This window comes from Podarcis raffonei, chromosome Z (assembly GCF_027172205.1).
Source record: "Podarcis raffonei isolate rPodRaf1 chromosome Z, rPodRaf1.pri, whole genome shotgun sequence".
Taxonomy (NCBI): domain Eukaryota; kingdom Metazoa; phylum Chordata; class Lepidosauria; order Squamata; family Lacertidae; genus Podarcis; species Podarcis raffonei.
In genome coordinates, this window is record NC_070621.1 from 5,448,674 (window position 1) to 5,520,762 (window position 72,089).

At 44.3% G+C, this 72,089-nt stretch overlaps 1 long non-coding RNA gene across 1 annotated transcript; it reads right to left on the reverse strand.

Moving 5' to 3' along the window:
- Positions 1–40,729: 40,729 nt before the first annotated feature.
- LOC128406565 (uncharacterized) lies at positions 40,730–50,903 on the reverse strand. Its single transcript, XR_008328525.1, has 2 exons — positions 50,707–50,903; positions 40,730–40,938 (listed from the first exon to the last, which is right to left on the reverse strand). It is a non-coding gene; the product is annotated as an uncharacterized LOC128406565 (long non-coding RNA).
- Between the last annotated feature and the right edge of the window lie 21,186 nt (positions 50,904–72,089).

Consider the following 72,089-nt stretch of genomic DNA (forward strand, 5'->3'; position numbering starts at 1 on the left):
CCTCTTGAGTGAGATGGGCGCACAACCCTAGAGTCTGTCAAGACTGGCCCGTACGGGCAGGGGTACCTTTACCTTTACCTTTAATAAGTTTGGGGAAGTTCACATCTGTTTAGAAGCTTAGGTCAAATCCAGGGGTGGCAGACCTAATGCTTTCCAGCTGTTAGGAATGTAGGAGGCTGCTTTATACCATGTCAGACCATGGGTCCAGCTGCCTCAGTAATATCTGTGTTTACTGTCAGTTGGTGGGGGCTGAAACTGTTTTGCCACTGAGCTGCAGTTGTTCCTATGGTTGGACTCCAAGTCCCATCAGTCCCAGCCAGCAATGCCAATGGCCAAGGATTATGGGGTTTGCAACCCTGCAAAATCTGGAGGGCCACAGTTCCCTATCCTTGGGTTAATAGTTTTCATAGAATCATAGAGTTCGAATAGACCCTGAGGGTCATCTAGTTCAGACACCTGCAATGCAGAAGTTCTGCCCACAACCATCACTGGGTGTGCTTGAACCTTCTGGTTAAAGCCAGGCACACTAACTCATTGTGCCACTACAGAAAATGCTACATATTCAACCTGGGGCCTTCTGCATACAAAGCATGCGCTCTAGCTCTGAGCTATGGGTTCTCTCCTCAAGGTCTCTCTCTCTCTTTAGTATACAGTGGTACCTCGGGTTACAGACGCTTCAGGTTACAGACTCTGCTAGCTCAGAAATAGTACCTCGGGTTAAGAACTTTGCTTCTGGATTAGAACAGAAATTGCACGGCAGCGGCATGGCGGCAGCGGGAGGCCCCCATTAGCTAAAGTGGTCTTCAGGTTAGGAACAGTTTCAGGTTAAGAACGGACCTCCAGAACGAATTAAGTTCTTAACCTGAGGTGCCACTGTACTCTTCTTATGCATAAAAACTAAGTGTGTGATAGCTTGGTTTGTAACAGGATGCTTCTCAATAAGCCTGCTTTCCTAATTTAGTTATCTCAGTGAGGCTGTTCCTTGAACTCCAGCTGTGTTCTCCAACATTGTCTCTTTGGCTTGTTATGTTTGGTATCATTTCAATATTATTTTAACCTCATTACTTTCATTAGGCTCACTGTGGCAGTGTGGTGCACCCCATAAACCTTTGTGGGTCACTAATGCACCTCTAATGTAGCAATCGATCAATTAAAGAACAGCCATAACCTTCTTTTGAGAGTCAAGTTGTTTTCACACAGTGCCTGGATCCTGTCCAAGACATGTTAATGGCCAACTGAAGAGAGGTCCTTCACACTTCACCTACATTGCATTATTTGACAGATTTTAAACCAAGCTGGGAACGGTCAGTGCTATTTTACTAGGAAAAGAGGTGCCGGAACTCACCATGAACACCTCCCTCCTTCTCTTAGAATGGCAGTGGCGGAACTGAGTTCTGACCATTTCTGGCTGAAAAAAAGCCATGGGAAAAGGAATAAGAAATATGGAAAACCAAACAGAGCATGTTGCCCATCAGCAAACTCTCAGAACCACTCCAGATTGGTGCTTGTTGCAGTCATTTTCTGCAACGTGTCGTTGATTCAATAACAGAGCATTAACGATGGATTTATACTGGGCTGTCCACACATCACTCCACTTTAGTTGTTCTGTGATGCTTCCTGTGTCACCACATTGTTGCCATCTAGAGGTGCATCATCATCATCATCATCATCATCATCATCATCATCATCATCACCATCATCATAATTTATTATTTATACCCCACCCATCTGGCTGGGCTTCCCCAGCCACTCTGGGCAGCTTCCAACAAAATATTAAAATATAGTAATGCATCAAACATTAAAAGCTTTCCTAAACAGGGCTGCCTTCAGATGTCTTCTAAAAGTCTGGTAGTTGCTGTTCTCTTTGACATCTGGTGGGAGGGCGTTCCACAGGGAGGGCGCCACTACCGAGAAGGCCCTCTGCCTGGTTCCCTGTAACTTGGCTTCTCGCAGTGAGGGAACCACCAGAAGGTCCTCGGCGCTGGACCTCAGTGTCCGGGTAGAACGATGGGGGTGGAGTCGCTCCTACATACTTCATCTACATTGCACCATGAAAGCAGGAGAAAAAGAAAACCTGGCACCTTTGTAGTATGTGAAGTTCAGCAGGGACATGCATTGACTGGAAATAAATCAGCATGTCCACCCCAAAATGTTTGCAGGTGCAAACAGTATTGAAAGCAGGACTGCATATAACAGCCCTGATACCATCACGAGCACAAATCATTGTAAATGCACAATAAAATGTGATGTCTGGAGAGGCCAATCATTTTGCACATGGAAAGCTATCTTTGGAAATGAGTGATAGTGACGTGAAAGGATGGGCAACCACTTGCAGACCCTATTTATGCAGGCATTCCTTCCCTCAATCTTTTGACCCGACTCTCTTGTTTTAACCACAGTGTTTTAATGAGAATGCTTTATTGCCTATTTAATTATGAATGTTTATAATTTAAAGCTTCAATGGGGTTGTTTTACTGTGTGTTAATTGTGGTGTATTTTAACAATGTTGTGTAAGTGGCTGCCACATGGAAGAAGGAACAAGCTTGTTTTCTCCTGCTCCGGAGGGTAGGACTCAAACAAATCGCTTCAAATCACAAGAAAGGAGATTCTGACTCAACATCAGGAAAAACTTTCAGACAGTAAGAGCTGTTTGAGAGTGGAACTGTTTCCCTTGGGAGGTTGTGGACTCTCCTTCCCTAGAGGATTTTAAGCTGAGTTTGGATGGCCATCTGTCGTGGGTGCTTTAGTTAGGATTCCTTCATTGAAGGGGGTTAGACTAGAGGGATGTGGGTGGCGCTGTGGTCTAAACCACATAGCCTAGGACTTGCTGATAAGAACGGGGTGAGCTCCCATTGCTCTGTCCCTGCTCCTGCCCACCTAGCAGTTCGAAAGCACGTCAAGTGCAAGTAGATAAATAGGTACCACTCCGGCGGGAAGGTAAACAGCATTTCCATGTGCTGCTCTGGTTCACCAGAAGCGGCTTAGTCATGCTGGCCACATGACCCGGAAGCTGTCTGCAGATAAACGCCGGCTCCCTCGGCCTATAAAGCGAGATGAGCGCACAACCTCAGAGTCATCCGCGACTGGACCTATGGTCAGGGGTACCTTTACCTAGACTAGATTATCCTTGGGGTCCCTTCCAACTGTACAAATCTCTTTTTCAATGATCCGGAAGAACTTTCTGATGGTAAGAGCAGTTCAAACAGTGGAGCAGTTTCCTTCAGAAAGTGGTGGACTCTCCTTCCTTGGAGGTTTCTAAGCAGAGGTCGGATGGCCATCTGTCATGGATGCTTCAACTGAGATTCCTGCATAGCAGGGGGTTGGACTAGATGACCCCGGGGGTCCTTTTCAACTCTACAGTTTTATGATTCTGTGATCCCACCCACTTCTAAAAGGCCCCAGATGGTTAATGGCCTAAGGCCTGGTTACAGAGGAACATTTTCGCCTGGCATCTATAGGTATGTAATGGAGGCAACAAGGTAAGCTTCCCTGGAGGCAGCATTCCACAAATGGGGATTCACTGCAGATAATGTCTGTTCCTGTGTTGACACCCTCTGGACCTATTGTGGAGGAGGCACAAAAAGAAGGGCCTCAGATGATTATTGCAGTGTCTGGGTCAGTTCATATGTGGAGAGCAGCTGGTCCTTGTTTCCAATGCTTCTCAGAGTAGACCTACTGGAATTAATGGACATTACTAACTTAGGCCAATTAATATCAATTGGTCTACTTAGTCAGATACAACCCCAAGTCATTTGAACCAATATACCCATCAAGATAGCACATGGTTAAACGGTAGATTTCACTTCCACAAGATGTAGGGATGGCTAACTTGGGTGATTTTAAAAGAGGATTAGACAAATTAAAGGAGGATAAAACTACCCATGGCTACTCACAATGATAGTTGTGGTCTACCTTCACTTTTAGGGGGAGTTTGCCTCTGAATGTCAGTTACTGGGAATCACAACTGGGGAGAGTGCTGTTGAAAATAGGGGTGTATAATAATAATAATAATAATAATAATAATAATAATAATAATATTTATACCCCATCTAACTGGGTTGCCCTAGCCACTCTGGGCTGATTCCAACATATATAAAAACATAATAAATCTCTCTTTTTTCGGTTTTAGAAATAAAAAGTTACAAAATTCCAAATAGATATCAATATATAGAGATTCTTGGTTTCTGAGTTTTCCAGTCAGTTTTGCCATTTTGGCATAGTCTATCAGCTTGGTTTGCCATTCATTTCCGGTAGAGATCTTATCTTCTTTCCATCTCTGAGCTAGTAGCATCAGGTGGCTGCTGTTCCATACATGAATGGATGTTGGTAGCTGTAATTCCTAATAAAAATGCTTCTGGTTTCTTAACAAAGGTTGTTTTAAACATTTTTTTTTTCATTTCATAGTATATAATCTCCCAGAAAGCTTTAATTACCTTACAAGTCCACCACATATGATAAAATGTACCTTCTTTTTCTTTACATTTCCAGCAGATATTTGTACTTGTCCTATACAGTAGTACCTCAGGTTAAGTACTTAATTCGTTCTGGAGGTCTGTTCTTAACCTGAAACTGTTCTTAACGTGAAGCACCACTTTAGCTAATGGGCCTCTCGCTGCCGCTGCACCTCCAGAGCACGATTTCTGTTCTTATCCTGAAGCAAAGTTCTTAACCCGAGGTACTATTTCTGGGTTAGCAGAGTCTGTAACCTGAAGCGTATGTAACCCAAGGTACCATTGTACATTTTTGCCAACTTAATAGGAGTCAAATACCACCGGTATATCATTTTCATATAATTTTCTTTCAATGCACAACATGCCATAAATTTCAAATCTGTTTTCCATAACCTTTCCCAATCTACCATTTGAATATTATGTCCCAAATCTTTTGCCCAGTGTATCATTACCAACTTGACCTGTTGATCTTTTGTATGCCACTCTAAAAGCAAGCTATACATTTTGGACAGTAATTTAACATTATTTTCTAACAGATCTTTTTGAAATCTTGATATTTCACGACTAAAACCTTTCTTTTTATCTGTCTTAAAAATATTATTTAATTGGTGAAACTGTAGCCATCCATTAATAAATCCATTATCTCCTCATAATTTTTGAATTTCACCAGATATTCTACTTCAGTTAACAGCTCTCTATAGGTTGGCCAGTTACTTCTCATATTTGGTTTTTTCAGAGATATTGCTTCTAAAGGGGAAAGCCAGCAAGGTGATTTTTGTTCTAATAAGTTTTTATATTTTCTCCATACCATAAAGATTGATTTTTTAATTTTTGTTGTTTAGTCGTGTCCGACTCTTCGTGACCCCATGGACCAGAGCACGCCAGGCACTCCTGTCTTCCACTGCCTCCTGCAGTTTGGTCAAATTCGAGAACACTGTCTACCATCTCGTTTTTGACCACATCCAATTTACCAAGGTTCATGGTTCTTACATTCCAGGTTCCTATGCAATATTTTTCTTTACAGCATTGGACTTTCCTTTTGCTTCCAGGCATATCCGCAACTGAGCGACCTTTCGGCTTTGGCCCAGCCGCTTCATCAGCTCTGAATCTACTTGTACTTGTCCTCTGCTCTTCCTCAGTAGCATGTTGGACGCCTTCTGACCTGAGGGGCTCATCTTCCAGCGTCATAACTTTTATATGCCTGTTGTCTTTGTCCATGGAGTTTTCTTGGCAGGGATACTGGAGTGGCTTGCCGGTTCCTGCTCCAGGTGGATCACGTTTGGTCAAAACTGTCCACTATGACCTGTCCATCTTGGGTGGCCCTGCACGGCATAGCTCATAGCTTCTCTGAGTTATTCAAGCCCCTTCGCCATGGCAAGGCAGTGATCCATGAAGGGGGATTTTTTATTAAGTGATTATAAAAACCTTTATGCACCTTTGCTTTTTCGTACCATAAATATGCATGCCATCCTAATCTATTATCATGTCCTTCTAAGTCTAAAATATCTCCCTTTTCCAATGTTATCTATTCCCAGATCCAGCAAATGCAGGACGCCTCATAGTATAGTTTTACGTCGGGCAGGGCGAAGCCTCCTCTCTCTTTGGCATCTGTTAACAATTTATATTTTATCCTTGGTTTCTTCCCCTGCCACATAAATCTAGAAATATCTTTTTTGCCATTCCCTGAAGTGTCCTGGATGTCAGAGATGTTCCCTTCCTGACAAGCTGTGAAGGGGCAGACACAGAGGAAGAAGTGAGAGAATTCCTAAGGGAGAGGGGAGAAGCAGTTAGCAGCAGTAATTTGACCCCTGTACACAGAGAGAATGAGAGGGAGGCACAGTCTGCAGAAATGCAACTTGCTAGCTCTGATAATGACACAATGGAAGGAGAGGAGGAAATGGGGGGGGGGGTAGAATCTCCGAGGACTTGTAGATTAACGGGGCTAGCAGAAAAACGCATGCCTGGGAGGAAGAGAAGGGGGCGACTTTCCTGTTTGGGCCGGAAGAGGAAGAGCCCAGTTTTAGCAACTGGATCATCGAGTGAGGAATGAGTTAACATTCCGGAGCTCTCTGTAATTGACCAATAAATCCAGAATAATTACCTGTCTGAGGTTGCGTCTTGTGTGGGAGAGACACCGAACCTGACACTGTACTGCCAATCACTGGTATTGACCGGAATGAAAATAGCATTCTTGGCAATACATTCATTTTTATAACTGATCTTCTTCCCCAAAAAGATAAATTCATCCCACCCCAAATTTCTAAGTTTCTCTTTATTTATTTCCAAGTGTTTATGTAATTGTCTTTAAAAATATAAATATTTTTAGCTGTCAGCCATACCCCCAGATATTTAACTTTCTTATATATACATAGATCTGTAAGTTGTAAATCCTTTTTATATTGTTGTGTCACATTCTTCACCAAGGTCTTATTTTTATTTTTATTTAATTTGAAACCTGCCACCTGTCCAAATTCTTGGATCCTCTCCAGAACCTTTGGTGAGCTAATTTTGGATCATCTACAGCAGGCATCCCCAACCTTCAGCCCTCCAGATGTTTTGGGCTACAATTCCCATCATCCCTGACCACTGGTCCTGTTAGCTAGGGATCATGGGAGTTGTAGGCCAAAACATCTGGAGGGCCGCAGGTTGGGGATGCCTGATCTACAGTGACCACAAGGTCATCTGTGAAAGCTTTTGATTTATATGCTTTATTTTCTATCGTCATTTGTTTAATTGTCTTATCTGCACGTATTTTTCTCGCCAGGGTCTCTAACACCAAATAAAATAAAAACATAACAAATCATTAAACATTAAAAATCTTCCCTATACAGGGCTGCCTTCAGATGTCTTCTAAAGGTTGCATAGTTACTTACCACCTTGGCTCGGGGGTCACATAACTCCATACCCTTCAACATTTCTACATTGAAAATAGGGACACCCTAAGGAAAAGCAGATGTTGGGTTGAAATAACGACAGACAGGTAGCGAGTGTCATCTGGGAGGCATCTCCTGAGCAAGTCTCAAGGAGCCTCTTTTATTGAATATTACAGCATTGCCACATATGTGCTTATTGCTGATTGGTTAACACAAGTACAAAGCAAAAGGTTGCATATAGGCATTAATCACCGATAGATTAAAGGCTGGGAAAGGGAGCACAGAACTAGACAGGCATGAAAACCTCCTTATTAAACTTTTACTAGTGATTGATATAGCATTCATCCGTAGATGTGGTCAACTATGCATTAAGAACAAGTCAGGTACGAACTCAATGTGAACTGAACATTCTAGGAGTGTTTCAGCTTAGAACGGTTTGTGCAGCATTATGTGCAGGAGCGAAGCTTAAGAGCAAGACTTCCCATCAGGCCACAGTCATGTATAGGATCATAGCATCCAGCATCCCATCAATTCTGGGGTCAAATCAGAAACTGGGACAGCTTCTGTAAATCCAGGACTGGCCCTGGAAAATAGGGACACTTGGAGGGTCTGCTGCTGTGCGCAGTTTCTGTTTGTGGGCTTTCTCTTGTGGCATCTATTGAACATGTGAGAACAGAATGAAGCTTTGGACTGAACCAGCAAGACATTTATTATATTCTTAAGACTTTTATCTGCAGCCCAGTAAAAATACTGTTCATACCTTGCAGGTATTGATTGAACAACATCATGTTTGAATTTTATCTCACCTCCTTTTGTGCACATCTAACACTCACCCAACAACTTGTGTTGCATGTAATCTCCTCGTACATTTTGTTTGGTGTCTGTTTCTTTCCCAGATGAAATTAGCAGCTCACATATTGATATATTGTCTATGAATTCAGGGGGAAATGTACAAAGAGTAAATAAAACATAATGGTGCTTGGGTCAAGAGACAAATTGGGGGTGGGGGTGGGGAGTCTATAAATGTACAAACTTTAGGAAGAGCAGAGTGTGTAAAATTCCCTTAGATTGACTGCCTTTACTGGTCTTATTTCTGATGAAAATCTCCAGGAACTGAAAAAGCATCAAGCTTTTCCCAGACAAGCCTGTTCTCCCATTATCCCCAGTGAGGATGAAATTGGCCTGTGGTTATTTACTTAGCTACTGACAACATGGAAGTTTCTAGAGCTCCTCTCCCGCATTGCTTTGTCTGCATCCAACTTGGCAAAGGGTCACAGAAGACTTTTCTGAGCAGCTCTGTTGATGGGGAGCCCAAGGGCCAGGGAGCCAGGGGGAAAACAGAAGAGCAAGGCAGTTGGTTAAGTGATTTTTGATCAATAGTCATTTCTGCAATTGCTGGTGTTTGTTTATCCTTAATTCCAGGAGGGAGGTGCTTTACCACTTCACTTGCTTTCAAATGGAAGTGGGGGCAGGAAAACCCAATAATCCATTGAGAGCAGCAAAGATAGGAGCCACCAAAGTCATGGAGAGAGTTTTTTGGCTTTGACCTAGAAAACCAATGGAGTCAAATCCCATCACAGCGACGCATATGTTGGGCAGGTCACTATGGATCTATTCAAGCACACAGAGGAGAGGAGGGGAGAGGAGATGGAAGCTTTTAGAGCCTGGAGGCCACATGCCCTTCAGGGCAACAGTGATGGAGCCAAAGGAGAGTCAGAATTCCACCATGGTGCTGGAGCCTCTCTCTCTGACTGGCTACAAAGTCAGCTAGCCAGAGGAGGAAGACCAGCACTTTTGGAGGGAGAATAAAAGGAGCAGTTTCTGAGAGAGTGTTTGGACAGATTGAGATGGGGATAGAGATAGGGAGATGGTTTAAGTCAAGAAAGCTGGAGGGAGAATTAGTTCTGAACTGTGTGTGTTAATATCTACTCTGAAGAAAATATCTGCAGCTAGAGAAAGGTGTCCCTTAGCTTTGACTGGAAGACAGTGTTTAGTGCCTTGGGAGAGTATTCAGATCAGAGTTAACTGGAGGGCTGAGTCTGAGGCAGGAGAGGTAGAAACTGTGAGGATAACCATCTCCTTGGGTCTCATTCCAGTTTAGGAGAGGAGGGATCTTCTAGAAAGAGAAGACTCCTGAACCAATTAAGAGGGGTGCGTGTAGTGATCCCCTGAGTCTGTTGTACTGTTTGGAGTACCTCAGCAGTGTGATTGTTAAAATGTTGGGTAACTGACAGAAAGTACCACCAAAGTATTAAGCTGTAACACTTATGCAACAACTGAGTTACGGAATTGAAGTGAAATAACTGGAAAAAGCTAAGCGTTTACCATCTAGTCTAGAAACCTGTAACATCCAACTTAAGGGTCAGCAAACTTTTTCAGCAGGGGGCCGATCCACTGTCCCTCAGACCTTGTGGGGGGGGGGTTGGACTATATTTTGAAAACAAAACAAAACAATTCCTATGCCCCACAAATAACCCAGAGATGCATTTTAAATAAAAGCACATATTCTACTCATGTAAAAACAGCAGGCAGCCCCCACAAATAACCCAGAGATGCATTTTAAATAAAAGGGCACATTCTACTCATGTAAAAACACGCTGATTCCTGGACCATCCGTGGGCCGGATTTAGAAGGTGATTGGGCTGGATCCGGCCCCCGGGCCTTAGTTTGCCTACCCATGATCTAACTGAAACATATTAACTGAACATAAGCAACTGAAATTTAAAAGAAGCTGTGCTTGATTAGAAACCTATAACATCCATTAGATTTAGTATAATTATTAAAAGGTTAACAGTTTCCTGAAAGAACATTATCTCCTGATACATCCTTTGTTTTATCCACTTTGTTTTGTCAAATAAATCTTATTTGTTCAACTTCTGCCCGAGTTTCCAAGTACCAAAGTTTTCCCGCAGACAAAATCCAAGAAGATAACCTGTGGTGGTTGAAAACATATGTTACAGAGTCTGCACATAGTTTGGATCTGCTGCAATTGGTATACAGTGGAGGGATCCACTACAGCAACCTCTCAACAGCCAGATACCGGAGACAAAAGTGGGCAGAGCAACAAAAACAAAACTTCTGGTTTCTCTCACAAGCTAGAGTCTACTACTCTATTGTCAGAGTTCAAGGACGCATTCCAGCCTAGCACGAATATTCAGGGTGTGAAGCAAGGACCAATGAAGGTTGTGGCCTGGAAAGAGTTCTGAGGGCCAGGTGGACAGCTGTTTGGTGCCCAGGCCTGACGTTCTCCACACTTGATGCAGAAAGATGGCACAGTTCTCCCAAAACCGTGCCATCAGACCATAGAGTTTTCATGTTTGACAGGATCTTGAGGACCATTGAGCCCAGCCTTCAGCAACCTGTGTTTCAAAGGGCCAATGACAGACAGAGCCAACTGATCCTAGTTTTGTCTCTCTCGTCCCTGCTGAGTTCTACAAGGGCTTCTGGTGCCCTAGGTCCCTGATTATTGCCCAGAGACACTGCATATTTGCACCAGCTTCTCTGGCTCCCTATAAACCAAATACTGTGTGAGATGTAAACCAGAACTTTCTTGTAATTCTGTCGCTATGATCACTCTGCTGAAGGACATTTTATTGTGTGATGCTTTTCTGCTTTAGAGAGAAGTCACATGGTTCGGTCTCACTTCCTCATGATTTTGATCCATCTATAATTAGTGTGGTTCTGCTGGTGGTGAACAATAGCTGTTAAATTTCCCCAGTACAGAGAGAGCCTTTCTTGTACACAGCATCAAGTGTTTAATTGAAGTCCTGAACCACAGTAGTGTTGGAAAGTTTTATTTATCAGGCCTTAAGTCACACAATGTGCGTGTTAACAGAGAGATTTAAAAATAGGGTTCCATGACTATCAACAGAAATATAAATATCCCAGGTAGAAACTGTCTGTCAGCTAACTAGCAGGAGGCAGAAATGCAATCTACAGCTAAGTCTAATCCCCCCACTTTTCAAGTTTTTACTCAGTGTAAAGGGTGTATTCAGCTGTGTAGCAGTGAGGAAGCAGGGAAGGGGGGTCTGCAAAGCCCACACTAAGCCACATGCTTAAGGAAAGCCCCCTCAGCTTTAATACAGTCGTATCTTGGGTCCTGAACGCCTTGCAAGTTGAACATTTTGGCTCCCAAACACAGCAAACTTGGAATTGAGTGTTCTGGTTTGCAAACGTTCTTTGGAACCCAAATGTCCAACACAGCTTACATGGCTTCCGATTGGCTGCAGGAGCTTCCTGCAGCCAATCAGAAGCCGTGCCTTGGTTTCCGAATGTTCCATACCTCAACATTCACTATAGTGGGAAATCTGAAAACAACAGTGACTTTCCCCCTTTGGGCCAAAGTGGGTAAAGTTTACAATTGCAGACGCCCCTCTAGCATGGTTGAAGTGTGCTAAACTGCAAACAAATAGGTCTAGGGAATTTTTTGGGGGGGTGTGTGTAAAAGGGATTCACTTTCCTGCCTCATGAGGATGGCGAGCAAGGGTTTGCCTCTTGCTCTTTCATACTTTGAAATGATTTAGAGTAGGGTGTTAAGGTGGATAACTTTCCAGGTGCAACATGCCACTGGTGGATGAGGCCAGAAGAGAACATGGGCAGAGCAAAGGATGCAAATACAGTGGTACCTCGGGTTACAGACGCTTCAGGTTACAGACTCTGCTAACCCAGAAATAGTACCTTGGGTTAAGAACCTTGCTTCAGGATGAGAACAGAAATCACATAGCAGCGGTGCGGCGGCAGCAGGAGGCCCCATTAGCTAAAGTGGTGCTTCAGGTTAAGAACAGTTTCAGGTTAAGAATGGACCTCCAGAACGAATTAAGTTCCTAACCCGAGGTCCCACTCTACTGCCTTTGTACAGTAGGCCAGTTTCTACACACACTTCCACATACCCCTTTCTGCCTTCCATCTAGACCAGGAGGAGGCATTGCCAGAGTTCAAGGGCACATTCCAGTCACAAGAAAACACCCAGAGAAGGTGTGAAGCAGGGCTGGTGAGGAAGTTCTAAGGGCCAGTGACATCCCTAGGCTGTATGAAGAGATATCCTGGGCCAGTGAGGTATGTGGGTGGAGCGAGGAGTGGCCTGGAGAGAAAAGTCCTGAGGGCCAGATAGAGAGATCTGGAGGACAGTATTAATCCCATCCTGATGTAGTGCTTGTTATGTACTGATGTTCTCACCCTGGGCCAGCAGGGGGATACTGTAGATAGTTATGCAAATGAAGGATCGAAAGTGACGTTCTGTGATTGGATAGTTTGTATGCAAATGAAGGATCGAAAAGTGACGTTCTGTGATTGGATAGTTTTAGAAAGTGGCAACAGTTACAATTGTTCTGGAGTTCTATATAAGCAGGCTGACTGAGCTCCTCTGTTAGTTCTGTTCTGGCATCTGAATAAAGAAGAGCTGTTTGAAGAATTGCTGTGTCGTCTGATATGTTCACCCACAACTTAACAGTGCTCTTTTTAAATTATAGCAATTGTTCATTATGTTTGCATCTACATGTGTATTTGTATATACAGTGGCTGCCTAAAACTCCTTTTCTGTCTCCAGGCCTCTGAGCTTTGATTTGCCTGGCTCTTGGCCTGCATCTTGTTTGCCTGGCTGTGTGAAAGCTGCCCTTGGCTGCAGAGCCTTTTGTGACCTCAGCTGACAAAACAGAGTTTGGCCTGTGAGCGCTTTCATCTTGACACATGCCCGATGTCCAGAGACGTGGCTGCCCTGTGAAATAAACAGGCAGCTGCATCATTCTGAACAAACGGTCCTCCCTTGAATGATGGGTTTGCCGTTGCACAAATCAGTGCACAAATCTCATGGGGAGTGGAATAAAGCTTGCGGGCCTTCAGGCCTTTGCTGGTGACACACTGTGGAAGAACCATTCACATAATTTTGCAATTCCTTATCTGTCTGGCGCAGACAGGTGACCCAGAATTATTAGCCCTTTCTACATCATTAAGCGCAAGGTAAAAATTATAGTCTGTATAAGCACACTTCGCCACATGTGGCTTTCAGATCTCTTGGCTTTAAAACCTGCCTTGTTAATCAAGTCCTTCTGGGTTGATGTTCTGATCTCTTACTCTGGCTAATCTAGTAGGATTTGTTAAGAGTGCAAGTAGCTGCTTCTTCGCCGCTCCATATTTTAATCTATGGGGAAACTGGGGAGGAAGAGGGAGGAAGCAATTTTGTTTTTCAAGGTTCCATACTGGGAAGGAAATAGCATCCAACAGCTGTAGACAGAACTATGGGACTACGAGGAACCTCAGGAGAATGTGGGAATATAGTGCACCTTAAGGACAGGGGTAATATTATTTATGCTTGTTACTTACTCTCTCTCTCTCTCTTCACACCCCTCATGGGGCCAGCTCTGCACCCTCCCCTAGTTATCTCACTTGACTGTCTTTGAACTGTGATAATACTTTCTGCTTGCCTTGACAAGGATGGAGAATACCATGTGTTAGATCACACCTATTTTTGCCTCACCCATTGCTGACCTGTGGCCACCTAAAAGATGACCACGGGGGTGTGACCCTCAGCTGTAAAAGGTTCTCTACCTGGTTGTAGTTGGTATATTCTTGCACTGAGAAACAGGGTTGCCCTAAATGCCTTTCAAAGTCCTTTCCAACTCTTAAAACACTTTGAGTCCACACTACACGCACACTACCCAATTAAAGCACATGGTTACCCATAAAGAATCTCAGGAACTGCTGATCCTACAGATCCCCCTTGACAAGCTATAGTTCTCCAGACTCTTTTGGCAGAGGCAAGTCATGTGCTTTGAAGGTATGATGTGCATACAGCCCTACATGTTTGAGAGAAACAAGGGCAAGCCTTTGAGTAAGGCATGTTCCTTCCCTTCCTCCTTTCCCCTCTGCTACGGTTGCGCTCATAAATTTCATTGTGGTTCATCCCTTCCAATGAACTATTCTGTACTTCCAACTTGCCTACTTGGAAAAGTGTGAGGGAGTTGATACTGGCAGTGCAGGACCCCTTTGCTGTCGTGGAGAAGTCAGCTTCTCCATAAAATACAGAAAGTTTGTGGCATTCATAGGCAGACACTCACTAGAGAGGAAAAGATAACTTTCCTTCCTCTCTTCCCCCCCTCCCCCAATTTTAAATAAATAAAAATGTGCTTTTGCCTTAGGCAAGTTTCTGCTGGATGTTTGACAGTCTTGCTCACAGTGATTCACTGAGCTGTTTTGAGTATATTTAACAAAGGAAGGGTGGTGATGGAATTCAACAACTCAAAAGGAAGCTGCATAGTGTTTTGGGGGAGCTTTGCAGTAAAGCTAAAGTAAATCTTGGAGGAAAACCATCAAGCACAGTTTTAAAGTTCTCTCTTAAATAAGCTTGCTTTTCCTTACAACAGTAATTGCATCAAACCAACAGGTATAATTGTACTGAATTGAGCAAGTCAACATTTTTTGCTCTGAAGAGTTGATATGGTTCATAGGAAGGTCCTCCAAAGGTCATCTGGCCCAACCCATTGCTGATGGCAGGAAATTAATCTGCTGCTACAACATCTAGCTTCTGCTTACAAACCTCTAAAGAGAGGGAGGTTACCAGCTTTCAAATCAATCTGCCTCACTGCCAATCATTCCTGCCATTGTGAAGTTTTTCCCAGGGTGTGGTCAAGATCCCTTTAAATACCCTTAAAAGAAAATTGGGAATTGAAGTTTCTCCAGTTTCTGATTTTGTTTTGTTTCCCACATAGCCAAGTTTAGAAATCTCTGTGCTTATGTATCTACTTTTATCTACACCCTTGTTGATTAGGAATAGAAGAAAAAACTAGCACCAACAGAAAATAAAGAGTACAGTGGTACCTCGGGTTACATACACTTCAGGTTACAGACTCCACTAACCCAGAAATAGTACCTTGGGTTAAGAACTTTGCTTCAGGATGAGAACAGAATTCGTGCTCTGGCGGCGTGGCAGCAGCAGGAGGCCCCATTAGCTAAAGTGGTGCTTCAGGTTAAGAACAGTTTCAGGTTAATAACGGACCTCTGGAACAAATTAAGTACTTAACCCGAGGTACCACAGTATATTCAGGGCTGTCTGCATAAGGACAGGGCTGGGGAACCTTTTTCAGCTCAAAGGTCACTTTATCTTCTGGGCAACCTTTGGGCAAACACCATGTACCAGTGGTGGGCAGGGTCAGAGGCCAAAGTGGGTGGAGCAACATAGATTTTTACAATAGCCTAGATCAGGGGTCGGCAAACTAAGGCCCACAGGCCAGAGCAGACCCAATAGCCTTCAGGATCTGGCCCATGGACTGTCTTTGGATTGGCGTGGGGATTCTGTTTGTTTAGGCTGTGCTATGTCCCTACCTGCGCCATTCCATTTCCCCCATCTCCCTAACACACACACCGCGCCTCCTCCTCCTCCCTCCCTCCTCCTGGCTTCTTCCTGCCCTGCCTAGAGAAGGAAAGGGGCTGGGTTGGGCTGCCTGAGTGCCATTTTAAGCAGCCCCTCTCTGGAGCCAGCCCTTTCGCGCCACTCGCCTTCCGTCCGCCGCCGCCCCTGCCCTGTTGCTCCTGTGGGCCAGAGAGCGGAGCGGACAAGCTCGCTCTGGCTACTCACGAGAAGCAGCAGTGGTGGTGGCAGCCCCTGGGAAGGTAAGCGCAGCAGCTGCGGGTAGGAGGACTACTTGCCCCCCTTGCCACTTCTTCCAGCTCCCCCCCCCCGGTGCTGCTTCTCCAGCCCACCACAAGGTCTGAGGGACAGTGGACTGGTCCACGGCTAAATTTCTCCCCCCACCCTTGGCTTAGATTCTGCAGACACTCACTCTATCCTCCACCCAAGTTAAGCAAGATACGTTGTTGGAGTTCCAGGATACATCACAGCCAACTCAAAAAATATTTGAGGATGGTGCCTCCCCCAAAAAGTTGATGGGCATTGCCCTTCAAATGGTGTGTGCGCTTACCTGCCTCCCCCCAGCGTTTTTATTCAAGTTGGCACTCCAATCACAGCCAAGCAAAAACACTCAAAGCGTGTTGGTAAGCAGGGCTGGCTGGTGAGGCTTGTGGTTGCCAAGAAGTTGTTGTCTGGGAAAAATCCTGAGAGTCAGACAGAGATGCCTGGAAGGCTACATTTGACCTGTCCCCCAGGGGTTCCCTGTCCATGTTGTAGGGATCAATGAATTAAAGATAGGCCAGTGTCATTATCTCCATATTGCAGACAGAACCACTGACGCCAAGAAAAGCGGCTTGCCTGTAAGGCCACCTGACAAACACAGCAGAGATTAGATCTGAATTGGCAATTTCCTAATTTATATGTCGGTCTCTCAACCGCTGTTCTATGCCAGCCACTGCCAACTGTGAGTTACTTCCCAAAAATCACAATCCCCTTTGAAGCTCTTTTGCACATGTTCTTTTTAATTTTTTTTTTAGGAAGACTGATTCTGCACAATAAACGAAACCAAGAAGATCTGAGATGCACTATTTTATGGTGCCCTGTGTTGTTGTAATATTATCAGCTCTGGAGACGGCTATTTGGCCTGTGCTCAGATCTGCCTTGTTATTTTTCAAACCAGGTTGCATGAGAGCTCTATCTCATGCCCCAATTCAAATGGGTTGTGTGTTTTGTCTGCTTGAGCGTGTGTTCTGAGCTACTTACAGTGGCCAACAACCTCCGTCATGCTACAAGAGCTCAGGTCTGAGTACATTTCATCCTTTGTCATGCTGAGGTGCTTCTGACACCTTCCCTGTTTTGATCTTAGAGGGAGGCTGAATGAATCTTGGAACAGACACCCCAACATTTGCACTCTCTCGTTTCTCTCTCTGTCATCTTGTTCTGATGAACATTTTGAGACTGCCAGTTTAAAGATCTTTACCCTGAAGGCTGGGATGGACAAATCTGTCCATTTTCATCTCTGTCCATTTTCTCATTTTCCCAATATTTGTTGGATAAAGGGGTTCCCAGCTGTGGTTTGTGGACCACCCATGACCTGTAAGCATCATTCAGGTGGTCCACAGAGGTTTTGTGGATTTAATGTACATCTATTGCATTAGGTATTCCAATTGATTTTAATGGTGTTTTATTGCTTCTTTTATTTCTTACATTGTACCTTATTACATTACACTTTGAATTATATGGAATTACAATTGATAAAACAATTTCCAGCAATTTCCAAGTGGTCAGTGGGTATCTATCTATCAACCAGTACATTTCCGAGCACAATTCAAAGTGTTGGTGCTGACCTTTAAAGCCCTAAACGGCCTCGGTCCTGTATACCTGAAGGAGTGTCTCCAACCCCATCATTCAGCCCAGACACTGAGATCTAGCGCCGAGGGCCTTCTGGCGGTTCCCTCATTGCGAGAAGTGAGGTTACAGAGAACCAGACAGAGGGCCTTCTCGGTAGTGGTGCCCACCCTGTGGAACACCCTCCCTTCAGATGTGAAGTAAATAAGCAGCTATCCTATCTTTAAAAGAATCTGAAGGCAGCCCTGTTCAGGGAAGTTTTTAATATTTAATGCTGTACTGTTTTTAACATTTGATTGGGAGCCGCCCAGAGTGGCTGGGGTTACTCAGCCAGATGGGTGGGGTATAAATAATAAATTATTATTATTATTATTATTATTATTATTATTATTATTATTATTACCAATCCATCTATCTATACATCTTTTTTCCTGGGGGAACACAGGGGTACGCATACCCCTAAACATTTTGTGAATCTTTGGTTTGGAAAACCGTATGAACAGATTTGGATACGTGTGCTTAATTCAGAAAGTGTGAATGAGGCAGTTGTTCAACTGAGCCCCCCCCCATCCCTCCCTAAAGGTGCTCATAGAAAAAAGAATTATTTTGGAAGCAGCATTTTGTGGTGGGATACAGCTGGTCATGGGACGCAGGTGGCGCTGTGGGTTAAACCACAGAGCCTAGGACTTGCTGACCAGAAGGTCGGTGGTTCGATTCCCCGTGATGGGGTGAGCTCCCGTTGCTCGGTCCCTGCTTCTGTCAACCTAACAGTTCGAAAGCACGTCAAAGTGCAAGTAGATAAATAGGTACCACTCTGGCGGGAAGGTAAACGGTGTTTCCGTGCACTGCTCTGGTTCGCCAGAAGCGGCTTAGTCATGCTGGCCACATGACCCAGAAGCTGTACGCCGGCTTCCTCGGCCGATAAAGCAAGATGAGCACTGCAACCCCAGAGTCGGTCACAACTGGACCAAATGGTCAGGGGTCCTTACAGCTGGTCATGATAGGTGAAGAACCAGCTGGAGTTTTCAAAACTGTAGGGAGGAGAAGCTATTTGCCCATTCTTAAAATCATGGTCAAAAGGTACTTCAAGGGTTGCCTAGCCTAACCGACACACCAAATCTGCTGCAACTGCACCCCTGAGAGGTGGCCATCTAACCTCTGCTTAGAAACCTCGAGCATGAAGCTACACCTGATGGGGCTTGGGCCTGACATGAGTACAATCTGTATCCTGCAGCTTGTGTAGGGGCCTAACAACATAGGAAGTGGCAATACAGTGGTACCTCGGGTTACAGACGCTTCAGGTTACAGACTCTGCTAACCCAGAAATAGTACCTCAGGTTAAGAACTTTGCTTCAGGATGACAACAGAAATTGTGCTCCGGCGGTGCGGCAGCAGCGGGAGGCCCCATTAGCTAAAGTGGTGCTTCAGGTTAAGAACAGTTTCAGGTTAAGAACGGACCTCTGGAACGAATTAAGTTCTTAACCTGAGGTACCACTGTATACCGAGTCAAACTTAGGGCTGCCACTTTTGGTCTGGCAAAATAAGGAACAGGTTACGGGGGGGGGGAATTGGGGGGCTAAAAATTGACCTGGTGCAGAAGTGACTTCAAAGCAATCCATTACAATGATTAAATGGAAGCTATACATCACTGCAAATAATCCAACAATAATATTGAAAGGAAATGCTCCCCACCTGCTGAATTTCTGCCTGCCAGGAGGATGGTAAATGTAGAAACCCAGCCAAAAAAGAAGGGGGGGGAGAGATAGCAAGAAATTCTGCTTCTCTTCCTCACAGAGCTTTGCCTCCAACATCCTAACACGGTTCGCCTAACCCCTCGTCCCCCTGAGTGCTCCAATGGTGCTTTAATGCCTAGGGATGGTCAGATTATTATTATTAATTATTAAATTTGTATACCACCCTTCATCTGGGCAGTTTCAGCGAGAGGACCCTAAATGTAAGAAGCCCTCCTTTGCAGCCTCCACAGGGTCCTTTTTAGAGGTAGAAATAAGCCAAGAGAGCCCTTAAACACACAGTGAGAGGCTTATATTTGAGAAGAGGCTTGCAGACGCTGCAGCTTCAGAACACACTTCACTCTCCTCTTTTTACAGCCGTCGGGCAACAGCTCTGCCCAGCCCAGAAGAGCCTGCTGGCTGGCGAGCTCTATTGGCTAGCCTGGAGTGTCAATCAGCCATCTTTGGAGGGCGGGCTCAACTTCTAAGGTGCCTTGCAGTTAAGCTGCGCGAGACAAACAGGTCGGAGTGAGCGCACAGTTTTTTATGACTTCAGAAACGTAACAAAGGGCATTCCAAAAGGAACAGGAGACTCTGTGCCCCCAAAACAGAACAAATCCGTATTGTAAAGGACAGGTGGCAACCCTAGTCAGACCCTTGTCTATCTAGCTTAGTACTGTTTGCACATACCGCCTCTAATAGTGACTGCAGCCCTAATAGTAAGCTGCCTAACACTGAGGGTTTATTCACACTTAACTTTCATCTGGTCTTTCCAAGCATGGCCCATACTTTAAAGCTCCACGTCTGAGCACTTTTTTTTTGTTTTTTGCTCCAGAGCTTTCTCTGCGGAAAACTTGCTCATTAAAACTCAATTGGAGCAAACGGCAATCCGTAGAAAATCCGAACTGACTTTTGCTCTGATTGAGCGTTAAAAGTGCGGGGTTTTGTAGGGAAAGCTCCAGGGCAAAAAAACCACAAAACAAAACTACACGGACATGGAGCTTTTAAGTGTGGGTCTGTACCTGGGAAAAGTGGGATAAGCACTAAATACGGAGAAGCCCTCTGCCAGAAGATTAGTTCATCTAGTTCAGTATCATCTACACTGACTGGCGGTGGTTCTCCAGGGTTCCAGGTAGGGGACTGTCTCAGCCCTACCTGCAGATAGATGCCAGGGATCTTCTTCAGGGGAAGCTGATTCTCTCCCACTGAGGTGCAGCCTCTTCCCTATAGAGGACATAGTGTAAGACAACCCAGCAGTTCTATAGGCATCTACCCTCCCTCCCCCCACAACCTTGCCCCTCTTGCAATTAAATTGTGGTATTTCATAATCTGGTCTCACCTTCCTGCCCGAGAATTAAGATCTGTCTTGAATGTAATTAACATGGCCTTAACATTTCATGATATTGAAATTTAACTGCCGTACAAAGTCGGAGGGACTGAGAAGGTAAATGGCATGGAAAGAGATTGCCATGTTGGCTTTTGGTGTTTAGAAAAAAGATGGAAAATTAAAAGCAATTTGCACCAGAGCTGTTAGAAAACAAATTAGCAGTTCATTTTATAATGCTACCGATCAACAGCAGGAAGCTATTAAATTTAACAACAAACTAGCCTTGCAAAGTGGCTCGCAGTGAAATCTCTTCATATACCCACCATATCCATATGAATTTCCTGCTCGTGTTAGTGACTGTATGTGTGGGAAGCACAGGCTTCCTACCATCATTGGCAAGATTATTCATTTTTATAAATAATTTACTCCTTAGGTGTCAGGGGTAGATGGCACAGAAAATCCAAGCAGGCCACTCTTCATTTGGAGTATGGATATCTGTGAGATCCACTCAAATGCACCCTGAAGCTTCAATCACAGGGGTAGGGATCCTATGGGCCTCCAGATGTTGGACTCCAAATCCCATCAACCTCAGCCAGTGTGGCCAATGGTCAAGGATGATGGGAATGGTAGTCCAACAACATCTGGAGGGCTTAAGGTTCCCAATCCCTGCTCTATCAAAATATGAACCAGTGCTTGACATATGCATCTTCAGTCTCAGTAACATCTGAAGTTTGTAGACATATGAGCAGGGATGTTAGACAGCAACATTTTTCATTCTGCTCTGTATCCATCACATGCAGCACTGTTGTTAGGCAACCCCCCTCCCCATTCCCTTTACAGAGCTATAGTTCCCAGAGTTTTCTGGGAAGATGGATTGACTGCTAACTGTCCTGATAATTATAGCTCTACATGGGGAACAGAAATCTCTTAACAATCAGCAGTTTTGACAGACTCTTTGCCAATGTTCTTTGGAGAAAGATATGACTCTTTAAATTGGCATGATAGTGCTTTAAATGTCTAGGGCAAGATGGGGCCAAAATTAAATAAATGAAAGAGCTGGTGCTGCAGATACAATCAGCACTCTTCTTTTAGAGCAAGGGTGGCATGAACTTGTGGTCCTCCAGATGTTGCTGGACTACTACAACTCCCATCATCCCTTGCTGTTGGCCATGGTGGCTGGGGATTATGGAAGTTGGAGTCTAACAACTTCTGGAGAGCTCCAGGTTCCCCGGCCCTATTTTATAGTAAAACGCCTGAACCATTCCCAAAGCATTTTGACCCATATAATCATCCTTATAGAATGGTGCCCAAATTGGCAGGAGCAAAATCCAACTAAAAATTGGGAATTGTCCATTTTGGGGACGCCCCAATTTACAGCCACAAGGACTAGTAACTTCAAAACAAAGCAAAACGGGGGGTTCTTTTTGAGCCTGATACCACATCCTGTGCTTTTCTGGTGATGTCAAAGCAAGTACTCATGCTCTATTTTAAAGGAACAGACAAGCGTGGAGCAGAGAGTATCATAAAGCCTACCCCCACCTTCCCTGTGCAAAGGCTGTTTGGAGGGAATGATCAATATTTCATAGGCATGCTAAGGTGGTAATGAAAGATACATGAATTGTGAAGCAAGCAGGTAGGAAGTCATTCGGAGATGAGGGAAATGGAGAAATGATAGCAAGCAGATGTGCTCAAGCAATGATGTTTGACTCGCTGAGATGATCTGTCCCTTGCTGATTTCAACCTGGGTCTTCTCAAAAGGATTTGACTCGGAGTGGTTTGACAGGGTGGGGGTGGGGGGCACAAGCTCAACTTACGGGGAGGGGGACAAGATTTGGCTGCAGGCATGATGGCTATCTGGGAAATTTTACAGAAGATCTCTCTGGAGCATTTCAACCGCAGAGTGCAGAAGCTAGGCCACAGCAGACTTCTACCAGAGGGTGGGAGAGAGACTTAATTCAGTTCACATTTCCTGCTCTTCCTAGAGCAACATGTAGAGTGAGACACAAGGGTCATCCACACTTTACCTTTCGTCCTGTGATTTCTAGACCCAGGCAGCCCCTTCGTGTTTGGTAGCTTCCCCCGCCCGTCCACCCCCCCGCTCTTCCACTGAATCAGGATAAATGTCAATTCGAGTTTTCCACACATTGTCGTTAGCTCTGATTCAGGGGTAAATAGTGGATTTTTGTGGGGAAAGTGCCAGGAACAAAAATAAAGCTCAAACAGTGCTTTAAAGTGTAGACCTGTGTCTAGAAATGCACCACTAAAGGAAGTGTGGATGAACCTACAGTCACCCTACTCTAAATTTCAGGGTGCAGTTTCCCAAGCAAAGCATGCATGCAAACACACACACACACACACACACACACACACACACACACGAGAAAGTGTTCATTAATGCATATATCAGTGGGGTAAAAGGCAAAAATGCATTCTCTCTAGGGGAACTGCTTGTAAAAATAAATACGCATATAGGGCAAAATTGCATATAGAAATGTGAATATTAGGAGAGAAGCACATTAAAATGCTGATTAATTCGCATGAAGCATTTTGAAAAAGCTAAATGGAAAGGGACGCAGAAATCTGTAGAATGGAAGCTTGGATGAACTAGAAACACAAGCAGGTGATTTTTGTGATGGAGTGGAAAGGAGCCTACGCTACAAAAGTAAAATATACATACTTTCCTCCACCCACTTTTGCCCTTGGCTTGCCTACCACTGGCATGCGGCCCTTGGAAGACTGACCAGAAGGAAATGTATCCCTTGGGACAAAAAGGTTCCCCACCCCTGATCTAAGCTCTGGAACAAGTGCAAGTAGGAACGTGTAAATGTGCTCTGAAGATGCTGTTTCTATGTCTACACAGTATTTGAATATTTTCAAGGGCCGGGGTTATGTCATCTGGAATTGTTCAAGGCATTCTTAACAATATTATATGCCAGCACAACAGTTTTGCAATCACATAACTAAGGCCACCAGCTCCTGAGATAGGGATTTATTCAAAGCTTTCTCATTGCTCCAAAGTCCCTAGTGGTTGGGGATTGTTCCACAAGCCCAAATTCTACTGTAACTCATACATGTCAATTATTGCAAAAGGTGCCAGCAATCCAGGTTTAGCTTTGATGGGCAGAATACCCCAAACTAAGCTTTTCACCATCTGTTCATCCGTGCATTTTTGTAAGCAAAGGAGAGCATATTTCACAACGACGTCAATGGAAAGTAAGATAAATGCTATTTTAATGCACCGATAGCATATGCCACATTTAGTGATGGTTTAATCTCCTCCTCCTTCCAAAAATGTTATTGAGTGGGACCCCTCCCAAATATAACCCTTCCCCACCATCTAGTTGCCAGGGAAACGGGTGATTTTTTTTTAAAGTGCAAGGAACACTCCACATCTAAGCATTTTAAAAAATCTTACTGTTGCGATATTTAGGGGTGGTGAAAGAAATTTGCTTTGGTTCACACTGAACTGCAGAACTACCTTATTTGCAAGTGCCAAATAATGTATCTTAAGTGAAACACAAATATCTTTGGAGTTTTCTGAATTTTGTGGTGCAGACCTCTAACCAAGGGCTCATCCACACTTAACTTTGCGCCATGCTTTCTAGGTACAGGTCCAAGCATTCCCACCTTGTCCTGGCACTTTCCCCAGGAAAACTCATTGGAAGCACGCAAGTTCCAGTGTTGTGAATGAGGGAGAAAAACATTTCACTGTCCACTTCCCCCACATCACACATAATTTTGCAAACTTCTATCATGTTAGCTCTTAAAAAGGTAAAGGGACCCCTGACCATTAGGTCCAGTCGTGGCCGACTCTGGGGTTGTGGCGCTCATCTCGCTTTATTGGCCGAGGGAGCCGGCATACAGCTTCCGGGTCATGTGGTCAGCATGACTAAGCCGCTTCTGGCGAACCAGAGCAGCGCACAGAAATGCTGTTTACCTTCCCACCGGAGTGGTACCTATTTATCTACTTGCACTTTGAGGTGCTTTCGAACTGCTAGGTTGGCAGGAGCAGGGACCGAGCAACGGGAGCTCACCCTGTCATGGGGATTCGAACCTTCCGATCAGCAAGTCCTAGGCTCTGTGGTTTAACCCACAGCGCCACCCGCGTCCCTTGTTATCTCTTACTCACTTTTTACTTAAAGTCCTAAGCACTGCAACCTTTCCTCATAGGCGAGTCACTCCATCCCCTTGATTGTTTTGGCTGTCCTTTTCTGAACCTTTTCCAACTACACAATATCCTTTTTGAGGTGAGGCAACCAGAACTTCTGCACAGTGATGCAAACTGATGCAGAAATTTGGAGGGCGGAACTGAATACTGGGAAAAGAAGATGCTGAAGCAGAGAGATTCAGCCATACCCAGGAGCAACCTGGTGCTCCCATCAGAGTACCTTCCCCCTGGTTAGAAGGAGACCCTCGTGGTAGCTGGTGGGCCTCACATTCCAGCCTGTGGTTTCAGATACCCTGTCTTCCAGGCTGCAGTTTGGGACTAGCCAGCCTCTTGGATCCCTTGAAGGAAAGCAGGAGAGAAGCCTTTGTCTTAAGAGTAGTGGAATGTAACAGTGTATTTCCAGTTCAGCATCCTATCTGTTCACCTTCCAAAGTGACATTTAGAGGAGCTGAGTTCTTCTCTGCCAGAGGCAGCCTTGTCACTGGATTCAGTAGATCAAGTTCCAGACTGACACTCAAGTTACCCAAAGCTTCCCTCCAGCTCTTCTCTTTCTTTATCTGTTTGCTTTGCTGCATCAGAGGTTCCCCAATCACAGACATGCCATTCAGCATCTGTCCCTTTCTTTGCTGGCAGTCTCCTTTCACCCTTTTTGTCTCATCACCTTCCACTTTAGCTTGAGAGGCACAGATGCAAGTGCAAAGGAAGCTTGTTGCAAGGCTGCCTGTTCCTGGAACCCGTTTTAAAATTGCCAGATGAAAAGCACAGACACAGGGAGTGGAATGGCCCCATGCTTGTACCTGTGAAACCACCGCTAACAAACACATGAATTTTTTTTTGGGGGGGGATGGGGATTAGGTGAGGAACTTAAGTTCAGTGGTAGAGAAGGTTCAACCTCTGGTATCTCCAGGTAGGGCTGAGAATGTCTTTTGTCTCAAACCCTAGAAAGCCTCTGCGTAGGTATTGTGTAGTACCTTTGTAGGCACTCCTGAACTAGGCGTACCAGGGAGCTGGCTTAATATAAGCCAGTTATGTTCTTTTGGGGGAAAGCTGCAGCTCAGTGAAATGCCTCGCATGCAGAAGCTTCCACTCTCGATCTTGACATCTTCAGGTAAGGCTAAGGGGGAAAATCCCTGCCTGAAATCCTGGAGAGATGCTGTCAGCCAGTATAGACCAACATCATTTCAAAGTGGAGAATGGATGGCCATCTGTCATGGATGCTTTAGTTGAAATTCCTGCATTGCAAGGGGTGGGACTAGATCAGGCATAGGCAAACTCGGTCCTCCAGATGTTTTGGGACTACAGCTCCCATCATCCCTGACCACTGGTCCTGTTAGCTAGGGATGATGGGAGTTGTAGTCCCAAAACATCTGGAGGGCCAAGTTTGCCTATGCCTGGACTAGATGATCCTTGGGTGTCCCTTCCAACTCTGTGATTCTGTGACCCTGTGTAAGGCAACTTCCGACCTTCCTATCTTCCTGCCATGCCAAACAAACTTATTTATGAGACTGTACAGATGAGACCAAGATTCATGACGGAGACACACAAGGTTTTATTTGTAGCTGGTCTGGCGTGATATAAGGTGGCTTATTATATTCCTGTAGAATCTTTGAGCCATAGCTCAATAACAGAGCACATGTGTTAGAATCATAGAATCATAGATTTCTCATGTTGAAAGGGATCCCCAAGGGTCATCTAGTCCAACCCTCTGCAATGCAAGAATCTCAACTAAAGCATCCATGACAGGTGGCCCTCCAACCTCTGCTTAAAAACCTCCAAGGAAGGAGAAGGGATGTTGCATGCAGAAGGTCCCAGGTCCAATCCCCAGCATGTCCAGATAGAAAGATCCCCAGTCTGTAGCCATGTGATGCTGCCCAAATGCTGCTAGACCGTTTGCCATCCTTGACCATTGGCCATGCAGACTGGGGCTGATGGGAGTTGGAGTCCAACAGTAAATTGGCGGTGCCATGTTGCCCTTGGTTGTTTTGGCTGTCCCTTTTGGTACCTTTTCCAGCTCAATAGCATTCTGCTGACCAGAACTGGACACAGTAATATGTTGCATATTCTGTGGCATAAAGAGCGTCCCTCTGCCCACCAGCCACAGCCCAGGTACTAAATTCAAGAGGAAAGAAGAGACTCTGGCTTTCTAATAGCTATACACACCCTTTTTGCAGGGTGGGTTTTTTTTGTGTGGGTTTTTTTTTTTGGAAATGTTCCCCTTAATCATATCTTGAATTAATGTGGGGCTTGTTCATTCCGAGCTCTCATTACCCTCTTAATTAACTGTGCACAGATGGAAAAAGTCGGAATTGCTTCACTCGAGTTGTTCTGCTAGTTTTAAAATGAGATGGCAGATGGAGGACAAGGCAAGATCGGGCTCAGCTCAGAGGCAGGATACAAGTTTTCAAGCTGTCACTGAAACGTCAACAAACGCTCCATCTGTTTAGGAGAAGCACCAGGCAGGGGTGGGTTTCAAACTCCATCTGATGAACGTGAGTTCAAAAGAATTCCAAACAATCCGGGGGCTGGGGGGAGAGGCAAATTTCCCTTCCCCCTCTTCTTTAAATAAAACAAAAATACCCCCAGCAGATATTGTAAAAATCAGGCCTCAGTAATGTAACTCAAGCCCTGCTGGACCATGTCAAAGGCCATAGAAGAGGCCTGGTTCCCTCTCCATATATAGAACTGTAGAGTTGGAAGGAACCCCAAAGGTCATCTAGGAATCCTTTACAGATGGGCCACCCAAGCTCTGCTTAAAAACCTCCACTGAAGGAGAGGCCACCACCTTTTGAGGTCCATTCCACTCTTGTTATTTACAAGCTTCCAGAACAAATGGCCAGTGAAGGAGTGAGTGACAATTGGCTAGCTTCCATAGATTTTCGTTGAGTCTACTCACCACCCTTTGTTCCTCAAAACCCAATAGTTCCAAAAACTGAAAAAGCATCATTTTGGGATAACACTGCATGGTGCACCCCACAAAGCTCCTGACTGGTCCTAAGCAGGGGAAAGACAGGCAGACAGAGGAAGGAAGCAAGGGTAAGGTGGCCTAACTTGGCTGAAGAAGGAGTCCTGCTCCTCCAGGTATCCAGGGGGATAAGAACAGTGTTTTGTGCAGTGCTGCAGTGAGTGCAATAACAAAAGAAGTGAACCGGAGAGAATGATGTCGTTTCTGGATGGAAAGGACTTAACAAACAGGGACTGAGAGGAGCTCAATTATAGAAAAGAGACTTCCAGATGGAAAGAGCAAGCAGAAGGGTTTATCTCCTCAAGGGCAGGGTTGGGTGGAAGCAGGATCAAATGCCACAGGTAGTTAAGTGGTCAGCAGACAGCGCAATACACTTTCCCCCACTGTAGAGTGGCAGAGAGTTTCTAAGGAACCTCTGGCCAATCAGAAGTAGAAACCAGGTTATTAAGGTATCCTTCAGAGAAAAAGTTTCCCAGGATTTCATCTTAGTCTATGCAGTAATGGTGGAAGATGTTTGCTGTAGGATGCATTTATTGCCCGAGGCAAGATCCAAATACTTGCATTAGATATGATAAGGGTACTGGGGCTTTAAGGCGACTTGTACTTAAAGATGTGCTCCATGAAAAGGTTCACTTCACTATGTGGCTGGTGCTACAGATGTTGCTGAACTACAATTCCCATCAGCCCCAGAAAGCATGGCCAATGGCCAGAGGCATACCTAGGGGTTGACAAGGTTGGCCCCTGCCAAGGGTGCAAGGTGTGTGTGTGTGTGTGTGTGTGTGTGTGTGTGTGTGCGCGCACACACACACAAATCGTGCCTTTCTCAGCATCTCAGTGGAGGAATCCAGACACTGGTGTGAGCCATCGCAGCAGCCCTCTAGAGCCCCCTCTCCAGTCAGCTGGCAGTGCTGGCTGTTATTTTGTGCAATGAAGTTCCCCATGAAGATGCTGCCGCTTGGTCCTCCATCCTAGTCATCTGTGATGACTGAATTGCACCATTTTCCCCCTGAAGACAGTGAGGGGCACAGATGCATCTCCTTGCCAAGGGCGCAATGGACAGCGGGTGGGCGCCAATAAAACGTCTTGCCAAGGGTGCAAGGGAGCTGAAGTATGATGAGAGGATATTTACCTCAACCCTTTCTTTTCTTTGCAATGACACCTCATCAAATGCTCAAAGCAAAACCACAATGGACATTTAGTTCTGGGGCACATCCAGTTGAACCAAGCTTCAAGATAATTGTCGCCTTTCTCATTTTTTGTTTTGGTAAGCACAGAGGAGAGATTTTAAGAAACATACAGCAATCACTATCTCTTCCTCCTCCTCCCTCCTCCCTCCTCCAACCCCCAGTGTTTAAAATCATCTGTGTGAGTAATAAGCATGTTTGCTGAGCCAATTTAAAGCCAATTCCATTTAAGCCCCCAATATCACATCAAACGTACTTTTCTCTCCCCTTTTATCTGTGGCCTGGCTTGGCTAGCAGAACACCTTAAATAGAAACTGCTGCCTTGGCTAAATGTTGCCTTTTGACAATTATAATAAATATCTGACAGTGAAGAAAATAAGAAAAGAGTCAGGCAGAGAATGATATTCCTTGTCATACGTTAGACAAACTGGTGCGGAGGCTGGTACTCCCCCCACCCCCACCAATATTCTTTCTTTTTCTGTCAGTCCATTAGCTGCTGTTAATTTCCTTGTTCTCCATGGCAAAAGGTGCCTGAATTGGAGAGCCTGCTGGAAATATCACATAAATGGAGTGTAATACAATCCCATCTAGGAAACAACCCTTGTGCTCGCAGAAAATACATCAGGACCTGCCCTCTCTGCTATTTTCTCCTGGGAAAAATGTGTGACCCATGAGTATTAAATGAAAATGCAAGTCTATCTATCTCTGGAATTGGAAGGGGCCTAATCGGTCAGATATAGAGCCTCTTCTTCTTCTGGTGCTTTTTCTTTTTTCCCTTAAAACTTCACAGACTCATCAGAAGAAAAGGCAAAAGAAAAACAGCCTGGGAACAAGACTCACATTCTGGCTATTATTGGCTTTGGTGTCCTGTAGCGTGCTGGAAAAGATTACTGGGGGTGTGGCAAATGTTAAGAAAGGCAGGTTTTTAAGAAGGTTAAAACTGTAATTCGATATGCTGATAACGTGCTATTAAAGGATCTGTGCACTGAGAGATTTGAAGTTTATTTTAAAGCTACTGGTGCATGTGTGTGGAACAGACATGTGCACACATGAAAGCATATACACGCAAGTTTAAGAAAGAAATTACTTCACATTCATGTTCTTAATAAGCTGGGATAGTTTCCCTGCAAATAGACATCAAAATCAGTTCCCATCTGCATTATATATTTAAAGCAGTATCATACCACTTTAAACAGTCATGCCCCCCCACTGCTATTTAACCCTCCTCCACACAAGAATAGGAGTCAACTCCTAGGGGCCGAGGTCTCTTTGCCCTCCCCAATAAAATATTTGAGGGGCGCCCCCCAATGGTGTGGGTCCGCCCCGTCATGTGATCGGTTATGTGGGCCAGTTTCTTATTTGATTCCAAAATGTCCTGCTTTCCTTAGGACGTCCCTATTTTCATTGGAGAAATGTTGGATGGAGTTGTGTGATCCCTGAGTCAAGGAGATAAGTAACCACAGTACAACCTTTAGAAGAAATCTGAAGGCAGCCCTGCATAGGGAAGTTTTTTAAATGTTTTATTCTGTTTTTATTTATGTTGGAAGCATCCTAGAGTGACTGGGCAACCCAGTCACATGGTTGGGGTAAATAAGATGATGATGATGATGATGATGGTGATGATTAATTAGGACATCCCTATTTTCATCAGAAAAATGTTGGAGGGTCTGCGGTTATAAAACACCAAAGCAACATTCACACCATACAGTTAAAATGCTGTGATACCACTTTAAACAGTCACAGCTATCCCAAAAATTCTGGAAGCTGTTGTTTGTTAAGGGTGCTGAAAGTTGTTAGGAGATCCCCTATTCCAACCACAGGCCTACACTTCCCAAAGCTCCCTGCGAAGACAGATTGACAGTGAAACCACTCATGACTTTTTCAAGTGGTATGAAAAGGCTACAAACGTATAGTGCAGACGCAGCCTCTATTTATAGAATCAAAGAATTGCAGTGTTGGAAGGGATCCAAAGGGTCATTTTAGTCCAACCCCATGACAGATGGCCATCCAACCACTAAAAACTTCCATTGAAGGAGAGTCTACTACTCTCCTCCTGAGGTAGTCCCTTCCTCTGTCAAACAGCTTGTACCTCAGAAGGTTCTTTCTTTTTTCCCCTTTTATTTTTTCCAGAAGGTTCTTTCTGATGCTTAGTTGGACTTTCTTGTAATTTGAATCCATTGGTTAAGGTCTTACTCTCTGCAGCAGCAGAAAACAAGTTCGCTGCAACTTTTATGTGACAGCCCTTCAGATATTTGAAGATGGCTATCATATTACCTCCCTGGAAAAGTCCCTGATGTTGGGAAAGATGGAGGGCACGAGGAGAAGGGGACGACAGAGGACGAGATGGTTGGACAGTGTTCTCGAAGCTACCAGCATGAGTTTGACCAAACTGTGGGAGGCAGTGGAAGACAGGAGTGCCTGGCGTGCTCTGGTCCATGGGGTCACGAAGAGTCGGACACGACTAAATGACTAAACAACAACATCATATTACCTCTAAGTCTTCTCTCCTCCAGGCTAAGCATATCCAACTCCCTCAAGCATTCCTCATCAGTTTTGGTTTCTGTACCATCTTGTTCACCCTCCTCTGCACACATTTGTTCAAGTCTTAAGACTTTCCCCAAACTATCCAAGTTTGTTTTGGTTCTGAATCTTTTAGAGTGGACGTAGGTGACTCTCTGTTATATGACAGTCACTTGCTGTCTAAGGGGTTAGTCTAGATCAGGGATGGGAAACCTGTGCCTCTCCAGATGTTCAGTCCCCAGCATCTCCAGGTAGGGCTGGGAGGAACCCCTGCCTGAAAATCCTACAGAGCTGCTGCCAATCAATGTAGTCCCTGCTAAGCAGCTTCCCATGTTTCTGTGCATGCTGTCCTGTTTACACTGTTTTTGTTTTGCTACTTCAAGTGGCACATTCTCCTCCCCCCTCCCCATACTAGGAATTGTAGCTTGGGTCTAATACTAAGGGTTCTGCTGCAGGTCCTTTTCTCTTTCCCCTCATCCCCCTCAAATACAATTCCCAGGGTTCCTTATGGAAAAGGAATTAATATTAATCTGGTATGTCTGAACAGTGTAAAGATGTGTTGAGAGAGGAGTAAAGAGAGAAAGCTGAAGAATGATGGACAGACATGTAAATTATTTAAGGTGTTTATTTATACCTCCTTTCTGCCAAAACACTCAAGACAGCTTGCAATTTTGTAAGCACTGTTTACAATCTAAGAGGCGAAGTGGAAAAGGAAAGGAAAAGAAAGGTGAGAGGGGGATAAGGCGAATCAGGCACCAGCCCCTTCATGCGGTCAAACAGTGAAGTTACATAATGGGTGTCCACACATTATATTCAGTGAGTGTACAATATGTATCTCTGTGTGCAAAATAGGTGAGTTGTATACTCCTACAGTTATTAACACATAACACTTGAGAAGTGTGGAGTCTATGGGCTATATCTAATATTATTCACACTCAGAGTGGACCAGTTGAAATGAATGAACAGAACTTAGGTTCATTCATTTTAATTGGTTCTGCTTTGTGTAAAACTTAACTGGATGCGACCCTGTGTACTTGTGTATACAACAGCTGAGCTATTTAAAAAAAATCACTTACACACATATACTTGTATCTAAGTAGAGACAATTTGCACCCAAGATCATTGTAATGTGTAGCCAAGCCTGCAATAACAAAATGACCTGGTGCAATGGCTGCTGATGGAGGCCGTACCACGAGGACAGGAACCAAATGTTAGTTGGCCCCAGTGAGGCTGATGGAGAGGCCTTCACTAACTCACCATTCCTTCTGAGCCAGCCAAGTGATGAAAGGAAGTATCCAAATGAAGAGAGCGTATATAAGGCCCTGTGCTTTGGAGGCAAAAGTGGTTTCTGTGTCTGAGAATGCTGAAGGTAACTGTTCTAAATGAACTGTGGTCTCCTCCAGTTCTAGGATGTCTTCATCCATACCTATTGCCATTAAGTCATGAGTTCACTCACATCTAGCATTGCATAAACTACTAGAGCTAAACATGTATCCAGTTGATGATCCTCACCAAAACAGAGCCTCATTTGCTGAACAGAACAAAACTGGAACTGAAGGAAAATAAACCGAAAAGAAAAGAGAAGAAGGAAAAAAGAAAAGAGTGGGAGGAAAAGAGAACACAAGTTCTAGATGAATAGGAAAGTGGAACATAATATAGGGAACCTTATACTAGTGTTTCTCAAACTTGGATACCAGCTATTGTTGGACTAGAACTCCCATCATCCCTAGCCAGCAGGACCAGTGGTCAGGGATGATGGGAGATGTAGTCCAACAAGAAAGCATAGGTTACTCTAGTTTGAGAGACACTGCTTATGATGAGTCACACTATCTAGATTAGTGACTGGCAGAGGCTGTTAAGGTTTTAATACAGGGTTATTTCAATACAGGGTTATTGAACTGCACACCCTCTGCATGCAAAGCAGATGTTCTACCACTGAACTACAGCTCTTCTCTCTTTTCTCATTTTTAAAAAAGAATTATTTAATCCAAGAAGTAGACATCTTTAGGAGAGAAAGATATTGGAGAGCCTATGACCTATCATTTTTGACCACTGGGCAACCTGGGGCTGATGGGAGTTGGAGTGCAGCATAATCTTGAGAACCACGGGTTCCTCCCTGTCCTGAAGTCCCTTAGAACTTAGACCTGTGTGCAACAAAGATAGACAAGATAGTCTGGTCCCAGTGGAGTGGTGCCTACTAGTCCTGTGTAGCTAAGTCTTTGTTGCAAATAGGCCAACAGGAACATCCTTTTAAAGAAGCCTACAAGAACTGCTTCCTAGCAGGAAGCATGCTTCTCAGTCCTCTTGGGAGGACTAACTTTATAGCACTATAAGCACCAGGCCTCTGGCCTTTCTCAATTGATCAGCGTCAAGCAAGATTTTGGCCATCTTGTGTATTCAAGCTAGCCAGGTGTGACTCATGTAGACAGAAATGAGCGCTACCAATAGCGACAAGGCATTATAACTTTAGTAACAAGTTATAATTATTATCTTCTCCGTTTGCCTCCGGCAGTTCATTCTCTAAATGGCAGGGGCTAATTTAATTAGTACCTGGAACTGGGAGAAATTAGGTCACCTCTTCCCATGTGAATTTTTGTGCCAATATGGGTTGGTGTTTCTCCCCCTCCCTCCCTGCCTTCCTCTACCCTTCATATATTTTCTAATTGGGTAAATATTAATTAGTTGGAATTTTGTGCAGAAGATGAAGACATTAAGCTGTCATTAACAAACAGGTCCCTTCCGTCTCATCCCCAAACACCTCACATCTACAGCATGAAGTTATCAAGGCATCTCTCTCTCTCTCTCTCTCTCTCTCTCTCTCTCTCTCTCTCTCTCTCACACACACACACACACACACACCCATGATTTATGTGAGCTTCCAGTGCAATAGGAAATGCAATGAATCTCCTTTTATCAGGTAATTATCTATTGAATGATACATGGAATTCTCAGCAGGCTGGGATTGGGGAGAAGTAGCTGGGAACAAATAGTGGTGCAAACACAGGCGCCTGCAGCTTTCAAGCTACACTGCTTATGAAGGGTGATGCTAGGGTTGCCGTGTTTCAAAATGTAGAAACCAGGAAACTACCAAAACTGGGATATTTTGATTGCCTTGCCTAAAATCTCAGTAATGTGCAGGAAAATCTGGCCATATGGCAGCCCTAAGGTAAAGGTAAAGGGACCCCTGACTGTTAGGTCCAGTCACAGTCGACTCTGGGGTTGCAGCGCTCATCTCACTTTATTGGCCAAGGGAGTCGGTGTACAGCTTCTGGGTCATGTGGCCAGCATGACTAAGCCGCTTCTGGCGAACCAGAGCAGCGCACGGAAACGCTGTTTACCTTCCCGCCAGAGCGGTACCTATTTATCTACTCGCACTTTGATGTGCTTTTGAACTGCTAGGTGGGCAGAAGCAGGACCGAGCAACGGGAGCGCACCCCGCCACGGGGATTCGAACCGCTGACCTTCCGATCGGCAAGTCCTAGGCTCCGTGGTTTAACCCACAGCGCCACCCGTGTCCATATGGTAGCCCTAGGTAATGCTGAAGTTCTGGTGCAGATTTTGTGCCTGTGAAAGGTGGGAGGGTGAAAGGAGAAATGCCTTGTGTTCACTTAGGGACATTTTCTCTCTCGCTTTCTTTCTTTAAAAAAAAGTTGTTAGGCAGTGAGAAACAGATCTTTTCTTTTTCTTTTTTAAAAAAAGACCTCTGAACATATATATTAATATATGAGCATATGTCCAAATTGATATCCAAATGAGAATTACAGTGCTAAGAACATACACATATGACGGCTCTGCTGGCCAGGAAAGATGAAGCCGAGGTGGGTGAGGGGCTGGAGGCAGCGATACACTCAGAACAGCCATTCAAGTTGCTTCTACCTGCTCTTCTGCTCTCTCCCACTCTCTCTGCACCATTTTGGTGCCATTTCCTGGTTCTGATCATTTATTTATTGCATGGCAACAAACATAAACGTGGTTGTGCATGAGTGGAACGAGCCAGGGTTTTTTTCGTGGGGTGGTGGTGGAGTGGAGTGTTTGTTTAGTGAGGGCACCTGCCTGATATCAATGGGTAGGGAGTTCTGAAGTGTAGGTTCTGCTGCATTAAAATATCAGTTTCTTACAACAGTAGAAGGGTAATGTGTGGCACCTGTAATAGTGCCAGGCCCACAGATTAAAGCTGCTGAGTGGGCACCTATCGGGTAAGGCACAAGAAAACGTCCCAAACTGTAAAAGCCTTTATATACTAATAGCATCATTGCCTTGCTGTGGCGAAGGGGCTTGAATAACTCAGAGAAGCTTTGAGCTATGCTGTGCAGGGCCACCCAAGATGGACAGGTCATAGTGGAGAGTTTTGACCAAACGTGATCCACCTGGAGCAGGAACCGGCAAGCCACTCCAGTATCCCTGCCAAGAAAACTCCATGGACAAAGACAACAGGCATATAAAAGTTATGACGCTGGAAGATGAGCCCCTCAGGTCGGAAGGCGTCCAACATGCTACTGAGGAAGAGCGAAGGACAAGTACAAGTAGATTCAGAGCTGATGAAGCGGCTGGGCCAAAGCCGAAAGTTCGCTCAGTTGTGGATATGCCTGGAAGCGAAAGGAGAGTCCAATGCTGTAAAGACCAAACTGCAGGAGGCAGTGGAAGACAGGAGTGCCTGGCGTGCTCTGGTCCATGGGGTGACGAAGAATCGGACATGACTAAACGACTAAACAACAACAGAAACACACTGAACTTGGCCCGGCAACAGCTTCTCTTAGAGGCTATTTTTCAGGGTCTTGGGGAGGTGGAGAGAGAGCTGTTCAAAGAAATCAGTGGAGAAGCCCAAGGTTTTAATGAAGCTGGGATCAGACCCCAAGGATCTACCATCCCCATGACCAAAACACCCCAAATAGCCCACTGATGACTGGCTATGCTCTGTAGACATGCACTAGTTGTTGTCCTTGCTGGTGGTGCTGCCTTTTCAGTGGTGGCTCCATTTTTGTGGAATGCCCTCCCCAGTGAGATGCATTGGTCTCTCTCATTACTGACCTTTCAGAAGGAATTTAAAAGCATTGGTGAAAGGTGGGAGGCATTTGATGGCTGAAATATACTGTGTCTGGCAAGCTTGGATTTATTGGCTGAGAGATTGTTTTTAATGTTTTCGTTGATATTGTTATTGGTGTGTTTGCCACCTTGGGCTGCTTTGGGAGGAAATGTGGATATAAATGGAATTCTCCTCCTCCTTCCTGACTAAAGGAGGCAGGGGGAGGAAATGGAAATCCAAGCAGAGGAAAAATGCAATGGAGTATCCTGGGAGAGGATATGACAGTCAGTCAAACTGAAACACTGAACAGGAGTGTTCCATGCTTCTACATTTGGCTGCAGATCTCACTTCTGTCCCCCTGCCCCATTTTTAAGTTTCCAGCTGTGATCTCGGGGGAGAAATGTACTAAAAACGAAGCCAGTGACAAATCATCCTCCATATAAGCTTCTTCTTCTTTTAAAATATTGGTCTGCTGGAAGCTTTACGTTCCAGTAACTTTCTCTTTCTAATCGAAATGTGTCCTAAACGGGAGACCTTATTTTGTATCTCAAGATAAACATTGCATTAAGGGAGGTGGAGGAAAATAAATAAAAAAATCTAATATGAACGAGAAGAAAATCAAAGAAGTGAAACTGAAAGTGACAGCAAAGATGGCGAGGCCAGGGGTGCGGGGGAGGGAATCAGTTTTGTATCAACAGGAATGCAATAAGCCTGAGAAGTGGAAGAGCAAGCTATCTGGAAATCTAGTAAAAACAAATAAACTCTCCTTACTCAACAGGCCACAACTAAAGCTTCCAGAGTCAGGAGAGAGTCGAGCAGAAGATGGAATGAATGAGTAATAAACAGAAGTTTGGGCCCATCCCTCCAACAATCCAGTGCCAGGCAGGAACAGTGGCCAAAGTGAGCGGAGGAATTGATGTGACTCTTACCTTTGTAGTACAGGCTACTGCTTCGTAGGCTACATACCAGCTACGCAAAAACTAGAGTTTTCTACATACACACACCTCTTCATCCTCCATCTAGGCAAGCAGGAGGCACTATCACAATTCAAGGACACATTTCAGAAAGGCAAGAGCACTCAGAGGAAGAATGGAGCAAGGCCAGTGATGGGTGTGGCATGAGGATAGTTCCGAGAACCATAGAGAGAGGCCCAGGAGGCCACATTTCAGCCCCAAGCCTGAGATCCTATGCCCCTGTTTTAAAGCTCTGGCAAGGAAATGGATGTTCTCTGCCTGCCTTGAGGCAGCCGGGGGCCACCATCATGGTCTATGGATGCAAATGCCAAACGACGCTATTGCAATTGTGCAGGGTCTCTAAATAACACACAGTTGTCAAGAATGACAACTGGGCAGCAGACCTGAGAACACTCGCCTCATCTCCTTCTGAAAGTTTTATTGGTGTTTAGTTCTGCCAAGTATCGCACATAACTTTCCGCCTGAAACATCTGTTGGCATCATTCAGAAATGAAAACATCTGGCACCCTAATCTCATGCCCAGGCTTTTGTTACCTACATTAATCACTCCTGGGAAAGAGTTGGAAAGTGTACCAATTTTTTGTAAAATAGATTTATAACCCCTTCATCCTCAAGGTCTTGGTAAAACAGGGGTGGGGGGAACTATTCCAGCTCACGGGCCACATTCCCTTGCAGGTGACCTTCTGAGGGTTGCATGCCAGTGGTGAGCAGCGCCAGAAGCAGAAGTGGGCAGAGTAGCAAATAATTTTCCCCATCACACAGTGGGTGAGTTTCTATACATGCCTGCACACCCCTTTTTGTATCTTTTATCTAGGGAAGCAAGAGGCATTAACAGAGTTGAAGAACAGATTTCAGCTTGGCAAAAGCACTCAAGGATGGTGCGAAAGAAGGCTGGAGAGCAGGTGTGGCCTGGGGAGAGAGTATGTGGTCTGGGGCCACAGAATTCGAGATGGAGAGGACTGAAGGGCCACATTTCTCCTCCAGGCCTGAGGGTCCCCACCCCAGGCCTAGTCAATGAATCCCCTTTCCACAAAAGGGCCAGGAAACCTCTACTGAGAGCTTCCCTTGCAAGAATTGCCCTCCTTCTTCTTCCTTACTGTCAGGGAACTGCCATCGGAGCCAAGAGTGGAGGTAAGGCTCCCCAACGATGCAGGAGAAGGGACCAGCAGGGAGAGAGAGAACACTTCCTTTGGGGAAGGAAATCGGTGTGACACCAGGAAGAAAGGGGAGCAGGGAAGGACTTCGGAGAGATGGCTCCAAGACTCTTCCACAGAGACCAGCGGGGAGAGCCCAGGACCTCCGCTGGCCACGCCCACTCTGCGCAGAAGACTTCCGCGCAGGGAGGCTAGGTGGAGTCTTGGCGTCAAAGAGCTTTTATGTTGGAAGAAGTTCAGGAAACGCCCACTGACGGATTCTGCCAGTGACTGACACAGCCACGGAGAAAGGGCTGTCCAGCCAGGGAAAGGTTTAGCCAGACAACGTTGCCTAGAGCAGCAGCCCCCTTACGCACGAGCAACCCCCAATTCCCTTTACACTTACCTTTGGGAAAATGAGGACCTACAACTTTCCAGTGATTGAGGGCTGAGCTACAATGGAAGGAAGGAAGGAAGGAAGCCTTCACAGTGTGAATCTGCTAGGATTGCATCATGTGAGGCTGCAACTGAATGCTTGAACAGTCTCTTGCATGAAAGAAAGCCACTTTTAGATGAAGAAAAGAACCCCAACAAGGAGAAAGCTAGGATAAGGGCATTTCATTTTTCACTTGCACAGATTTTCTGATGAGACCATATATTCCCCTCCTGCATTCTGAAGTGGTACATTCCACATGAAACTGCCTTGTACAGAGTCAGACCATCAGTTCATGCAGTGTGGTCTAACACAAGAGTTTTCTCAAGCTGATGCCCTCTGGACATGCTGGATTACAACGATAATCATCCCTGGCCATTGGTTATACTAGCTGGGGCTGATGGGAGTGGGGAGTCCAGTGCTATCTGGAGGGCACTATATTTAGGGATATCTGCTCTGACTGAGATTGAACATTAGATCTTTGCAGAGGGGAAAAACCAATTAAAACAGAACAAGGAAGCCTATTGAGTCTCTGCCAGAAGAGTGTTCCATGTCATGGGAACAGGAATACAAAATGCTTTACTTCCAGCTGAGCCTGGTTGTGCCTCTACAACAATGGGGACAACTGAGAGTGCTCCTTCAAATAATCTCAGTAATTGAACCAATGGTCCTTAAGGTAACCTGGACCCAAGCTGTTCAGGACTTTGTAGAGCAACACATAGCCTTGAACTTGATCAGGTGGCATATGGGCAGACCATGCAGATATTTTAGCAGAGGTGTCACATCCTGTTGGCCAACTGTCCCCACCAGCAGTCTATGCTAGTTGAAGCTTCTGAACTAGGTCCAAGGGCAGGCCCAGTAGATCACGCTGCTGCAACTATGCCTCAAGGTTACCATTACATGGACTACAGCGGCCATGTTATTCTGATCCAGATACACCAATGCTGGCAAACAAGATGGCGCTTGTTAAAAGCACTCCAAGCCACAGAAGTCCCATGGGCCTCTAGTAACAGAAATGCCACATATCAAATCTGTATATCAACCATTTAACTGGAAGTGAGGGGTCTTCTCAAGGGCTGTCACGTGGAAGATGGAGCAATCTTGTCTTCTCCTGCTCTGGAGGGTAGTTGAACCAATGGCTTCAAGTTACAAGAAAGGAGATTCCAGCTAAACATTGGGAAGAACTTTCTGACAGTAAGAGCTGTTCAACAGTGGAACGGTCTCCCTCAGGAGGTTGTGGACTCTCCTTCCTTGGAGGCTTTTAAGCAGAGTTTGGATGGCCATATGTCATGGATGCTTTAGTTGAGATTCCTGCATTGCAGGGGGGTCTGGTGCCGTTGGGAGTACCTTCCAACTCTATGATTCTTATGACATTCTTATGAAGAGGCAAAGGTATGCTCCTTCATCTCCAGCCTGCATCCTGAACTGAGTTCTCTCCCTTTCTGTCATCAGGATGTAAATGCATTCCTAAAGCACAGGCTCATGATCTGTAGCAGAATCTTGGCACATGGAAATGCAAAACTGAACTGAAATGGTCTTGAGAAAAGGTACATGAGGTAGGAATGGAGGGCATTTCACCAGATACCCGAAAGTCTTGGAATGTGCCAATAGCCACAAAATAATAGCGAAAGATGGAGGATTTTTAAAAAAGCAGAGGCTCCTAGCACTACCACTTAACAAGGACAAATGAGACCACGGAGCCTTAAATTTGTCTGAATGTCTAATTCCAGAAGAAAACAGATGACACCTATCTTAGAATCAGTGTTTGGAAATATACAACAAAAGAAGGAATCTTTATTAACACTGGAAATGTACTCTTAAGCTCAGATTTCTTTTTCAACACCCAGCTTGTTCATATCACAGCTCAGTGAACTGTTAACATCACATATTTCTTCTTGTTCTAGTGGTGAGTCCTGGGTCCCCCCCCCCATCTTCATTTTGCAAACTGCAGAAAGATGAGCGCCATTTTTCCTGGTCAGCAAGAGCAGCAAAAAAGGGAAAGAAAGGCGGATAAATGTCTAGGGTCAATGGAAAACAGCAGGTTGCACTGGGTGACATGTATTATCAGCAGTAGCAGCAGCAGTAGCAGCATTAATTTTACAGGTGCCCATTAGAAAATTCACTAATAATTTCATCATCATGGAGACTCAGAAAATGACCAGCAACTCAGAGAAGGAAGAGGTTTATTTGGATTGGACACCAGAATTTATGGCATGGATAGGAAACCTGAGGCCTAGGGTGAATGCAGCCCAAAGGAACTCTTCCCAAGCCACTCTCTCTCTTCAGCTGCGCCCCTCCTGGTCCTGCTCTGCATCTTCCTTGAGTCTTTTTTGCCTTACTGAGATGTGTCCTTGAACTCTGACAACTTCTGCTTGCCAGGATGGAGGGTGGAGTCTACTCTATGAAGGTAACATTCCCATGCAGATCCGCCCGCCAGTGTCATGGCTGGAAGTCTGGATCAGGTCCCCTCTAGGGATGGATTACTTGAGAGGGTGTGGGACATTTCCTTGTGCGAGCATTTAACCCACCATAGGTGAGCTCTGAGAGGGTTTACAAAGCAAAACCATATCGATGTTGCCTGGGCACCATTTATATGCTTTTAAAATAAAGATAGCATGCTGCATAGTCCTCCTGACAACACATATCTCTATGTGGCAAGGCCACCTTATCAAAACGAGAGCTGATATCTGTCATTGTGTGGAGACTTCCGGGTTGGCGCCTCCGGTAATGGCGGAATTCCGGGAGGAATTTGCCTCGTGGAAATTCGGGTCTGGCCGCCACGGCGAAGGCGGAGACCCATTAAAAATCACAGGCGGGTGAAGCCTGTGAACGTGGGATTCGGCTGGCACCTTTTGCGCCTCCCCTACTCGCAAGGAAACCCGGTTTCGGGGATCCGGAGCGACGTGGGGTGAGCGGCGCGGTGCTTCGAATTGACTGCTTCTTCCACGGAGCGAAGCTGCATAGCTGTTGCTAGAGAGCGCTGACTTTTTCCTGTGGACAATTTGATCTTAAAGCAACTACCCGTGAGTAGAGCGGAGAATTGGATTTTTAAACGTCTTAATTTGGTGTCGAAATGGGGAGGTCCAAAACAGGAAGTCCACCTTCCCCTTCTGTAAATAGACCGAAGCAATGAGGATGCAAGCTGAAGTTGCGGAAAGCCCATAGTAAAGGACTGAATTTCCATCGGTAAAAAATACCAACCCCCCCCTTGGTGGCAGGAGAAGAGGGGGAAAAGTTTTGGACTGAATATACCTGCAGGAGAGAGCGAATAGAATTAAAATACCACCGCTCCGATCCTGGAAACGGGCTGCCAGCAGGACTGACGTGCTTTAGAATGCTCATTGACCGTGATTAGAATGTTCATCGACAGCTAGTTAAATAAGAGAAATATATTGTTTCCATTGTCTCCTTCTGCGGTTAAAAAGGAGTTAAAGTAACTGAAAATTGAAACTAAATTTATTGTTTGAATGGTGTTTAAAAGGATCAATACAAATAGAAACTGTTTCCCTCTAGAGGAAGTCTTTGAAACTGTTACAAGAGCTGAGCTGGGGGAATTTCCAGCTGCAAGATAAAAAGTGTGAGACTTTGGGACTGACCTTGAATCGGCTAAGAATGTCAACAGAAGAGGCTTTAGTGGTTTCATTATGTAAGATAAATGACTCATTGGAACAGCTCCACAAGAAGGTGGATGTAGTAACTACCAAAATCGATAATTTGGGACAAAAAGTGAACATCAATATAGAAACTATTCAGAAATTGACACAGGAATCCACTTTGACATGGCAAACTGCAGAGAAGGCCAGGGAGGAAGTTGTTGCCGTTGAACCTGAAGTAATACAATCGGAGAGAGAGAGAGCCCCAGCCTTACAGATGCAACCTGACGATGATAAGTTGTTGCCTTCTATGATTGAATTTAAAGAAAATCAGATTTTGAGGATCAGAGCCCTACCTGAACTGGAGAAGGGAAGTTTGATAGATCCCCTCACACAGGAATTTGCTGATTTTTGGGACCTGGACTTGGGTCAATAAGAGATCAAAATTGTGAGGGCCTTCAGAATTGGAGAAATTTTGAAAGACATCCTGAAATATCTTTTGGATTTCAGCTTTAACTACGGAGATTTGGTTGCCCTGTCGAGAAGGAATAAAATCTTTTCTAGGTGAGAGTTCCCCCGAGACCTACTCTTCAGTCTCAAAGGAAGGAAAATAAAAATAAGATCAGTAGAGGACAAAGCAAAGTGCATGTACAAATACGAAGAAGACTTGCAGAAGGGACTTGGAAAAGAGTTAAGAGCCTCGGACAGAAGATCACCAGGTTGATGGACTATATGGAATTGGCGGAAACGACTGGCAGAATCCAAAACCAGGAAGAAGAGACGGTGGAAGAAGATGGGAAAAAGTTTAAAGACTATTTATAGAAACATTGTAAAATTAATGAGTATTAGAAAAATGTTGGAATGAAGTTATACGGCTTTAGTAGAAATGCTATAAGGAATTAAGTATAAATAGATTATTGGAGTATTAAAGGGAAAATAAGGTTAAAATATGTTAAGACAATTATATGACAGAAAACAGAGGAAGATGGAAAGGAATTGCTGAAACAATTAGTAGAAGTGGAATACAAAAAGGGAGGTGTGAGGAGGTCGTTGAAACAAGTTAATGTAAGATATGATATTGAAATGGTATAATGTGTGTTTTGAATTGTTTTTGTTTTGTTGTGTTTAGTTTATTGTGTTAAAGCTGTGTTGTGTATTGTTTATGTATTGTATTGTATTGTTTTTCCTTTTTTCTCTTCTCTTTCCTTTCCTTTTTTTCTTTTTTGTAATGTTTAAAAGTAATAAACATTATTTTTTTTAAAAAAAGATATCTGTCATTGTGTGGACAGTATTGAGCTAGATGGACCAATAAAATAAGGCAGCTTCCTGTGCTCCAAATAGCTGATGTAGAGCAGGCTCTGAAGTGTTTTCTGTTTTTGCTTTTTGCTTTGAGATGGTTCCCTTCTCTTGGAATCATGGGACAGAAAATGGTGGTGGCAGGAGTGTCCAGGTGGTATATGTCTGGCTCTCTCTCTTGTCCTGGAGTCCTCCCCTTAGGACAATTGATGACCTCCTGGTGGGCAGAGGGAATGTCCAACTCATGCAGATGTCTCTCTGAGATACTGCCTATAGATAAACGTAGGCTAGGCTGCGAGATATATATACTGGCCTAGCATTCTTTGTAGAGGAGTGGGGCTTTGAAGCAGGGACTCTTCACAAGTCCAACTCTACTCCATTCACATATTAATGCAGTTGAAGGAAGGGGAAATACCCTTCTACACTGCAGGCTGCATTTTTTTTTTTAATTGACTGGGCTTCTAAAGACAAAAGAGCGGGCTTCCTTCAGTTGACCTTGAAGAGTGTCACAGTTTAAAGTCATTCTCTCCAGCTCTTAATCTTTTCTTCTGACTCTCCCCCTGTCAAAATTCTGCCACGTCCCTTCTTAATCTGTAGGTGTAGTGCATTTCAAAGGAATAAAAGAGCTTTCCTTGAAACATGGACTTCAGCTGAGACCCTCCAGAGCCACAGTCTCTGATGGGCAGGCACTGTTGCTGCAGGGTGGTTCAGACTTTCCTCTTTATTTACTTCTCTTTTATGTGCAGATTTATAAACCAATTCACAACCAAAAGCTATCAAAGTGGTGTACCAGGAAGATAAAATCAGTTAAAATACAAAATATGACAAACTACAAGCAATTAAAAACATCTCTACAGTTGTGTCTTGTGTGTGGATGCTGTCTTATTGGGAAAGCTTGTCCCAGAAGGTCCCAGCTTCAGTGTCTGGCATCTCCAGTTTAGGGTTAGGAGAGATCACAGTCTGAAACCCTGGAGAGCCTCTGCCAGTCAGTGTGGACAAAAATGAGTAAGAATGACCAGATCTCACTTGTCATTAGGCAGCTCCCTAAATTCCTATCTAGTACAGCTCTCTTTCCGAGAACCATGAGGACTGGGATCTTACTTCATTTTTAGGTGACAGTTGATAACACAGTGGTGGAGCACCTGTTTTGAATGCAGGTTCAATCCCCACCTTCTCCAGGTATGGCTGGGGGAAAGCCTCTGCTTTCATCCCTGGAGAGCCACTACCTTTGGGTTAGATTGACTGATAAGTCTTACATGTGAACCAAACACCCTGTTTGTCAAGCAGATTGGTAATATCTGGAAACAGCCAAGTGGTCTCAACATGGATACTGAAGTTGCCCAACACCATACAGCTAGGAAGCCTCCAACATCAATCTGAGACCTGTAATTAATAACTTTGTGTGCTAATAAAAGATCAAGAGGGTACCAGCTGGAATCCAGTCTCTAATCCACTCATAAGTTATTGATGCTGGTGGTAGCACTCCATCTGCTTCCATAGTGTTTGGTTCCCTGTTGTATTGCTGGAAACTGTTGAGTCTGGATGCTCAGACATCTTAAAGAAATGATGAAAAGCCTCAGAAGGGATTAACACAAGTCATTTATGTTTCAGGGGGAAAGAAACAATGCAGGAAGTCAGATTGCAGCATTATAATTTCCTGTGTCAAGGTGACCTGGCCATACATGAAGAGAAAACACACCCACCCCTCTACACTGCAGGCTACCCCATTTGCTGTTGAGGACTGTGGGCAGAGCTGGCTCTGGGTTTTGAGGGAAGAGCTCAGCAAACTGCCCCTTCCCCCCTGAATTCATAGGAAATTAGGGTGTTGCTTTATACAGAGCCAGAGCTTCAGTTCATGTAGCTCACCATTGCCTGCACTGTCTGGCAGCAGCTCACCAGGATTTCAGACATGGGACATTCCCATCCCTAGCTGGAGATGCCTGGGATTGAATCTGTGACATTCTGCATGCAAAGCATGTGCTCTATCCTTAAGTCATGTCTCGCGGAAGCTATAGGAACACAGGAAGCTGCCTTATGCCAAGGGAAACCACTGGACTAGCTAGCTCAGTTGTCTTTGTCCATGGAGTTTTCTTGGCAGGGATACTGGAGTGGCTTGCCGGTTCCTCCTCCAGGTGGATCACGTTTGGTCAAACTCTCCACTATGACCTGTTCATCTTGGGTGGCCCTGCGCAGCATAGCTCATAGCTTCTCTGAGTTATTCAAGCCCCTTCGCCACGGCAAGGCAGTGATCCATGAAGGGGAGTGATCCATGAAGGGGGCAGTGTTCCCATGGACTGCAAGAAGATCAAACCTATCCATTCTGAAGGAAATCAGCCCTGAGTGTTCACTGGAAGGACAGGTCCTGAAGCTGAGGCTCCAATACTTCGGCCACCTCATGAGAAGAGAAGACTACCTGGAAAAGACCTTGATGTTGGGAAAGATGGAGGGCACAAGGAGAAGGGGACGACAGAGGGCAAGATGGTTGGACAGTGTTCTCTAAGCTACAAACATGAGTCTGACCAAACTGCGGGAGGCAGTGGAAGACAGGAGTGCCTGGTGTGCTCTGGTCCATGGGGTCACGAAGAGTCGGACACGACTAAACGACTAAACAACAACAACAACAGCTTGCTCAGTATTGTCCACAGTGTCTGGCAGTGGCTTTTCCCCACCTTCCTCAGTAGATGCCAGGGACTGAACCTGGGACCTTCTACATGTAATGCAGGTGCTCTACCACTGAGCTACTGCCCTTCCTTGGTGGGTGAGCCTTCCCAAAGGGTTGTGGGTGGGTGGGCGCTTCCTTTGTAGTATGGTAGAGTAGTAGGCTGCCTCCACTTTTTAACCACTTGACAAACACTTCTCTGGCAGCATCCCAAATGTTACATTAGTTCAAGGTACTGTGAGGAAAACAAAATGTCGGCTGCTCCAAAAGTATGTTAGTCTCCATTGGTAGCTACCATTCCCCCTTCCAGCAACATCCTGGGCTAGCACAATGTCCAGGGCACAGTGGGGGGAAATGCTAGCCACCAGCTCTACGTATCTACCTATCTATTATATCATTGTATTCCAGCTTTCTTCCTCATGAGAGCCAGTGTGGTGTAGTGGTTAGGAGTGGTGGACTTGTAATCTGGTGAACCGGGTTCGATTCCCTGCTCCTCCACAAGCAGCTGCTGGGTGACCTTGGGCTAGTCACACTTCACTGAAGTCTCTCAGCCCCACACACCTCACAGAGTGTTTGTTGTGGGTGAGGAAGGGAAAAGGAGATTGTTAGCTGCTTTGAGACTCCTTTGGGTAGTGATAAAGCGGGATATCAAATCCAAACTCCTCTTCCTCCTCCCCCTCCTCCTCCTCCTCCTCCTCTTCTTCTTCTTCTTCTTCTTCTTCTTCTTCTTCTTCATGGCCTGCAAGATGGTTTCCAGGTGGTCATCCATCCAGGCACTGACCAAACCCAGAACTGCGTAGCTTTAGCAAGTTGATGCACTTGTGTGCTGTCTTGTGCCTACTCAGCCTTGTCCAGCCTTCCACAGTGTTAGAGTCAAGGCAATTTGTGTGTGAGAGAGAGAGAGGGAGAGAGGGAGGGAGGGGAAAAAGAATCAGATATGCTACTGAGCTCTTTTGAGGCAAGGTGAGATATAAATGAATTAATTCACTCAAGCCAGTAATATTTTGAATTCAAAGAATAAATACCCCCACAGCTTTTAAGGGGTGGGGTGTCACTCAGTGGCAGAGCATATCCTTTGGACTCCAAAGGTCCCAGGTTCAGTCCTCAGCATCGAACCCTGTTGAGTCACTGCCAGTCAGTGTAGACAATAATGAGCTGGCTGTGAAAGACCGCCTGACTGATATCCTGGATCAGTAAATAACACTGAGCTAGATGGACTAATGGTCTGGCTTTATGTTAAGGCAGCTTTATGTTCCTAAGTCATTGGAGGACAAACTGGTTGAGCACAATATTTGACAGAGAAGATATTTTAGCAATGTGTGACATTGTTTGTGTGTGTGTGTGTTAGAGACAGACAGACAGACAGAGATGTTCTGTAGAATCTGGTTGGCCACTGTGAGAACAGGATGGTGAACGAGATCTAGCAAAGCTTTTCTTATGTTCTTAATTATCCATAACAAGGGAATGAGTACCGTATTTTTTGCTCTATAGGATGCACTTTTTCCTCTCCAAAAATTAAGGGGAAATGTGTGTGCGTCCTATGAAGCGAATGCAGGCTCCTTGGCTTCAGCGATAGCAATGCGAAGCCTCTGAAGCGCCTCTGAAGTCGGTGTGCACTGACCCCTCTTGCTCTCCAGGATTTAGCAAAAGCAACGCGAAGCCAAGGAGCGCAGCACGAGTTCCCGCTGCGCTCTGGAGGCTTCAGGTTCCTTTCGCTGAAGCTGGGAGAGCAAGACTCTCCTGGCTTCAGCAGAGAGGGAGAGCTGTGCAGCGCCCCTTCAGCCAAGTGGGAGGAGAAATGGAAGGGGCTCCGTTTCTCCTGCCACTGCACTGAAGGGGCGCTGAGCAGAGAGGGGGAGAATTTCCCCCCTTGTTCTCCCCCTCTAAAACAAGGTGCGTCCTATGGTCCGGTGCGTCCTATAGAGCGAAAAATACAGTATGTTACGCTGTGTTCCTATTTCCTCCTGTGAAATGTAGAATGTTGTGTTGTACTGGGTAGGAACATAGGAAGCCACCTTATACTGAGTCAAGACATTGGCCAGTAGAGCTCTGATTGGCAGTGGCTCTCCAGGGTTTCAGATGGGAAGGCTTTTCCAGCTGGAGATACTGGGGATTGAACCTGAGGTCTTTTGCACGCAAAGCAGATGCTTTACCACCCTCCCTTCCCCAGGGTGTCGGTGGCATCCCTGTAATTACTTCTTCTCTGTACTCAAATGGCTTCCCAACACTTGGCATCTTTTGCTTTGCTTTTCAGAATCCTCCCAAGCGATTACAAGACATTGTGGGCTAATCAACCAAGAAATTTAAACATAAAGGCGGCTAAAATCTCTCCAGGAAGTCCATTAAATACATATTTCTCCTTTATGGGCTTGCTATTTATTACTTCATTTTTAAAAATACAATGGGCCGTATCCTTGGGTGGGTATAAAGCATCCTAGTGGTGCCAGCTGACAAGATAGCTTTATGGTCTTCCCATTTTTTCTTGTAATAATGATGTCCTCTGACTTGAAATGGGAGATGGAAACATGTTAGCTGGCTTAATGCTGACCTCTGAGTGCCCCAGGAAGTGGAGGCTGGGCCATTAACACGAACTGGGCATTGTTCCATCCTGTCCTCAGCCAACCCCACCTGGCCTGCCTTCATATTAGCAACCAGTCCAGGTAGCAGCACAGCCTCTCAGCTTCCTCCTAGTCTTTAGCCTCAGTGTTGACCTTGTAGAACTCAGCAGGGAGGAAGATGGGGCTAAAATTTGAATTTGTTGTCTCTGCCTGTCATTGGTCCTGGCTCCGCCTACTATTTGGACTGCCTGCTTTCTCCCCCCCCCCCAATGGGCACCAGCCACCCCAGGGAGTGTTGCAAATAACTAGTGGTGCGACATGATGCTAGGGTTGCTTCAGTGGCGTAGCAAGGTCAGGTGGTACCCAGTGCGGAAAATTTATTGTCACTCCCCTCCCGCTGCACAAATTGAAATTATTAAAAGAAGGAATAATAATAATAATAATAATAATAATAATAATAATAATAATAATAATAATAATTTATACCCCACGTTCCCTGGCCAGAGCCGGGCTCAGGGCGGCTAACACCACCACAACAACAGCTTGCTCAGTATTGTCCACATAATTGGGGGGGGGGGGAAACCAATTTAAAATACAGGTTAAAATGCAATTTAAATGCAGCCTCATTTTAAAAGTAGCCCATAGATCAAAACTGTAAGGGGAGGGAAACATAAGGGTCAGACTGAGACCAAACCAAAGGTCAAGCGGAACAACTCTGTCTTGCAGGCCCTGTGGAAAGATGTCAAGTCCCGCAGGGCCCTGGTCTCTTGTGGCAGAGCGTTCCACCAAGTCGGGGCCAGTACTGAAAAGGCCCTGGCCCTAGTTGAGACCAATCCAACCACCTTGCGACCTGGGACCTCCAAAGTGTTGTCATTTGTGGATGACAGTTGCAAGTGTAATTTTCTGGTTTATTTACTGAACATTGTTAGCATAAATAGCTTTGGCTTAGCGGTCCGAGAGGTCATCTGCGGTGCCCGCGTGCCCCGTAGCCCAACCGCTGTTGGTGGCCACCTTGGCCTCCGCAGGCCGTCTCGGCCTCCGTGAATTCCACAGGCCTCTGCGGGCTTCTGCTTTCTTGGCAGGCCGCTATAGCGGCCCCAAAACCCCAAACGCTGCTGGTGGGGGGCTAAGGAACGCAGCTGGGTTGGGGGCGGGGCAAAGGTCCCAAGACAATGAGGGTGGCATCCGGGACACCTCTTGGAAAGGAGCTTCAATAAGTTTATTTTTAAAATACAGTGATACCTCAGGTTAAGTACTTAATTCATTCCGGAGCTCCATACTTAACCTGAAACTGTTCTTAACCTGAAGCACCATTTTAGCTAATGGGGCTTCCTGCTGCTGCTGCACTGCTGCACGATTTCTGTTCTCATCCTGAAGCAAAGTTCTTAACCTGAAGCACTATTTCTGGGTCAGCGGAGTCTGTAACCTGAAGCGTATGTAACCCGAGGTACCACTGTACTTATTTTTTCCAGTTTCTCTCACACACACCCCCAGCCACATTCCTCTGTGTGACCATTCTAGCAAACGGGAAATGTTGAAATTGACTGTTCTTTCTTGATATCCCACAATATATAATGATGATTGGGGCTCTGCCCCCTTCCCTCAGACAGCCCCCACTGGCTTGCCAGCCTACTTGCAACTAATCCAGAAGGTGGCCATAGTTGTCAGCTTCCTCCTACTCCTTAAAATTGCTGTTGCAGACCTCAGCAGGGAGAAGATAGGGACAAAACTAGAATTAGTTGGTTCTCTCTCTCTGTAGCCCTGGCTCCTCCTACTGTTGGTCTCCAGGCCTTCCACCCTACCAGTGCCAAAGTATGCCAGCTACCACTATGCTCCAGGGCCTCTCTGTCTGTTCCTCAGGGAGCCAGTGTGGTGCAGTGGTTAAGAGTAGTAGACTCGTAATCTGGTGAACCGGGTTTGCTTCCTCATTCCTCCATAAGTAGCTGCTGGGTGACCTTGGGCTAGTCACACTTCTCTGAAGTCTCTCAGCCCCACTCACCCCACAGAGTGTTTGTTGTGGGGGAGGAAGGGAAAGGAGAATGTTAGCTGTTTTGAGACTCCTTCGGGTAGTGATAAAGTGGGATATCAAATCCAAACCCTCCTCCTCCTCCTTCTTTTTCAGGACTCTTCCCCTGGTAACACTACCTCTCTTAGGCCTTATCACTCACCAGCCCTGCATCATTGTCAAGTGCTTTCCCCTGACTAGAATATGTCACTGAACTGTGATTATGCCTCTTGCCTGTGTGCCAAAACCTCTGACCTTGGTGTAGTTGGAAAGTAGCCCACTGAACAAAGGAAAGGGTCACGTCTGTTGCTCCATCCACTTTTGCCCTGTGAGTCCTGGTTCCCTCCCAACACAGAGAGAGAGGCTCTCACTTTGAAGTAAGAAAAAAATATATATTTAGGCAAGTAGTGGTGCAAACTCAGCAGCAGAAACAAGGCTCAGGAGTCTCAGTTCAGGAGCAGGTCAAGAAGTTCAGAACTAGGGGGGGGGGGGACTTTGAAGATGTCCCAAGAAATCTCCACGCCCCATGCACCAGACTTTTCTTATCAGATCTTGATACAGTGGTACCTCTGGATGCGAATGGGATCCGTTCCGCGAAGCGAACGCAACCCACGCCTGCGCGTTTGCACGTGTCGTGATTCGCCACTTCCGCGCATGCGCTGATGTCATTTTGAGCGTCTGCACATGCGCAAGTGGCGAAACCCGGAAGTAACACGTTCCATTACTTCTGGGTCGCCGCGGAGTGTAACCTGAAAACGCTCAACCCGAAGCTACTTCAACCCAAGGTATGACTGTATTATAGCCCTTCTTTCTGCATTTTTTCCAATTCTTCCTCACATCCATCATTAACGGCCTAAAGTCTTCTTGCCATGCAGTCATCTCTGTCTCTTTCAGCACTACCAATTGCAATCCTTTCTCCTCTTCACCGACCATGAAGTTATTTGGTTTTTCCATCTACAAAGAGATGTATTCTTTGTATTCTGTATTTCCACCCACCCCCAAACAGCTGCAAGGATCTGTCCTGAATCATAGAATTATAGAATCGGAAGGTACTCACAAGAGACATCTAGTCTAACCTCCTGCAATGCAGGAATCTCAACTAAAGCATCCATGACATATGGCCATCCAAACTCTGCTTAAAAACCTCCAAGGAAGTATTGTTGCTCAAACTGCTTGGCGAAAAGGGGAAGTGGCCTACATATAGAGATTTGTTGAAGGATCAAGAAGGAAAAGGGAAATTAAAAGATTATGAGGAAATAAAAGAACATTTTCAGAGTTGGTTACAATATAGACAATTACATGAGATGTATAAGGAAGATAACAAGAAAGCAAAACCGGGTCAAACACATGTTGAAGGATCAAGAAGGAAAATGGAAATTAAAAGATTATGAGGAAATAAAAGAACATTTTCAGAGTTGGTTACAATATAGACAATTACATGAGATGTATAAGGAAGATAACAAGAAAGCAAAACCGGGTCAAACACATGTTGGAAATGTAAAGAAAAAGAAGGGACTTTTTATCATATGTGGTGGGAATGTAGAGAAGTTAAAAATTTTTGGGAAATGATATATAATGAACTGGAAAAAAAATGTTTAAAATGACATTTGTAAAAAAAAAAACCAGAAGCACTTTTGTTAGGGATTGTAGGACAAGACTAGCCCAGAAAAACAAAGAATTTATTTATGTATGCTACAACAGCGGCAAGAGTCTTGATAGCACAAGGATGGAAGATTGAGGAAATCCCAACGAAAGAACAGTGGCAAGAAAAACTGATGAGCTATGCAGAGCTGGCTAAATTGACATACAAATTGCAGGACAAGGACAACTGTGACTTTAAGGAAGAATGGGAGCTTTTTACAACTTATCTAAAAAGACAACAAAATGATTTGGACTCCTTGGCAGGTTTTTAATAAACATACACAAATTTATTAAGTGATAACATGATAGACAGATAATGTAAGGATATGTATATAACATAGCTGTCAACGTTTCCCTTTTTTTAAAGGGAAATTCCCTTATTCCGAATAGGATTCCTCGCAAGAAAAGGGAAAAGTTGACAGCTATGATGTATAATTTTACAACATGCAGAGAATATTATGTGCTGAGAAATCAGAGAGAGGAGCTGAGGGAAGTATCGGGGGGGGGAGGGTTTGAAGGGGGGTGGGGAAAAAGAGGAAAAAAATAATGAATATGATACGTTTTCATAATTTGCTATGTGGAATTTGTTAATAAAAATATTTAATAAATAATAAAAACCTCCAAGAAAGGACAGTCCACCACCTCCCAAAGGAATCTGTTCCACAGTTGAACAGCTCTTACTGTCAGAAAGTTCTTCCTGATGTTTAGTCAGAATCTCCTTTCTTGTAACTTGAAGCTATTGGTTCGAATCCTACCCTCCAGAACAGAAGAAAACAAGCTTGCTCCATCTTTAATGCAACAGCCCTTTAGATATTTGAAGAATATCTCCTGTAGCTCCTGTTTGCTCTCCAGCCTTTTTGAGGATCCTCCTTGTTCTGTAGAATCTGCAAGCTCCCCAGAGTCTCCCATCCAGGACACTTCCAGGGTGATTTCTCTTGAAATTCTGTCCAATACCTTCAATACCAAACACTGTTGGTACAACATTTGCTTTAAAATGACAAAAACCAGTGGTGTATTCATCTTCCCCTCATCATGTTTCTGTTGGTATTTTCCTTGGATATCTTCCTTCCAGGACATTCCTTGTTTACACATTCTTTTCAGATGAAGCCAAGCTTCCCTTTCACTCTCAGACAGAGTTTTACAAGTGTTATAAATGAGCCATTAACACCCATTTAGATCTACTTATCAGTTGAACTTATCAGTTCCTAACCTTTTAAAGTTCTCCATAGATAAATAAAGCTTCTAGCTTTAGTCTCTGGCCTGTAAATTAGCAAACAGTTGCACATCCTCTGGCAGTTTGCTTATCTTCTGAGTATTACTTAACTGACAGATAGAAAATCCAATTCTTCCTTAATTATAATCTTGATAAAAAAATTTAAAAAAGAGAGTGTGTGATGACCTGATGCTCCAATTAAGAGCTTTTATGTGATACATGGTCGATGCCTTTTCCCGGCTTGAACCCAATCTCCCCCTGTCCCCCCCACAAAAAAACGGCCTCAGGTGTGGAGAAACATCTACTTCTGAGCATTTGGGGTTTTTGACCTTGCCCTTCCCTAAATCATGAGGGAGTTCTGATGACCAGGCTTTCCATTTTTGTCCTATCAATCATCACATAATTCTCTGCTGACTGGAGTCAGCAGAAGAAAGCCCAGTTAGCCATATTCCTCTCTCAGAAGTCCCTCACCTCCCTTTTTAGATTACTGTCAGTCCTTCTGATGAAAGGCTCTCCCCTTCCTCCCCATGTTTACCAGGTTGATATCCAAACACTGTTTCATATGGATTAGGGTGAAAGCTGCAACATACTTCTCCTATGGTCTTTCTTTTGGTGCATCACAGTTCCTCATGAAATTACATTACAGATTCATTGTATAAATAGTAGATGGAACACAATAACAGTCCGTCCCCCCCACAAAGCACCCTTCTGCCTGCAGTAAACACCAGCAGTATTAAAGTTGATGCAGTCAATTGCAGGCCACATGCAAAAGGCTCACCAAATTTGTTTGTTACATCTGTGACCCTTAATCAAAAGCTTTTTGGGTGAATGTGGCTGGGGATAGGCAAATCTATCAATTAATTGTTGTTGTTATAATTTATTCCTTGCTCTTCATCAGCAGATCCCAGGGTAAAAGGTTAAGGTAAAGGTACCCCTGACCGTTAGGTCCAGTCGTGGACGACTCTGGGGTTGCGCACTCATCTGGCTCTATAGGCCGAGGGAGCCGGCGTTTGGCGTAGACAGCTTCCGGGTCATGTGGCCAGCATGACTAAGCCGCTTCTGGCGAACCAGGGCAGCGCACAGAAACACTGTTTACCTTCCTGCTGGAGTAGTACCTATTCATCTACTTGCACTTTGACATGCTTTCGAACTGCTAGGTTGGCAGGAGCAGCGACCAAGCAACAGGAGCTCACCCCATCACAGGGATTCAAACTGCCGACCTTCTGATCGGCAAGCCGTAGGCTCTGTGGTTTAGACCACAGCCCCACCTGCGTCCCTTAGATCCCAGGGTATGTTACAGCAATTAAACATTCAGAATTAAAAACAATTCAAAGAGGTTACACAAAAGTAAGTTCGCCTTCCCGGCTTCTTCCAGTTTCTCATTTTGGCTGCCTTCAGTTCAGCTCTCTGCATCAGTTTGCATTTTTAGAAAAGCAAACCTCATGAAAATTCATCTGCATTTTAGTGTGAAGTTTTCCTAATATATGAATCTGTCCATGAAATGTTGCCTAATATGCACAATTTTGCAAATACACTGTCCCAAATATAATGTATATTTGAGTGTTGTTTTCACAAATGCATGCATTTTATGGACACTGATTTTCACCCATGCATGCTTTTTAGTGCACATCATTTGGCTGAGAAATGGCATTGCAAAATTTTGTCAAGTGTGGATTTCAAAGGATGGCTGTTCTTTGGTTTGTATAATGTGAAACACCTTTAAATGAGAACTGAATTGAATTCATCTCTCATCCCTAAGTGTGGGGGAATTAATTTTTTGAGACTGGGAATTACTTCCTCCAAACTTTTGGTTTTGTTAGTGACAGTGACAAAGCTTTGACATTGGGAAGTTCAGAAATATACTCTCCATGTCTGGAACTTCAGAAAAAAACACTATGTATCTGGAAGACATCCAATGCCCCAATTTTTGGAGTACAGGTTGTGGCTGGGGGTTGGGGTGCTTTGTGAAAATCACATCCTGCTTCTGTTTTTCTTTTTCTATGCAGTGTTTGGTTATAAAATGCAGCATTTTTTCAGGCATCTGAGCCCAGTCAGGACTTTTATCGAGTTCCTGATTTGACTCAAGACACTTTGCTAATGGCACAATCTGATTTGGGAATGTGAAAGCCCCACCTAGCTGGGACTCATGGAAGTTGTAGTCCAAAACTTATGGAGAGCACCAAGTAAAGGAAGGATGATGTTAAGTTGTGGGTGAACATATCAGACGACACAGCGATTCTTCAGACAGCTCTTGTTTATTCACAGGCCAGAACAGAACTGAACTGAAGGGTTCAGCCAGCCTGTAGCTTCACTACAAGGCAACAGTAACCACTTTCTGTAACTATCCAATCACTGAACGTCACTTTCAATCCCTTATTTGCATATGTGGACCTGAGTGAAAACTATCTACAGTATCCCCTTGCTGGCCCAGGGTGAGTACATAACAGATGACATACTTGTATGTCAGTACATAACAGATGACATACAAGTTGTTATTGGGCTGTCCACCAACATGGTTACTGCCCAAAGCCCAAGCTGAACTGGCCTGATTCAGGTGGATCTGGGCTTGGGCCAAGTTGGGTTGAAACAGCCCCAGATTTCCCAGGTTTGTGTCAGGTGAGCCAAGGCTGCCACAGTGTGAGACATTGGACAGAAAGGTTACCGGGTTCTGCCTTATCAGTCTCTTCCTCACAGGCAGGACTGAATCCTCTCCTCACAAGGCTTAATCTTGCAGGCTACAGGGTGTTCCTTCATATGCTTGCAAAGCAGCACCCTGCAGGATTGAACCCTCCATGCGCTCAGTTGGGAGGAGGCCAAAGAAGATACAGCTTTTCCATCTTCACCTGCCTTACCTCTACCATATGTTTAATTGGGTTTTTAAAATCTCTAATTAAATAGTAGGCTGCCCCTCCCCCAAACTGACTTGGGCCAGATCCAGGCCAGGTTGAATGTTCCCTGGGTCAGACTTGGATGGGCCAGGGGGTTGTGGACAGTCCTAGTGATCCTATATGGATGTTTGTAACAGGCTTAGCTTTTCAAAAAAGTGTTGGCATGTTATGTTTTATATCTGCATTATTATAAGGTATGAGCATTTCTGTGTGGGCTACTCCCAGAGCAGCAGCGTAGAAAATGTTATTTTTTAAAAAGTACACCTTGTTCTTTTATATAGCTGAGACACACTCTACATGTCCAAAGTATTAAGAACATTAATATTCAAAGAATTAATTTTTAATTCTGATAAAAATCAAACCCCTGTACTTTTACAGAGGTAGAATAAATATTATAAATCAATATAGTATAACAAGTTTTTTAATAAAGGGAGCAGATACTTTGACTGGTGTGACTTGTTCATTTTGTATAAAAGCTTTTGACTTTTCCTTAAATGCAATAATTTAATGTAGGGGTGCTGAAGTGCCCCCACATTGAGGGGCTCAGCCATGTAATGCTCCTTCTCCCCCAGCCTGGCTCCCGGGCAGAGGTGTGTGGAGGGCAACCAGCAGTGGCGGGAGATGGCGGCCCCTTCATATTGGGGGGACTCAGCCCCTGCCCCCCAATACTGAGAGGGCTGAAGCTCCTCCCACCCCATAGTTGGAGCCCCTTTTAATGTCCTTGTACAGGACATTATATTGTTATATTATATTGATTTATAATATTTATTCTACCTCTGGTTACATATGCTTCAGGTTACAGACTCTGCTAACCCAGAAATATTACCTTGGGTTAAGAACTTTGCTTCAGGATGAGAACAGAAATCGTGCTCCGGCGGCGCGGCGGCAGCAGGAGGCCCCATTGGCTAAAGTGGTGCTTCAGGTCAAGAACCGTTTCAGGCTAAGAACGGACCTCCGGAACGAATTAAGCACTTAACCCGAGGTACCACTGTAAACTGCTGTAACCAATTCACTGATCTAAATTCCCCAGTTCCCTTTTTGATATAGGAATATTTTTATATTTTTATAAAAATGATTTGTTAGTTGCTTCTTGCACAAAAATGCTTCTAAATGACTCATAGCATGTTCAAGAGCGTAAGTGTAAGTAAAAATACATTATATAGAAATATGTTTACAACAAACCCACATTTAGAAAAAAGAATCCACAGGGTAACCCTAATAACAGCAGCAAAAAGAATTGCCAGCAGGAGTAACAATATTTGCTGCCACTTCCTTCCCCAGGATCAAAAGGTGTGGGTCAATTCAGTGACCATCCACCATTCACTCACCACTGTGAGCAGCCAAGTAAGGCTGCTACAGAAGGTAGGACCCAAAACAATGGACTCAAATCACAAGGAAGAAGATTCCAACTGAACAGTAGGAAGAACTTTCTGAGGGTAAGAGCTGTTTGACAGTGGAATAGACTCCTTTGGGGGAGAGCCACGAGCTCTCGGGTTGAAATAGCTTCAGGTTGAGCATTTTTGGAGTGCGTTACTTCTGGGTTTCGCCGCTTGCACATGTGCAGACACTCAAAATGATGTCATGCGCATGCACGGAAGCAGCAAATCGCGACCCGCGCACATGCAGATGCGGGTTGCTTTCACTTCAGGATGTGAACAGGGCTCTGGAACGGATCCTGTTCGCATCCAGAGGTACCACTGTATAGTGTGTACACAGCACAACTTCTTGACTTTTTGCAGAACAGACATTGTCCCAACAGGAGAGACTTGGTGCCTGCTTCCCCACCTCCGAGTGAGGAGAGGAGCACATGCAGCTCTGTCTGGCCCTGCAGGGGAATGAATTACCATTGACTTAATAAGAAATAACAAGCCATTATTCTTCAAGCTACAGGGATAGAAAATGACAGCAGCATTTTGGATGTAAGCCTTATTCATCACGTCTCTTGCATTGGTCTTCCCGACAGAGAGACTGACTCAACTCCATTTCCAGGGCAAATAAAAATGGAGGGAGATGTATGCATTTATGTGTAATGTCTTCCGCCTTCTTGGCTCCTCTGTTTGTGCCAACGGCTACACATCTCCCCAAGTCTTGGGCTCTTTATTCAGCCTTTGCTCAGAGGTGCAGCCAGCATAGGCAAGTGGCAGAGAAGATGCAGAAAAGAAAGCTTCGGCGCTGCTCGGATCAGCAGGCTTGCATCTTTTTTCTCTCTAGCCAGGCATCAAGAAGCTGCCTTACACATAGTTAGACCACAAGCCCACCTAGCTTGTCATTCCCAGCACTGGCTGGCAGTGGCTCTCCAGGATTTCAGACAGGAGTCTCTCCTCTCAAAGGTATAAGTTTAATGTACATAAAATGCTGTTTTTGAACGCATTGCTTTTAAAATACAGTAATGGGAAGTTTACCTTAGGCAAAAAGGCTGCACTCTGGCAAAAGTGTCAGAGAAGGCTGGTATTTTTCCATTAGTGTGAGATAAGCTACTCATCTCTTTAAACATGAGCTGCAGAGCTGTCACAGCAGGAAGTTGAAACTTTAGAAGCCTATGTGTGTTTGTTGGAGATGGTTAGCAGCAGCAGCAAAGTTCTACAATGATGAGCAAGAATGGGGCAGGGCCCAGAGATAGATTTTTGATGTAACATACACTAGGTCCTATGAATTTATGTATACTGCCTTTCTTTTCTTTATTTCTTCTTTGCTGCATTTACCCATGAGAAATTGCCTGTGCAGCCTGGTTTTATCCATGTTAGGGAAGAGGGGGGGGGGGCTCAGAAGGAATGACTGGGGTGGTGGCAGGTGCAGTTTTTTAGCATCTACTTGCCAGAGGTGTCTGCCTCACTTTTCTCTTTGGTTGGGATGGCACTGTCTGAAGATAACCAATTTATTTATTTATAAAAAATACTAGCATGTCACAATTTCATTAAAAAAGAACCAATCAGAGTCGTTTACAACTATATACACAATTTTTTTTAAAAAAAAACACGCATAAAAAATTTAAATCACAGATCATCTGCTATTGCAGAAGACATTTTCTTAATGGTCTGTGAAAGCCCGGTGGCATAGAAAACGTTTCCAGTAAACTCTTAATGGTTAAAATAGAAGGTGCCTGAAGGTTCAGTTTTGTGTTGATGTCAAATGAGCCTCACCGACTTGTGGGACAACCAGCGATGTTCCTGCAGATGATATCAATGATCAAGATGGGATATAAGGGTTCAGGTGATCCTTGATGGTACCCTGGACCTAAGTTGTTAAGGGATTTGGAAATTAATACCAGGACCTTGAAGCTGGCTTGGTAGTTGATGGGCAGTCAGTGTGCAGATGTTTTAACAAGGGTGACACATATTCTTAGCCAGATGCCCCCTACAACAACCTGGCAGCTGCATTCTGCACTGGCTGCAGCTTCCGAACTGGGCCAAAGACAGCCCTACATAGAACAAATTGCAGAAATCCAGGCTTGAGGTTGTCAATGCATGGACTGCAAAACTCAGACAAACCGATCACCTGGCAGCCTGGATGGTAAACTAGATCGGAGTGGGGAACCTTTTTCAGTCGGAAGGCCACATTTACCCATAGACCACCTTCTGGGGGCCATGTTCCAGTTGTGGACCTGGCCAGAGGCACAAATGGATGGAGCAACAGACATGAAACTTGCCTTTGTAGAGTTGACTACAAAATCCAGAGGTTTCTACACACACCTCCCTCCAATTAGGAAAAAGAGGAACTATCACAGGTAAAATAATTCAAGGATGGGCTGGAGCAAGGCCAGTGAGCTGTGGCCTGGGCTAAGTCCCAACAACCTGATAGAGAGGCCTGGGGGCTCCATTTTTCACCTGTGCTTGAGTTCATTCACCCCGTCTTGACTATGGAACTTGGGCCAATTGTTTAGCTTTTTCCTGAAACTGATAAGTTTTCCTGTTTGCAGGCAGGCTTACAAAAACCTACATTGTTGTATGGCATTGGCAGTGGTGGTGTGACCTGGGGAGAGGCGTCAGGGCCAGACAAAAGAGGCTTGGAAGGGCCACGCCTAGCTGTTGACTAGATGGTCAGATCCAGGAGGCTCTTCTGATATTGTGATGGGGAATTTTGATGCACTTGAAAGCTGGTGCACATTTTTCTGACTGCCCTGTCAGTCCTAATATAGGCATTATCCCATTACCTATGAATGGATGCAACACTTTCCCCTGCCATCATTTCCCCAAGAAAAGCTCTATCACTGAGTTTTGAGCAGGGGAAGCGGGATGTGTAGGTAGGGGGGTGGGGGGTGGGAACGCAAGGCTGCTTGGATGCATTTTGCTTTGGCATTTGCAAAAAGCAGCCTACCCATTCTAGGCCAAGGTAATTACAGATAAATGCTGGAAAATGTTGCACTCAGAGAGCACCTCAGATGCTAAAATTTCGCTGTCTGGCAATCATTGGAGAACAGCACGAGCCTTTTTTCTCCCAAGTAATACTGTCGGTGTGTGGGTAATGAATTTATTGATTTTGCCTTTTTTATTTTTTTTTAAAGCACAACAGTTATTTCAGAGATAAATGCCTCTCATTTGCAGTCATTAAATCTGCCATATCGAGGACAGCTGGGGGAGTAATAGTCCAGAGTTGGAAACAAGGTGAAGAATAAAAACACCAAATCTCGTCACCACCCCCTTTTCATTTTTTTAAAGACAGGCTTAATCAACTGTCAGATGTTTTGTGGGAACAGAAAAGTCAAGAAGTTATGCCGTGTACACACTATACATTCAAATCACATGGCTTCCTCCAAAGTATATTAGGAAATGCTGCTTACCCCTCACTGAGCTACAGTTCTGAGGATTCTCTGAGAGAAATCAGGCACTTTAAGTGGGCTTTAAATGTGTGGTGTGTAAGAAGCTGCAGCCATGTCCCTGTTGATCTTTGTGCACATTCAAAAAGGGTGCATAATCCACCAGTCTCTTCGTTGGTGTAGGAAATCCACAGCTGGAGCATGCAGCCTCTACTTGAGGGCCTCAAGCTCAGGCAGATGTGGGGCACTAATTTGGTCCACTGGGCTGTTTTTTACATCACTTGAAAAGGAAAACAACAACACAGGAGCCTAAAAATATGTCCCTGGTCCATCTTCCCTCCCTCTCTCCCCTCTGCTCTCCATGTTATTTTATCTTTATCCTCTTCCCACCCAACTCCTATTTTTCTTCTGTTTCCATATTCCTTCCTTCCATTCTCTTCATTCTCTTCCTCTCCTTTTCTCATTCTTTCTCTTCCCTTTCTTTCCCCATTTTCTTTGCTTTCTATTATTTTCCTTCCTTCCTTCCTGATCTCTCCCTCTCCTTACCCTTCAGAAAGCCATCATGTCCCCCACCCCAATGATGATCTCATCCACCATTGGACCACCCAGTGGAGTCTGACCAGCATTTTACTGTACGGCAGAGATAGCTGGGTGGCTGAAAAGAAGAATGAAAAAACCACCATCCAAGATGCACTTCCCTAAGCAAATTCACTTAGGGAAGGGGAAATAAAAGCTGTTTGTTTGCCAAACAACTGTGACACATGCAGAACGCCTTTGAGAAGCAGCTGTTGTTTCTGAATGAGCCACAGTTCGAGATAGTTAACCTCTCGCTATTGTTAAGCCCTTGGAAAGAGGAATGATGCAAATAGCCAGAACAATCCTTTATCTCTTCACGGTTCTGATCTCTTTCATAGGATAGGCAGGATTCTTGTTGTTTTCAATAGGTTGGGGGCTCAGTACAATGTAGTGCTAAAGCCTGAAAGATCACCCTGGGGGCAAGGCAGAAAAAATATTCCCTTCCTGTGCTTCTTTGTGTGTGGGATGCATGCTTTGTTTTCTTTTGTCCTGCTAGCAAGTACATCAGTTCTATACAAACAGGGTTCTTGGGTTTTTTCAAAGATGTGGGGATGCCTTTTGCAAAGAAATTCCTGTGTACTGTTCCTTTCCTTTCTGATTGTCTCCCCACAATGGCATTTCTTTCTCCCTTAGTGGCAAAAGGAGGAGGAGGGGAAACAGGAAAAGGAGATAGTAAAACAATGGAAAAGGTGAAGCTGGATTTTTTTTTAAATGGCAGCCATTAGTCTGTTCCAGACAAACCTCCCCACACCGAAAAAGGGAAAAAATAAACACTGCCAAAGGGTCTCATGGCACCTTCATAAATGTATGTTGTTTGGCAGCAAATAACACAGAAATGAATGCTAAACTTCTGCCATATTCCACCATATTTCTGTAAGTGATTTTTACTTCACACGAAAGCTCAAATGCAACAGGGCATGTGGGGAAATATGGCCCCTTTTTTGGATAAAACCAGTGAATTATTTTTTTGGGGGGTAGGGGTGGTTAAAAAAATAAGGTGCTGGTACTCCTATCTTGATAAAAGTGTTGCAAGTACAAAATGGCTGGGGGTGATAGTGCTCAATATAGCTAAGCAAATAAAATATATAGAACAGAGAAATACATGGCTCCAAAGGTATCAGACAAACATGCCCTTCCACATTTGGGTTCCAAGTAGGGGGACAGAAGAAAATGGAAGGCTCAGCAGATGAGGAGATGCCAGACCTTTGAGCTACAGCAAGGCCTCCTCAACATGGACAGTAGCTTATATCAGGAGTGGGGTACCTTTTTATCCCAAGGGCCTAATTCCCTCTTTCAGGGGCCATATTCCAGTGGTGAGTGGGGTTGCAAGGGTTCCTACAATAGGGTACGTTTCAAGTCAGTGGGAGGTTCTTTACATGAACACTTCATCCAGGCAAGAAAGAGGCACCATGCCAGTTCAAGGACATATTCCAGCCAAAAGGGTTGGAAAAGACAGGACAGGACAGCAGCAGGCAGGCTGGAGTGGGGTGGTGGTTTTGCGACCCCTGGACCTGTTCTACACCCCTAGTGTGGAAAGAAAATATGAATCCCTGTGACCCACATATGTGGGGTAAGTAACAAGAGAATTGGTTGGGGGCTAGGCTTCAAAACACAGAGCAAAATCACTCCAACAAGAGAGAGCCCCCAGTAGCAGAGTTTAAACTCACAAAAGTCAAGCAGCAGTATATGTGGGAATTTAGGCTATTAAACCATTTTCATATCACATTTAGTTGCATAGTGTTCCCTTCTTCCTACCTCTGTTGCAATGAATAGGCCACACACTATTAAGTAAGTTTAAAAAACTTTACTTACGACCTTCCGGGTTAGCGCCATCAACTAATGGCGGATTCCCTCCGAGCTCCGGAGGGAATCGGCTTCGCAGGATTTGGGTCTTGCCGCTGCGGCGACGCAGGGACCCTCAGAAATCAGAGGCGCTGAAGCCTGTGAACCTGGTGACTCGGCGGGCACCATTTGCGCCCCCCCGACCCGCGAAGGAGCCTTTTTAAAGGCTTCGGAACGGGGGACGGGGCGAGCGGCGCGGTGCTGAGAGTCGACTGCTTCTCCTGCGGAGTGAAGCCGCATGCCATGGTCGGAGAGCGCTGACTTCTTCTTGTGAATAATTGGACTTTAAAAGCTTGTTGAACTAACAATTTGAATTGGAATATAAGAAGGGGAGGTGTGGGGAAGTCAGGGAAATATGTTATTGAAAATACGGATTGTAAACTTTATGTGTTTTTAACTTTTTTGTTTTTTCTTTTTTGATTTTTTAATGTATTAAGGTGGAAAATCTCAATAAATATCTTTTAAAAAAAACAAAAAAAACTTTACTTACAATATGTTCCAAAGGTCAGATTAATGTATTTATCCAAGCAGCAGTAAGAAAAACACAGGTGGAATACAAAACAATAGCTTCAAGCACATGCTCTAAGCTTGGCACTTGTTTGGTACATCTTCCTTCGTTAGTTACAACTTTACTCCCTCCCTCTCAGAGAAGAGAGTGCATGACCTTAGTCTAGGAACACAGTTCTATGTTCTTAACTCCTTCATGCACTGACAAGCACTCATGCATATTTGTCTGCAATTTCCCACACCTGGTCTACATAGAGTAAGAGCCTTTTGCAGGCAAGCATTTTGTGAGGCAGACTAAGTGGGTGTGCCTGGAAAGGAGCACATCAAAGTGGGGGGAGGGGAGAAGGAAGCAGCTCTGTGTCTTTCTTTGTTCAGGGAAAAGACCAGGAGGAGTGCACCCCCTGGTTGAAGCCAATGGGAGTTCCAAGGTTTGTTCTACCTCTTCCATCCACCCACATATGGAACACAGCTGAGTGGTAACGCTTGTGCTTTGCATGCATAAGTACCTAGGTTAAATCCCTGGAATCTCCAACTGAAAGGATCACACAGCAGGTGATGGGAAGACCCCTCCCTGCCAAAGACCCTGGAGAACTGCTGCCAGAGTTGCCAGCGCTGGCGATGTCAGGGATGGGAACCCTCTAGTTCCCAGGCCTAATTAGGTCTACCAGCTCCCTACCTCCACTTGACCCAGAAGTCCATTTGCTTCCGGTCAGCGCCAGCGACAATGGCGGCACTCTTCTGATCTTCCAGGGGAGCCGCTCCGGGAATTGAGGATCTGCTGCTGCGGCGAAAGCAGCGACCCGATAAAAACCACAGGCAGCAAGAGCCTGTGGACCTGGGATCCGGCTGACACCTTGAGCGCCTCCCTGGCTCGCGAGGAGACCTCTTTCCGAGGCTCCGTCGCGAGGCTGGGTGAGTGCGCGGTGTTTTGGATCAACCGCTACGTTCCCGGAGTGAAGCCGCACAGCCGTTGTCGGAGAGTGCTGATTTCTTTCTGGACAATTTGGTTTGAAAAAACAACTACCCGTGAGTAGAACCAATTAAAAGAGCTAAGATAAGATTAAAGGTGCAAGGACTTAAATATTGATTGGAGTCTTTTTAAAAGAAAAATTAATCTGGCGTTAATAGCGGGAAGGTGTAAACAGGAAGTCCACCTTCCGCTCTTGTATATCATCTGAAGCAAAGGCACCATAAGCAAAGATCCTGCAATTTTATTTGCAAGTTTAAATATTCGCAGTTTTAAAGTTTTTCTTCTTTTTGGAGAGTCTTTGTTTTCAACAATATTGGACCTAAAACCTTTTCATCACTGACCTGGGAACAGGCTGTCTGAAGTATTATTTAAAAAAAAAGAAAGAAAAAAGACTAGTAAAATTATTACCATTTGGACAATTGGAAGCGTTAGAAGTTTAAAAGTTACAGTTTCATCTTTCCCTTTCTGCATTTAAAATGGAGTCTTGATACATTCTCTTCTCCTTGTTTACTTCTTCACGGATCTGACATGGCATTTGGAATATAACTTGTATCCCTCTAGTGGGGAAACTTTGAAAACTTTGAAACTGTTACAAATAACTTTCAGATGAAAGTGGCAAATGGAAACGTGAGAATTAACCTTGAACAATAAAATGCGGACCTCGGAAGCAATAACAAACCTACTGTACAAGATAAATTGTCAGCTGGAAGGCCTTCAAAAGAAACTTGATTATATAAATGGATGGGACAGTGGACAACAGGAAAAGAACTCTCTGGATCAGAAGACCAAGCGGGCTTTCTTCCAGGAAGACATTTGTCAGACAATGTGAGAAACATAATAGACATTATGGAGTTATTGGAAGTTAATATTAATACCAAGGCAGTATTAATATTTGTAGATGCGGAGAAAGCCTTTGATAATATATCTTGGAGTTTTATGAAAAAGAATCTCCAAGGGATGGGGGTAGGCCGAGGTTTTGAGAATGGTATAAGTGCGATTTATTCTGAACAAAAAGCAAAACTGATTGTAAATAATGTGGTTACAGAAGAATTTGCTATTGAAAAAGGGACACGACAGGGATGCCCAATATCCCCACTGCTTTTTATATCTGTCCTGGAGGTTTTATTAAACATGATTAGAGGGGACCAGCTGGTTAAAGGGATTCAGGTCGGAGCTAAACAGTACAAATTGAGAGCATTTGCAGATGATTTAGTTTTAACTTTACAAGAGCCAGACACTAGTACGAGAAGAGTTTTAGAGTTAATACAGGTATTTGGTCAAGTAGCAGGATTTAAGCTGAACAAACAGAAAACGAAAGTACTGGATAAAAATTTAACAGTTGCAGAAAGAGAGAAATTCCAGAGTGATACTGGTTTAACGGTAGCAAAGAAGGTGAAATACCTGGGGATAAATTTGACATCCAAGAATGTGAATCTATTTAAAGATAACTATGAGAAATGCTGGGCAGAAGTGAAAAAAGATTTAGAAATATGGTCAAGTCTGAGACTTTCCTTGTTAGGCCGAATTGCTGTTATCAAGATGAATGTTTTGCCGAGAATGTTATTTCTGTTTCAAACATTGCAGATTGTGGATAAAATGGATTGTTTCAAGAGGTGGCAAAAAGATATATCTAGATTTGTCTGGCAGGGCAAAAAGCCCAGAATAAAATTTAAGATACTAACTGATGCAAAAGAAAGAGGGGGGTTTGCCCTGCCGGACTTAAAACTGTACTATGAATCAGCGGCTTTTTGCTGGCTGAAAAATTGGCTGCTTCTTTGAAAATACAGATATTTTGGATTTGGAAGGGTTCAATAATAGATTTGGCTGGCATGCATATATGTGGTATGACAAGGTTAAAATCCACCAAGGTTTCAAAAACCATATTGTTAGAAAAGCCCTATACAATGTATGGATTAGGTACAAAGATTTGTTGGAAAACAAAACCCCCAGGTGGTTGTCACCGATGGAAGCTAAGGAAGTGAAAAAATTAAATATGGAATCCAAATGGCCGAAATATTGGGAAATTATAGAGTATGAGGAGGGAAAAGTTAAATTGCAGAGCTATGAGAAATTGAAGTCTAAAGTAAGAGACTGGCTTCATTATTACCAGATAAATGAAGTTTTTAAACAGGACAGGAAAATTGGCTTTCAGGTGGAGAGGTCGAAATTAGATTGGAACCCAGTACTAAGAATTTGTCAAGAATGTATAACTTGCTGTTGAAATGGAACACACAGGACGAGATGGTTAAATCAGCTATGATTAAATGGGCACAAGACATTGGACATGACATTATGTTTGCTGACTGGGAACAGTTATGGACCACCAGTATAAAGTTCACGGCATGTAACGCCTTAAGAGAGAATATTATGAAAATGATTTATAGGTGGTACATGACCCCAGTCAAGCTTGCAAAAATTTATCATTTGCCCAATAACAAATGCTGGAAATGTAATGAAACTGAAGGTACTTTCTATCACCTTTGGTGGACGTGCCCAAAGATTAAGGCTTTCTGGGAAAGGATTTATAATGAAATGAAAAAGGTGCTTAAATGCACTTTTGTGAAGAAACCAGAAGCCTTCCTCCTGGGCATGGTAGGCCAATTGGTGTCAAAGAAAGACAGGACGTTTTTTATGTATGCGACAACAGCAGCAAGAGTACTTTTAGCAAAGTACTGGAAGACACAAGAACTACCCACACTGGAAGAATGGCAGACGAAGGTGATTGACTACATGGGACTGGCTGAGATGACCGGCAGAATCCGCGACCAAGGGAAAGAGACGGTGGAAGAAGATTGGAAGAAATTTAAAGTTTATCTTAAGAACTGTTGTAAAATTAATGAGTGTTAAAATGTTTTGAGTAATGCAAAATAGAATTGCAGCGATAAACAACTGGACATGAGAAAAAGGATTTAAAGGAAGTGTTATAAGTAATTAAAATTAGGGGTTGCTGGAAAGATTTAAAACAGGGATGCAGAAAAAGGAGGTATGGGGAAGTCGCTGAAAGAAGGCTTAAGGAAAAGAAGGTTAAGAAATTATACGTGTTTATATGTTTGTTTGTTTATGTATTGTTTTTGTATTGTCTTTTAATATGTGTTGAAAAATTAATAAAAAATTTATTAAAAAAAAAAAAGAACTCTCTGGATCAGGCTGACTTATTGGAAGGAAAGGATGGAGGAGAGAGTGAAGCTATATTTGAGCCATCTAGGAATGCACAACTGCAAACTGTGGATTATAAATTAAGGGCAGATGGTAAAGATATGGCAGACGGACAGGCAGAGACTACAGGATGCCAATCCGGTCTGATCAAGTGGAAGGACTCTGTCCTATATGGATTTTGGGACTGTGGAGATATGGACATGGACTTGAGTTTAAAAAAGATGGATGGACTTGGGGTCTGTGGGACTAGAGGTATTTTGATATATCTCTTGAAGAGCAACATCAATTATAGCCCCACTTGTGGAATTTTGGTTGACTTACAGAAAGATTGCAATTTCAATGCTAGGATGAAATTCTTCAGAGATGAGTCAGACGAAATGAGAGAGTATAAAAGAGAAATGAAAGAGTATAAACGAAATATGCAGAAGGGACTGGGAGGAAATCTAAGAGCCTCTGATATTAGATTTCCAGATTAAGCAACAATATGGAATTCGACAGGAAGGCCAGGCAGCCATTGGGACCAGAGAGGTGATAGGGGGGAAAATTTGGGGAAAGCAAAGTGTGTAAATTTTATTTTAAGCTTAAAAGTTACAGTAAATTGCCAAAGTGTTGGTGAAACTATATAACGGTGGATATAGGTTTATTGGACTTTGTATAAATTGGGTGAGACTTTATACAATTACTTTTGGATAACTATGATGTTATTGAAGACTAAGAAAATGTTTAAATATATCAATTAAATATATGGGAGGGATTTGCTGAAACAATATTTGAAACGGAATACAAAAGTGGGAGGTGTGAGGAAGTCATAGAAACAAGCAAATGAAAGATGGGTTTAAATGTATTATTTTCTTTTTTCTTTTTGTTGTATGTCCTTTTTTGTCTTTTTTTGTATTGTTGAAAATCAATAAATATTATTTAAAAACAAACAAACAAACAAACACAGAAGTCCATTTTGGCCATGCCCACCTATCCTACACCTGGCATCATGTGTGCTGTGGAAGGACATGGCCTGGTAAGATATGATGTCAGGTGTAGGGCAGGTAAATATGTTGCTGGGACAAAGTCACTTTGCAGCTGATCAGCAGCACCTTCAAAGCCCCATGTACAGAGTCTTGCAAGCCCCAACAAATAGCTGATCGCCAGGGCTTGCAAAATATCCTGCATAGGGCTGTTGGTTGGGGCTTGCAAAGCACAGCACAAGGGGCTATTCAAGTCCTGACAGTTGGCTTATCATTAGGCTTTTCATACAAGCCCTGAAAAGTTCCTGTATGGGGGGAGATCTGTCACCTGATGTCACTATGATGCCAGGTGATTGACAGATACCTGGCCCCACCCTCCTGTCAAATGTGTCCTGTGTGTGTATGGTGAGGGATAATGATTCTGCCTGCTGTCCAGATCCAACTCCTCCTCTCTTGACTAGATGGAGAAGCAGTCTGACCTGGTGTAGGGCAGCTTCTAGCACTCTTAGAACAGCACCTTACTTTGGCGTATAAAAATTGGACTGGACGAACTTAGACTGAGCATGAATGGTTTTCCATGATGCAAGCTGGAGTCAAAAGCAAATCAGATACCAAACAGTTCATAAATTTACACATGGCATTCTAAAACTTGTGCTCAAATCTGGAATGCTGAACCCTCACAGAATTTAAAGGGAATGTGTAGCGGGAATGTTCAGACCTGTGCAACTAGACCACCTGGGCAGCCATGCCGTGTTGCACAATGCCATTCAGTCTTGCTGCCATCGCAGAATGGCAGACACGTCCTCTGACAACCCGGAGAAATAAAGCCGCTCAATGCGATGACAATCCTGTTTGGCATTTCTTGATGTTCGACAGCATCCAACACAACCAGAACTAAAATAAAAAAAAATTAAAAAATGAATATTGATGGCAGGGCAAATGAAATTCTGCATATTCATCCCCCTGTTTCCTTTATTACTTATTCTGTAACAGCTGTTTAATTAATTGCTTGAGCGGCTTCCTAATACATCTTATTTACATACAAAATTACAGAATAATGGTTTGCCTTTGAGTTGAGTGAGAATTTAATGCCTGCTCGCTATGCATCACAGGCCACAACTACTCATGAAGAAATAAAAGTTCTGGGTGTTTTTGACTGTCGCAGGTTTTTTCTCTCCCCCCCCCCACTTCATTCCCCCCTAATTACTGGAGCTTATTTTTCTTCTTCTCCCCAGGTTTTGTTGGAGTTGTTTTACAGGTGTTACAATATGATGTTGGAACGATAACTGGCAAATAAAGCTTTGCGTCCTTTCAGAGAGGAGCCTACGATTTGAATTTCTGTTGATGAACAAGGCAAGAGGGCAGGAAGGGATGATAGATGATGACAGATAGATAGATATAGATAGATAGATTAGATAGATAGATAGATAGATAGATAGATAGATATAGATAGATGATAGATACATATAGAGCAAGGAAGTGCTGAGTGAGTGTGAGAGAGAGAACATCATTACATAATCTTTGTTGTACAGGTTTATGCCTGGCTAAAGTTTAGCTAGATGCGAAATGAGCCTGCATAGCCAGAAAACGTCCAGTCTTCCTAGCACATTTTGCAGATTGACACCTCCCTTGTCACAGTTCCCCCCTTTCTTTTCTTTTTTAAACACAGCGGGTTTCCCAGTTGATTACAGCAATGCCACAGACAGAGATAAGGTTGTGTCAACTGTGTTTTTTTCTTTTTCTTTTTTGCCCCAAACTGATTATTCAGTCAGCGTCCATGCCTAAAGATACAACATCATAAACTCATCAGCAGAACAGCATGACAAGGGAAAACAGACAAATCCTTCCTGTAATGGAATAAAGTTATTGTGTTTTGCAACAGACCCCAAAACTTTGAGACAAGGGGTTCCTAATTTATATATAAAAAGAGGAGCTGGAGTACCAACCCTGGGAACCTTCTTCCTTGAGCCATTTATATTGTTTGACCTAAAATAGGGTTGCCATATTTTAAGAGCAAAAAAGAAGACGCTATGATGGCCATTCAAAGTGAATAAATGCAATTTGTCTCAAATTTAACCTCTGAAAAAGAGGACACATGGCAACCCTAAAAAGCTTGCTACCACCTTCCAGGAAGAAACAGCTTGTAGACAATGGTGGGTGTTAAATCCAGGTGTCTACCTAAGTAACTGGGGAATAAAGATTTCTTACAATTCAATCTTTTCCCCCATGGTGAATCGTCAGTTCCATTGCTGTCCCTGATGATGGCCTATAAAATGGTGATTTTCTTGAGTCAAAATGACAGTACCCTTAAACATTTTTTTTCCTTTAGAAAAAAAGCACTGAATAAAACATTAAATATTAATAGCAACAATCAGATCCTATGTAAAAAGTCAAAATAATCTGAAAATAAACAACTTATATCAAATAAAGTGATATTCAATAATCCATTAGAATCTAATAGTAAATAGTAAAATTAAAGGTAAAGGTAAAGGTACCCCTGCCC